Source organism: Parus major, chromosome Z (assembly GCF_001522545.3).
Source record: "Parus major isolate Abel chromosome Z, Parus_major1.1, whole genome shotgun sequence".
NCBI lineage: Eukaryota > Metazoa > Chordata > Aves > Passeriformes > Paridae > Parus > Parus major.
In genome coordinates this window covers 57,304,734-57,376,822 of record NC_031799.1, presented here as the reverse complement: position 1 = coordinate 57,376,822, position 72,089 = coordinate 57,304,734, and positions in this window count along the sequence as shown.

The following is a 72,089-nucleotide window of genomic DNA, read 5'->3' as shown; positions in this document are numbered from 1 at the left end:
TATCATCTTGGGAGAAGGAAGAGAGAAGGCACTAAGTTTTCATATTTTCTCAATAACTTTAGAAAGGTTTGGTGATGTAGAACAAAAAAATACTGGTTTAAACAAGCTCCTCCAGTACTTGTCTGGCATGTACAAAATGTTTTTGCCCCAATGTGTAACACTGGGGAAGCAACAAAATAAACACAAATTTTCTCTGAGGCAGAGCCCTGTGCTGATCTCTTTACTCTGCACTGGGTAGAAGAGACGTGGGTGCCTGTGTTATTTTTCACTAAAATACAAGATCAGGATAGAGAATACACACACACACACACACATACACATACACACACACACACACACACACACACACACACATATATATATATATATATATATATAATGTAGAATGGGAATGAGAGATTTTGGGGCTATTACCTCCAGATACCTCCAGAGGTGATACCAAATTGCAAGGGCATTCTTCTCTCAGTTGACTAACTCCTCTTTCGGTAAAAGAACCTCATTTTGTTTGATTTGTCAGTTGGGTGCTGTTCAGTTTTGAACACAGCAGAGAGCAGCGAGTCCCTCTCAGCCCTTGCAGTCAAAGGACATAATAGAAAATGATGCTGATGGAAATTTTAGCTTAATCTGAACAGTAGGAAGCTGTGATTATGAGCAGAGATCCCTGATTTTGTTCCCAGTAGTGACCCTAAAGCCAGGGTAGAGCAGATGATGGGTGTGAAGTCCTGAACAGCCACATTATAGTTAACTTTCTTTCACATATGCAATGGGGAGATACTTTACCCTTGCAACTAGTTTAAGCTTTTCTTACATTTTGTGCACAACTGAAAGCTATGTATTCATGTCTTAGGCTGACTCTCAATCTCTATATCCTAGAGAACTGAATATTCAGAGAGATAAGATGGTAATAGACAGGTTGGCACTCACTGAAATGTGACTTTCCAAGTCCTATGATACTCATTTGTTACTCAATGAGCCTCATAAATTTGATTGAGAATCACACAGAATCATACATAGAATCACAAGATTGGAAGAGACCTTCAGGATTATCGAGTCCAACTGATGCCCTCAACTAAACCATGGCACTGAGTGCCACAACCAGTCTTTTTCTAAACACATACAGAGATGGTGACTCCACCACCATGAGAAGAAAGCTCTTATCTTTTCCACACCTTCAGCAGCCAGAAATGTTTTGTGCCTTTCTTCCCAGGACAGGTGATGGAGAAAATGAAGGGAGGAAAGCTTGAGGTTTGAGCAGGAGCAGCTTGATAATTTCAGACTTGACTAACTGCTGAATTAACGTGTTTGTTGCACAATTCAGATAGAGAGATCCAACTATGAACTCCTCATGCATTTTTGGACTACATGGTTGAACCCGTTATAGATAAATTCTTATTTTAGTTCCTTCCTTTTCTTCTTCATGTTGTTAATCCACAGTATATCTTCAGAAAACTCAAATATATTTTCCTCAAAATGACTTGTTTATTTGAAAACAGCACTATTTCCAGAAGTTAGTACACATTTTAAAATATAGAATAAAAAGCAAGGAAAATACGAATAGACAAGACCCAAAGAGAGAACTTGTTTTTTTCCAGTTCTTTCAGGATAGTCTAAGATGCATAACATCTCTCCCTGAAAACCTTGACTCTTTACAAAGTCACAAATGCAACACTATTCCTGCTACAATGGCAAAAGCATCTTAGAACTCAATTTTCATTGATTTTGATAGGCAGCACAGATAGACTAGTAAAATTTTTGTTATTTGGTCTCAATTTTATGAGGAAAATAGGCATCCACTTCAAAGTAATAGCAAAGTATTTGCAATAGATCTTAATATCAAAGGCTATGTTATTATTTCTGTGAAAGCAACAATCATTGCAAAAAGCATTCAAACAACAATAAAAAAGTAGCTTGTCTGAATTATTCACAATATGTTTACTAGTAATGGGTGTTGTTCAGAACTCCTCAGACTGCTTAGTCTGTTTCATGGAAACTTTGCTATGAATTAGGGAAAAGTCTTAGTCTGAAACCTGTTTCTTATATTGTCATGACAAAGGAATATCTTTAGGTGAATTCTGAACATCTAATTTCGAGAAAACTGGAGGACACGGTGCAGTGCATTCAATATCTGGAAGTACTCTTCAGCATCAGTCAAAACCTGTTTAATTTACTGGATAAAATATCTGTCACATCCTAACAAGAAACAAAAAGTTTAGTACATGTGCATAAAGGATGTTTCTTCCAACTCTATATAAATGTACAACATGAATAGGAAAACGAAAGACATAAAACTTAGTTGTTTTCTTTTTCATTAAACTAACAGAATATGTTGTCTCCTCTGTTTTTCTAAATTAAAAGCTCATTTCTTTATCTTCGCACAGTATTGAAGGATATAAAAAAATTAACTTGATATTGCTCCTAATATTTCTTTACTGGTTTTAAATCTGAAATATAGACATGTTAAGGCCCTGATTTTCTGAATGTATCTGGGAAAAAAATATTTAGCTGTGTAGGACTCTGTGATGTTATAATTCATGGTAATGGATTTTTGAGTAAAAAAATCTCATGAAGAGTTTTTGCTGTCAAACTTCAAGGCTTGAAAAGAAGCTTCCAACAAGTAAATAATTTTTTTGAGACCATGTGTTTGGGCATTGAATGAGTGAGAAAATACATTTCTGCTTACACAATCTCTTGTTAAAGGGAAAACTTGGGGTGGGGAAAAGCTACTATCTTTGTTTGGAGGTATTTTCCTTAAAGTTAGCTGCACTGTGTCAAACATGCAGAACACAGGGAGAATCTTGGTTATTGTTCTGAGCCTGCTATAGGTGATGCTAGAAACTACCAGATTTTCATAGGTGATGTTTTTCACAAACAGTGATATTCACGCAACCTCTTTGGTGCCAAAACTGATGTGAACCAGCATCAGGAGTCCTGTCCCCTAAAGGAAGGGACAAGGGAAGTGTGAAGAACAAAATTATCCTAACAGTTAGAAATGAGATCATTCTGTTTTATTTTTCAGTCTATACAGAGAATGTAAAGGAGAACAAGGAAAGCCCTGATTTTATGGTGCCTATGAAGGCTAACGGATACAGCCTTGTCATTCAGTGAGAACTTAAATTGCCTGGGAAAGAATGTCTTTCAAAACCAGTGTTATCTTAAAATAGGTCAGTGTACTGATACTTTGATATATTTTGAAATCTCATTACATTTCATTGAAAGCTCATTTTTTATTATACTAAATGAGGCTGAAGTTTCACATTGATAAATAGGCTTCCTTCCATTTGGCAGAAACAGAAAGATTAATTTAAGAGCAGAGCTAACTTGGATTGTGTCCTGTGGGTTTTTTTTAGTTGTTTTTTAGGGGTTTTTTTATGCTGATCCAATATAATTAATCAAGCCATCTTGTGACTTCAGCTCAGCCCTACAACAACTTGGGATGCTATCATTTCTTTCTCCTTTACCGTCCTATCAATGAGGTCATATTCAGCTAAGTAACAGCCACAAGTCTAATGCCATCAAAGACAACAGACAAATATGTCTCATTTATTTCTTTGTTATGTGTGGAACACTACCTTTTGCTCTGTATGAGGGAAGCCACCAATATGGCCAAGCTGAAATCAGAGGCTACCTCCTACCACAAGCTGTATTTTTCCTGTGAATCTGTACTTATCCCCTGTTAATAATCTTGTCGTGCTCAGAGGAAAAGACTATATTTAACCTTTAGTTTGCAATGGAAGATGACTGCAAAAAGCATAAGAAAATAAGGTTAAAAATTTATATTGCACATTAACCTTCCTTTCTCATTAATTGCCAAAGTATTTTTTCTTTTAAATTTAAATTTAAGCACTTTTAAAAAAAATTCTGATGATCTTTGTGTATAAATTCTGTGAATATATTTCATGTTTCCCCGATTAAGGGCGAAAGTTCGTAGTCCACTTCCATTCTATATACTGATATATATACCAGATGCATGTGGAAAATAAAATGATAAATGTGATACATGTGGAAAACCTTCATGCGTTCTGCCATATTCTCTCTTTCTAATCTGGATTTCCTGGGTTAATTCCATTGTCAAAACCTTTAAAGTTGTTGCCATTTTAGCAAAAATCCACCTATGCTAGATATATTTACTTTTCCCCCTTGTGTTTCTCTGAGAGGATTTTCAAAATTGCCAGGGCTGGGCAGAAAACAAGAAATGGCAAAAGATATTAGATTTTCCAGGTGAATTTCTTTCACTAAAAAAGTGAAACTTTACTTGCTGTTTGTAAAAACTGCCAGCTTAAAGTAGTGTAAAATTTATCAATTATCTCAGTTGATCTCTCCTTCCAAAAAAGTAAAGTTTAAATTTTATTTTATTTTTTTCATTTAAGATGTCCTTTGATTCTACTACCTAAACAAAAAAACTAATTTGAAGAAAACAGGGGTTTAAACATCATTCAAAACATCCTTCTTTTTCTTCCTGAAATATATTTAAAACATTTTTAAAACATTTTTAAAAATGTTTTTAAAATAATTAATAATTAATCTGATTATAATAATAGTTATTATTATTATTATCATTATTATCATTATTATTATTATTATTATTATTATTATTATTATTATTATTATTATTATTATTATTATTATTATTATTACTTATGCAGCTTAGGTCCTAGACCAACATTACTTTTCTATACCTCAAAATAATTTCTTGCAGGGACTTTCATGTTGCTAGTGACTATTTTCACGTCAGTTGTTGACATTAAAAAAAAAAAAGATAAAAGTGACTTTAAAAATGATAAAAAATTCTGCTTGTAGGCAATTTCTCAAAAATGAGAACCTTAAGAAAAAAAAAAAAAGTAGTAGTTTATCTTCCAGTTCTTAGTTAGGGTTCTTTTTCTTTATTTTTAATGAAGCTGGGCTTTAAGCCATGATGTAACTTGGGAGTCTTTCACAAAGCCAGGGAGGAAGAGAAAGTGGTGCCAGCATCATTATATGCTGGCAACTAGGACATTTGCCTCAATAATGGAAGTCTGAAGGTTATGATTTAGAATAAAACAGAGGTGAAATTTGGTCTGAGGTCTTCTGTAAGCTAGGGACATAATCCATCCATGGGATTAGAAGGATAACAATTGTTTCTTGTCTTCTTGTTCCTTTAAATTATTGGTGTCCAAATCTTCTCAATTTTGGATGAAGGTATTTACATTTTAAAAAGTTAAATAATGGTGGCTTATATATTTTTATTTTAATTTTAATATATCTTCCAATCTCTGATTTTGAGTTAATATCAAAACAAAATGTAACAAACATTTTACTCTGAATAGCAGTGGCTTTTTGTGTTCTGAGAACACTTTTAAACAACAATATTGTAAAAATATTTTGTAATTCCCCTTTTATATATATATCCCATGTAGTGAAATGAGACCAGAGGGACAATCCCCATATTTTGTTACTTACCTATGAAAAGTTATGGCTGTGGAAACAACGGGTACATAGACAAACAACAGAATACAAGGACCTAAAGAAGTTGTCTTGCTCAAGGTCTTTCAGCAAGAAGTCTGTAGTCAGAGCTGAAGCCTGTTCAGGATCTGTCCACTGCCTTGGCCCAGCACAGTGCCTTCAGTCAATAATGAAAGAAAAGGTAGTTGTCTATTTGCATAATTTCCTGCAATACCTTCTAAAGGTTTATTATTTCTTCTCTCTCATCTTCCTCATTCAAATCTCTTTGCTTGAGCTTTCGCTTTATCAAGACATTGGCAAATTTTATGTGATTCTTTTTCAAGCCTTTTAAGAATGACATAATTTTTAACAGATGAGGTTGACAGTAGCAGCTGTGGAGCAGCGCTGCCCTTTAGAAGCATTAGCTCTTTGGTATTGGGACAAGCAATTTTACAGCTGTTTCACAAAAAACCCTATGGGTTACAGAAACCTTGAAGTAAGCATGACTTAAAAATTAACAAAATTGCATACAAAGCAAAGAAAGTGTGACTTTGAGTGTCTTCCTGTGGTAGAGAAAATTGAAGTACTTGTGCATGTTAAAATTTTTTATGTTGCTTTTTCAGCACATCGATAACAAATTGGTTCATTTTAGTGAAAGTGCCACTTTAAATGTGACAGGAGAAAAGCCATTTCAATAATAATCTGTTATGAGTAGGATATTATATTCTAGAATGACATGATCATAGACTTATTTAAGCAATTTTAGATTAAGGAACAAATTATTTTGTTCTTTGCTGGTTAATGTAATGATTGTCCTTAATTATCAGTGTCATGTGTATGGATTGCTGGATGTTGCTCTTCCATGAAGATTCTGAGGACTTCTTTCATGTTTTGTCATTTTTAAAACAACAAAGTGCTCAGAAAAAGCCCTATTTTCACAAAATTGGTGTTCAGCATTGCATGAGTGTTTCACCTATTTGGCTATGATGAGAAAGACGGTGCCTCCTCTAATACACTGCTGGTGAAATAGGAAAGGATTCTGGATCACATTATTATAAATTTGTGTCCTGTCACAAATTTTTGAAGGCTGAGCTTGGATGGAGTTAGGTTTTCTGCCTTGCTGCTCTCATGGTAAGGCTGTACAGCATCCCATGCCTTGCCGTGAGAGTTCTGGCAGCCCCATTCAGCTGAGTTATCAAGTAGTTGTGCAGTGAATTTCCCTTGCTGTTGTATCTTAATTTTTAGAGGTTTAAATCAAGAAAGACATTCAGTAGGGATGCAGGCCAGCACTCAAACAGTATGTTCTGTTATTTCTTCCCCACCAGGTTAAAAATAAAATGTCCATAGTTTTACGTGGTTGTTCCCTTAAAAAGGAAGTTTGATTTGATCATGGGTAATTGATGATGGTCTTATATAATGAAGTGTTTTGGTAAAAGCCCAGATATATTTTTATTATCTTAAGACAGCTTCAACAGTTCCTGTTTTTTATGAAGGCTTTAGTTCCATATTAGGAAGCAATTTTTGATGTCTCAGTTGCTGGGAGTTATTTTGACATACTTGACATAGTCCTGTCAAGTACATAAATCCTGATGATGTCTTTTCTCATAATCTGATTTTTTAAGGAATCTCTAACTTGGTGACTGTTATTTTGAGGATTGTCATATGAATTACTTCAGAAAAAACCAGCAACAAATATGTAAACTCATTTGTTATAATCTTTTTATCTCTACAATGACTTGTGACATTGAGCTCCGAACACAAATTATATGCCATATACAGAAAAACACAGCTCCAGTTTTTTACCATGCCATGTTACAGTTTTGATCTCATAACACACATCTATTTATGGAAATAAGGTGTTCTGTAGCTGCCCATGGCAAAGAAAAATGAAAATACAACTCATCCATTTCCTATTAAAACAATAACTTTGTGTTTATATGACTCTGTGCTTAAAACCTTTCACAGATCTTAAGCAATTAATCCTCATAACAGTACTGTGCTAAGTTTAGCCCACAATTAGAGATTGTACTGAAAGCTGCCTACTATCTTCATTAATCACTTTGAAAGAGGATCTATCAAACATCATGTTTGTGCTTGATCATTTGCAGAAAAACACTTCAGCAGTCTTCTAGTCTCCAGCCCTCTCCTAGGAAGTTTTCAGAAATGCTGCCTGCATCCTGACCTGATAATTAATATCATTGCATATTCCCACTCACTTTGTCACATGAGAGACATCTAAGCAAATTAATAAATCATACTTTGTGTTGTCCTTGTGTTTCCTAAGCTGGTTAAAGCTGTTTGTCTTGTGGCCCTAAACAGACTGAAGGCAAGTAATTGACTGAAAGTTAACTTTCTGATTAAGTGATCATAATGTCTTTAGATTACCTAAAGTTATGAAATTGCAAATGATTCTCGAAAACAAGAAGTTCAGTAATTCAGTGAACCTTCATTAAATATATGAACGTATATATATATATATAAATTGAATATATGAAATATAGATATATTATATTACTGGCTAAACTGAAAGGGGAAAATTAGATAGCCACGTAACAAAATAGTGATGAAAATGATTTACAACTTGTAGCTCCTGGTTCTGTGCTTTTATGTTGTTCTTATTTGTCATTCCACTCTTAAACCTTCCTAACCTTCATCTCATGCCAAATGGCCTGAGCAGCCATAACATGATGTCTTTAGAATTATAAATATCCCAGCTTTGAACTGTGAGTTTCTAGAAAGTGATTCCAATTATTTTGGCTTCTGCATAATTTATTTCACATCACTATAGTTGGAAAAAGTCACCTGAGATTCACACATTAACCTTTTGGGATTCATTGCAGTATTCATTAGAATGTGAATAATTTTAAGGCTGAAATGAAGCCTGCAGTAAAAAGTGTGAAAATGTTTTTGCTGTTTTGAGGGTATTTTTTAATGTATCTTAAGTGACAGCTTTCAAGATAGATGAAGGTTTTTGAAGTTACAAAGCATCATGTTGAATGGCAAGCTTTTCTTGATTTGAAAGTAACAACATTGATGCAACTTATCTAAAATAAGTGTAGAATCCAGGAATCAGGTTTGGGTTAAATTCTACCTGTTGGAGGGTGCTTTGAGGTTTATCACACAACAAGGAGTTTTTCAAACCCACAGGAGAGTTGAAACTTCATCATGTTAATAAAACCATTTAAAAAACCCTCTAGTGTTCAAATCTGTCATTGTGACATATCATGAGCCACTGTCATATTGGTTGCTAGAAGCTACTGGAATTATTTTATGTAAAATTAATGTATAACGACCCACACTTAGTTCTGTTACAGAAGTCAAACCTGCAGATTACTTCAAATATCTTATACTTTCAAATGTCACAGTCTGCTTTTAGACCTGTAGACAGATTTGGTACAAACAGTAAGCCCCATCTCACAGAATACAGAAGTGTTGAAACTGTATTTTGAGCAATAAATCTGTATTTGTTTACATATTTACAGAGGACTTATAGAGATGGAACACAAAATCACCATTGTAGCAGGTTGGGTAGAGATTTTACAGAATCAGAGAAAAAAACTATGTTGGAACAGATCTCTAAAATTACTGAGTCCAACCTTTGGCCAAACATCACCATGTCAGCAATGGCACCAAGTGGCACATCCAGCCTTATGTTAAGCATCTCCAGGAATGGTGACTTCACCACCTCCCTGGGTAGCCTGTTCCAATCTTTAATCACCATTTCTGTGAAGAAATTCCTCCCAATGTTCAGCCTCAGCCTTCCGTGGCACAGCTTGAGACTATGTTCTCTCTCCTGTCATTAGCTGCGTGGGAGAAGAGACCGACTCCACCTGGCTACAACCCCCATTCAGGTAGACAGTGATAAGGTGTGATATTTTATGGAGCACAGTCTGCCCTGGGCATCCTTCACAACCATTGACACCAGTAACATTTTTTTCTCAGTCACTGTGGTGAATAGAAATGCTTTTCCTCTTGTACTTTCTGGAGGATATTCTGCCAGAAATTCTGCTGGTATTTTATCCTTGTGCTATCTGGGATACAGCAGAGCAGGTGCAAACCTGGTGTTTTGAAGTGTCAACAGAAATACTGACAATCCTCTATTGCATTTCTGTATAATTTCTGCATAATTTTCATTCTGAATATGTTTTGAATAAGTGAATATCTCCAGTACACTTCACGGAGTGCTAAGCAAATAAATGCAGCCAGTTTATAAAAGGCCAGTGCTTTTTGGGAGATAGATTTGAAGAAAATAACCTTAAAAGAAGCAGCAATCTAAGTAATTCTAGTTTTCTGCTTGAGTGGAAGAAGCATTGTAACTTTGAACAAAGGGTTGTTAGATAAAGTGAATCAAGACATCAGTATGAGAGGTATCTTACACCATAAGAGCAGATCTTTATAAAAAGCAGGGGATGATTATTACTACACAACATGAAAAAAGTTTGTCTCTACACATGTGGGAAGAAAACAGTAGAATGCTCAGGTGAATAGGGGCGTAAAATAAAGTGCGTGTAAAGGTAGCTGATGCTTTTTATTTCAAGTGCATTTGGCACTCTGTACCATGAGTTTCTCTGACAGAGAGTTGGTCTCTCTACAGTACATATAATGTGTCTTTCTTGGTATTGAACTCACAGAAGAAACCATGCAAATTGCTGTAGTATCAATAGGCTATTTGAGCTGATTACATAAATATCCTCAAAGCTTATGTCAAGGCTGGTGCAGTCCTCAGAATCTCCTGCACTTTAGCATTTATTAATTTTTTTTCTTCTGCTTTATAATCAGATAGAATGCATAAAAAGAATATTTGTCAGCAAAATCAAGTCTATCACTTTAAGGTACCCATTCAGGAATTTCTATTTGCATATTCTATTCTGGGATATTATATTTGCATTCCAGGTTTACATTCTGAAGAAAGATCTAGAAAGTAACAATGTTGAAACAGATTCTTACTTTTCACCTAAGAATGAGAAGTTCAAATTGATTTAGGACTCAGTGTAACAGTCTTTTATAAGGGAATGTGTGAAAGAATGCTGGAGAATCAATTCTCAATGATGCAGGAACAAGATATTGATAAGATTTTAAGGCACCTCACAAACTATCTAAAGAAAATCTAAGTACTCCAATGAAGTTCCACCTGCTTAGTGATACTGACCATTTTAATCCAAGAGCTTTCCTGATTACCCTTTTTTGGGTAAAGCTTGTGCTTTTGAGATGGGTTTTTCTTCAGTAATAAGAGGTTTAGCCCATGGTCCTCTGAGATGACAACAGAATCACAGAATCAAAAAATGTTTAGGGTGGGAAGGGACCTCTGAAGATCATCCGGTCTTTCCATACAGTCTTTCCAGTCCAACCCTCCCTGCCAAGGCAGGGTCACCTGCAGTAGGTGACACAGGAATGTATCCAGGTGGATTTTAAATATCTCCAGAGTGGGAGACTCCACAGCCTCCCTGGACAGCCTGTTCTAATGCTCAGTCACCCTCAATGTAAAGTCCTTCTACACATTGAGGTGGAACTTCTTGTGTTTTAGTTTATTGCTTTTGCTCCTCATACTGCTGCTGAGCACCACTGAAAAGAGTCGGGCACCATTCTCTTGACACCTGCCTTTGAGATATTTGTATGCATTGATGAGATCCTCTCTGTCTTCTCTTTTCTAGACTAAAAATCACAATCTCCCATGTTTTATCCTTGTAAGAGAGATGCTCCAGACCCCACATCATTTTTGTGGCCTCTGCTGGACCTTCTCCAGAAGCAGCTTGTCTTGAACTGTGGAGACAGAACTGAACTTCCATGACACAGTAATACAGCTGAGGTTCAGTAGCTTGAAGATTCTTCATCAGCACCAAGCTAAAAAAATGTTTGGAACAAACACAGAGAGTAGAGGAAACAAAATATAAGAGAAATTTTCAGTAGTTGCTTGAACTATTACCAAGGAACCAAGGAACTGTGGAGGAAAGGAATCACATTGATATTTAGTTCAAATAACTGTGCAGAGATTCGAGGTTACAGAGAGCTTTTGGTGAAGATTAGTTATTTTTTCAGATAGAAAAAGGCTCTGGTTAAACTGTTAGAAAATGCAATTATTTCGTCTCACTGTACCTTTTCTTGGTTCTTTTAAATTGAAATATTTATCAGTAAAGACACTTTTTAAAGTAAGGAGTTGTATATGATCTTATCAAGCCATGATTCAAGCAGGAGGCCTTGTATATACACAAGATCAGCTGATATGGCCATGTCTGGGAGGGAGTGGGAAGACCTCAAATCACTTGAAGGCCTGAAATCTTATGTGGAATGATATTTCAGGAACAATTAATGAACTGCATTTGTAAATGGATATTGTGGGAGCCTAACAGCAGTGACTGGCAAATATATGGGGACATTTAAAAGAATGTGCCGTGAATTCTGGGATCTGACACTTTTTGTTTTATCTGCTGACTGAGGGAAAACTATAAAAACGCACAAGAGGTGCCAGGAATTTAATTACAGAGGCCTGCCAGATGCCTCTCTGCTTGAGATCAACACTTGCTGTTGCCTCTTTTAAATTTCTGTATATTCTAGTGCAGCAAATCTGCTGTTGGTACTGCAGAGTTTTTGGCCCTGACAGATATATAAGGGCTTCAGCAAAGTAGGAAAATAACCATCACTTGGCTAGCCAACTGACCCAGAAAAAAAAAAGAAGTTTGTTCTGTAGCATAATACGAAGAATACTGTCTGCCTCACAGAATTTATACCAGCAAAGAGGAAACTCTAGTTCAAATACCTCTACTGGACATGGCAGACTAGGTTGTTCTTTGCAGGCATGCAATAGTGCTAGCTTAAAAGCTCCAGAATAAAAAAAAAAGAAACACATTTAACTCTTGAATATAGTTGGGCATTTTGGGTGTTTGAGTATTTGAGGTATAAATCTGAGTGTTATTTGGGAAATCTGGAATAATATCCCTGCTTTAATTGCAGCCACAGCTTGCTCGTGCCTGGTGTGAAATTTGAGCAGCTGAGCTATATGAGCAAATTCTTGTTCTGCACACAGAAAATGTATGTATGATATTTAATATAGCTTAGGAACCATTCCAAGAGCTTTTTAAGGGCAACATAAACACATACGTTTTGGAGTTACTTCTCTCATCACTGCCACAGAGTGGCAGCATGAACACATCTGTGTAGTGAAATAATTCCTGAAAAAGGAAGCCCTTAAAAAAATCTGATGGATGTAGTGATCTATAATAGAATAAATAAATTCTCTCAGTTTCTGTGCTCAGACTCTAAAAGAAACAAAGCTGACAGCATTAACAATGAATGAGGAATTAGCTATTATTTTCAGAAAAAAAAGGAAGCATTCAACAGTAAACAAAAAATTGCTGCTTAATTGTATAGCACAGACAAATATAGAGAGGAAAATTAATGTCTCAAGGTAATGCCTGGATATTGCTAAAATGAGTAAGTTAGAAATTTCACATAGTGAAGAGAGCACTGTAGATGCAAAGGTGGGACATGTGGAAGAAGAGTACTGGTCTTTTAACCAGTCAGTTGATCTGCTCAGCTCTTTAAAATAACACCCTCCTGTGCCTGCCCCCTCACCTCATCCCAAATCTAGTGGTTTACACTTGTTACATTCATGTGTTTAGAGGAAATTATTTAATCTCAGTTTTCTTTAAATGAGGGATGGGAAAATCTAATAAAGGGAAACCCTTTTCCTGCACAGAATACCACATCTCCTTCCAATCCAAGTCACTTCTACAACACCAAAAGGCAAGGTGGAAAATAATTGCTGTTGTACCAGTCTGGCTCAAGACATGTAGGCTAAACCTGGCCTCAACAGAATATGCAGAATTGTATTGCTTGCCTTAAAGACCACTGAAAAACAGGAACTACATCTGCATGTTTTCACCCTCCACAGCAAAATAAAAGCAAGTAACCATGTAGTAACTTTGGAGATATTAGGAAAATAATGTTGATTGGAAAAGTCACAGAGGAATTGCAGATAAGAGAGGATTATAGGAGGGGTGGGGAACAATTCTTAATAAGGTCTCTGAAAAGTAGAGAGGCTTCTTCATGCACCAAATAGAAATATGACCTGGGGAACATGCTCTCTGGACCTTTTCTGTGACTGAAGAATGTGCAGGAGAGTAGTATATGTGACCCTTTGGGGATTGTTTTGGCTGTCAGGATTAAGAAATGGTCCCATGCCCTCTGGGAACTTCTTGAGAACATAGTCCTTCTGCTGATACATTGACCTGTACATACTGCATTTTTTGTGGTAGATTGTAACATTTCATAGTTATGGTGGTACTGATACCTTCTGAAAGAGCACTAAAAACATCTTGGGATCCAGTGATTTATTATTTCTATAGAGCATCCTGAATTTAGGATGTGGGTGATTTTTTTATGCCTTAATGTCTGGCTTCTCAATTGCAGCTTGAATGCTGAGGTCCTGCTGGGATCCATCTGCTTTCTGAATATTTATCACCAGAGTGGGTATTGCATGGGGCAATTCTGCTCATCCTTAGGTCCCAGCGCCTTCTACATGGATACACAAGACAGAAGAGAAAGGATGCAATTCACTTGCCTCAAGCTGTAGTAGTGGTATGGGAATATGCAATATAGAGTGCAGCCGCACAGCTGTGAACTGTCCTGCTTGTATGTGTGTTCCTTCCCTGTAAATAAATGCAGGATAATTTGAAATATTTGGTCTGCATTTAAAAAGGGCATTAAATGAGACAAGAATATCAGGCTTTAATCAGAAGTGGTATGTGATATGAATGCAGGACGTTGACTTAGCAGACTAAGTGATCTCTCTTAGAACTATGTCCAAGTAAAACCTTTTAAAATGTTCCAATGTAAACGTCATTGTAGAAAGATTGTGTTCTATTGTTGTACCGAAAACACATGAACACATACATAAAAAAGCTAATAGGTAATATAAAGTGCTAAAATGACCCTTTTCTGTATTGTCTTAAAGATGTGCCATTGTATTTCCTGCTGAATAACTTAATAAAAATCTCAGCAGATGTCACTATTCTTTTTTAATGCCATGTACTTTTAAGTAGTTTTCTATAAATCTTTGTTTCAGCTCAAGTCTGTCAGAAGAACCATGATTTAGTATTCTCATTTTCTGTGTTGCATAAACACTCTAAGGGGATTCCTTTCTGAATAAGACAGTAATTTCTGTAATCTCAATGTTTCACTGCATAATAAATATTATTAGAATTAATTAATATTATTAGAATTAGAATGATTTCTGTTCCACTCAGAGAAATTCACCTACATCCATGAACAGATATCTAAATAAGATAGTGCTCATTTCCAGTTTCAGTTATTCAGTCTGAATTACAATGACTCAATCTGGATGATTTCAAAGAAATTTTTCAGGTTTCAAAACATTTATTGGTGTCTATTTAATATTCTTCTGTATGCCAAAAAATAGTGAGTTTAAGTAATAGCAGCTGAATTTCTCACCACCTAATCTGAAAGGAAGGCTTCACTTCTCTTTTTTCTGATTCCCCCTACTGTTGCTTCTTACATGGAGGGACTTCTGGCTGCCAAAAACCTGTCAGAGCTCTTCTTCTCACATAAACAAAGAAGATGATTGCCATTTCCTGGAAGTTCCCATCATGAATAACTGTGGTAAGTAGGAGTTTGATGTTCAACTATTTTCAGCTGTGCAGTACTGATGGTATGTATGGATGGATACTGATGGAAACTAATGGATTATGACAGTCAAAACTGCTGGTATTCTTAAAACATTATCTATGTGTATGAGGAGATGATATACAGGTTAATGAAAGGGATAGAATAGAATTTGCACTAGAAACAGATCAATGCAATTTACTTAGTAGGTGTTATACTATCCTGCAGAAGGTGGATATTTGTTTTCCGAAATACTATTTGCTGATGACAGCTGGAAGACCTGCTAACACCTAGGTCTCAAAGAAGGAATATACCTACAAGAATAGTTTCCTAATCAGATGAGTATTGCCATTAAAGTGTGAGAGCTTTCAGGGAAAAGAAAAATCAGCTACACAGAGTGACACTTGCCCATCAGAGAGTGCAGGTTCTGCATTTTGTTGTGCATCTTGCTCACAGATTTCAGGCCCTCAAGTTTCAGTAGAAATCACACTATGTGGGTCCAAAGTCTTCTCCAGGTCTTCTTGTCCATCTTCCTATCAAAAATTTAAGAATTTTACTCCTGTAGCTTTTTTCCTTTCACACCATTATCTTTTTTCACACTTAGCTGCTGTGTTAGTGCTTATTTGTCACACTAATGTGGTACTGTTTAATAGAAGCAGCATTATTTCTTTTTAGAGAGTAAACTGTTATCTTCTGAATCAGATTCGAACCCTAGGCTGCTAAGACACCCTTCATTATCCTAGGAAGCACCAGATTCCCTCTCCCAGCCCATATCTCATGACTGCAAACTTGGGATTCTCATTGTACTTATTTTTTTTCTCAAAAGGAATTTTGCCTGGTGTCCAGATAACACTTATGCTATCTCCCCCTCTTTTTCTGTAAGTATAACCATGCTAAATCTGGGAACTGCCCCAGCAAAAACTTCCAAACCTCAGAGAAAAGAAACTGGATTTTTAAATGTCCACACATTCTCTCTTCACAGCAAATTGTGTGATGAATATAATTTACATTCTCTGTTTACAAGTTCTTATTGAGCTTAGGTGTTTACTCCTTGAAATGTTATGATGAGAACACCGTTCTACATATGGGTTGGTTTTACTCTTTGCTGTTTGAGACTTTCTTTTTTACAAAAGGCCACAATAAAGTCTAAGTGATGTTTAACTCCCTCTGGCAATGGCAATATGTTTACTTATTTATGTTGATATATCAAAAATATCTATGCCGAATATGTTAGACCCACAAAATTTTTTTCCCAGGCTGATGTTGCTTATGTAAAGAATTTATGTGAATAATTGTAAATTTTTTTTTTTAACTTTTGCTTCTAGGACAGAAATAGGAGCAAGAGAAGAAGAGCTGTAGTGTTAATGTCCTTAACAATTTGATACCTAGACCTTGCTCTAGCATCCTAAATTAGGATGACTACTGGCCATACAGTACTACTTTCATTTTGTCCACCTCAGGAAACAGGCTCATCCTTGTGAAATTTCAAGAAGAATCTTAAAATCACTTGTCCTCAATAGATGATATTTTATTTTCCAGTAATTTGTTAGGATATGTGTGGGTTATAATGAGAAGTCTTTATGTCCTCTGTACAGAAGGGGTTTGGTTAAAATTCTGATTCCTGCCCTTAGTAGAGAAGACAGATAATAGTGTTCAAATGGAGTGCAAATATATTCTGACACACACTAGCCCATGAGTATATTTAAAAGAAATTTACTATCTGCTGGTAAGCTTACCTTTTCTAAGTATTTTTCAGAGCATGGAGTAAAGAAATTGTGAAAGCATAAGATTTTAATTTTTGATTTCAAAACAGTGCAAATATCTTGGCTAATACAGAATTTAACATGCTATACTGTTGAAATGCATGAAATAGAAACCTCTCTGAGTCCCTCAGACAGAGAAAAAAAATGCAGAAATTAAATTAGAGCCTTTAGAGAAACTAAAATATATTAAACCACAGACATGAAGTAGGAGTGTAAGTTTTAGTTTTAAGAAAGCAGAAATATATCTTAAGTGCCTTAAGATATATTTCTGTTGGGTCATTGGGTCATTAAGAAAAATAATATACGTGTCTATTGTTAATTGGGTAAGAATAGGTATAAAGATAAAAGAACTGCGTAGTTCGAGGCCATTTTGTGTGTCAGACACGAAGTGTGCCACAGGGCCTTGTTTGTACCATCAGAAGAAAGAAATGTGCCAAGTGCCTTAAGATATACTGTGTTAGCTAGTAAAAAGCCCAAAAGCCTAGTCTAAAGTTCAGTAGTGTTACCTTTTACAAAATTAACTTAGCTCCAGACATAACAAAAACATAGCAGAACACTGTTATGTTTCTAGATGGAACAGATAGAATCATTTGCATAAACAGCTAAAAATATGCATAGATTTTGGATAAGAACAGACACTACTTTCGCACATCAGAATTATGCTCAGGTTGGTGTAGGCAGAATATTTTAGAATCATGTTTTTTGACTGATTGGTTGATTAATGAATAAATTCTGCCTGTATTGGGGTGACAACAACAACAGAACAACAGAACAACAGAAAGAAGAAGAAGAACAACAACAAGAACAACAAGAAGAACAACAACAACATTGGAATTATATGCCAGAAAGTTTTTAGCATGGACTTCAATACTCTGAACTCTTTGCCTTCAAGACTGATGCATTCATGCAATAAACAACTTTACAACAACCAAAAGCTGCTCTTGTCCCTTTCAAGACCCAAGACCCATGAGAAACTCAACGCTATGCCACTCTTATTTTAAGTGCTAAGGTCACTTTTGCATAATTACTCAGATATTTAGAGAGTTTCTTATTGCTTTCATTTATCCTGTCCTGTGCAAAGAGAGTGAGATGTCTGGCAGAATCTCTTTGACATCTCTATGCTTTCTTCATCTGTCTTTTACAGTTAAAGGGCATTAGCTGAAAATCTCCTTCCTATTTACATTATGCAGTGATTTGATAAAGAGGGATGTAAATACTAAAAGAAAATGTCAGATCTTTTCAGCATCTTGTACTTTTTAATAGTTACTTTAAAAGCAGTCTTCTTTCTTAGAAACCTGAATGTCACTTATTTTCTGTGGATTTTGGCACCAGGCATTTGTTTGAACTCAGGTGGACTCTGTCATCTTTAGAAAAGAGGTAAAAATAATGATGGTTGAGTAATAAGATGACCATTACCAGGCAGTTATTTCACGTGCACATAATTTTATTATGTCAAAACATTTTTATTTATTTGTTAGCATAACAAATGGTGACAATACAAATCCTGGAAAGTATAAATAGAAAGACAGATAATATAAGGTATGTTGCTTAAGCTTTTCCCATCAATATATTAATATTTTATTCATATACAGACTTTTTATTCAGATATCAGATTCACTGTTTAGGCATCACAATGAAAAAAACCCTATACTGCAAGATTATAAAATGTAAACAAGTACAGTTCTGAAGGTTCTTCAAAACCTTTGAAGACTGGCACACATAAACATCCTTTATAAGTTGCTAATCCTTCCTTGTTAATTGAGTTTCTTCATAATATATAATTGCCACCATTCTTTCTTATTTAACCCTTTTTCCATATACCATTTTATTTCATCCTCTTTTGAGGACCCTATGTAAGAGGTTAGCAGCTGCATTCATCTTTCAAATTCTTCTTTTCAAAAGTGACCAGTTATCTCACTGTTCAGTTAGATATCTTCATATAAGATATGTTTGAAAAATTACTCTTTAATTATTAGGATACAATATACCTGAAAAGCTGTTTTTTAGGCTCATTGACTTTCACTGCCTTTAATGATTGGTTTTCTGTTCCTGCTGCCTTCCTGTATTCCTCATTGCATTTTTAAAAATTGCTTGGAAATGTCAGATCAAAGTCTGGAAAGGGGGAAAAAAAGGCCTAAACTGTGGAAAAGTTGAGTTCAAACCAAATTAGACCATTGTGAGACAGTAAGAAAATACTCTGAACTTGAGTCATTGTTACAGGAACAGTAGGAACTCTTGTACCTATTTAATATCCTACCTCTTAGCCTAAAATGTCTAGAAGAAATTCTAAAGTAATACCTGGATAGAATATTAAGATTGACAGAAGACTCAACATGCAGAGTCTCTTAACTTTGATGCTGGGAAAGTAAGCTAGGAGAATACCACAGCAAAGTTTCAGAGTTACTTAAGTTAATCAGCTGTTATGTTTTTAGTCAGAAATAAATCTAATGCATTTCCAATTTTGACTCCTTTGAATATGTGAATGAATACATTTTTATACTGACACATTTCCCCAGTATCTTGGTAGTGTTTCATGCCTAATACGAAACTTCAAACTCAGAGATGCAGGGAAGATCAGCATGATATTTCTTCTGGCAGTAATGTCAGAGCACCTGCACAGACATCTGAAAGGAAAGACTGCACTGCTGTGTAAGAAATGTAGTCTACATGACTCATGCATTTAATTTGTGTGATACCTTGCTGTGAAAAGCTTCTCTAGTAGCTTCTGTGTGAAGATACTGTATTTCTGGATAGGCTCTCCTGTTTTAGAGAAATTTACCCACTGTTCTTTTTTTAAAGGGTTATTAAGGTGCTAGTTTTGACTCCAGTTGTAAATCTCTACCAAATTTTAAGTGTATAAGTATTACTCAGTCCTGTTTTCTGCATAAATTAACTAAGGAAAAAACCCTCCATTATAAACAGGTGTGTCAGTTGACTGCAGTACTTGAAATACACCAAAGCATACATGTAATAGAGCTCTATAAGCAATCTTCTGGGGCAGACATTCTAAGTGGGTGAATTTATTCAAGTGACAAGGCTGCACATTCAGCAGACTTCAACTGTAGCACAAACATAAACTTTCAGGTAAGGAATAGAAGCCTGGAAATTGCAAGGAGCTGGTAAATTGTCACAGTAATTCATCACAGACTCTTTTACCAGGTTCCAAGAGTCTCAAAATTTTTTTAATTTCTATAGTAATAAATTATCTTCTCATAAATGTGTTTAAAGCATATATAGCCTTTGCTCAAGCAATGTAATGAATTTGCTGAGCTCTACCTGAGTTCATTTTTCTTCAGCAAACACACCCTAGGAAGATGAAAAAGGATCAGAAATTGCCCTCTACCAGAAGGCAAGTAGCTTCTGAAATTGTCCATTTCTGCATAGTATGTTGTGCTCTTTTCTGATTCACAGAAAGAGACATAAGGCAATTGAGGAAAAAATAGCACACTAGCTCCAATAAAGGCCTCAACATGTTCTTCAACATGTTCTACAGTATGATGGATGAGTTGCTGCTTGAGGAAAGCATGCATAAGCAGCCCACTGCCTCAGTCTCTGCCTGTAAAGAATACTCTGGGCTGAATACAGAGTCAGACTTCTCCCAAAACCCTTCTCCCACAAAGGGGCATCTCTGGGTAGTATAAAGCTGAGTGTGTCCTTCTAAATATGACAACGGCAAGGCCGACAATCTTCCCATACCACGAGCCTGATGTATGCCTTCTTGAGAACTTTAAATGCTGCATGCCATTACAGAGTCAAACTGGACTCAATTTTAAATTATTAAAAATTTTTAAAGAGTTCTGGGAAAGATTCTGTCATTCATGGCAGGAATATGCTTGTCTGGTTTCAGGCTGTAGCTTATTCATCACTTGTAAGGGAGCAACTGCTTGCTGCTTTTAGACTGTTGGTAGTTTATTTCAATCTGATTGAATCTAGTATTGCAGACATTTATTAGCATCTGCTATATGTTAGGTGAAGATTAACTTACTATGGTAATGTTTTAATAGTAGAGAGGAATGGTACTGGTACACATATATGAAAATATATGAAGTCACAAACTGCTTCCTCCTGGATTACAGGGTGTCTGTTCTGCTCCCTGTCCCCATATACCCACTCAGGAGGCCAGCTGTCCTGAGGACAACATGTCTAATTCTTGAAAACTGAGGCAAAGGAAGTGTTAAGAACCTCGGTCTTTTCCTCACCTTTGGTAACTATATTCCCCCACCATATCCAAAAAGTAAATGAGGTTTCCTGTTACCGCTGAAGATCAATAGATCACGCGGACACAGGTTGAGGTGTGGTGCAGAAAGAGTAGAGTTTATTTTTCCTCCCAGGATTTATAGGCTTCTTACCATGGCCAGGGATTGGATGGTCAGGATAACACTTTCTCACTGCACTGGCCATGAGAGATGCCCATCACAAGACGTGTAACAGAAAGAATGTACTCATATCTATGTTTACAGTTACTGTCCTGGAAAAGTCCTTAGAAAACTATGTTAGCAAGATCAGAAGCTGAGCTTTCAGGGCGACAGTTTCCCTTGCCCCTCTTTTTGGGGCAAGGGAAACCTATAAAACCATTTTTACCATCCTTTACAGAAGTGACCATATTAAGTTCTAACTGAGCTTAAGCATCTCTTTCTTTTCTTTCTGCATGAAATTTCAAATGGCCTTTGATAAATGGAGAGGAACTATAGGAAATATTTAGGAATGTTATGGCCTGTCTAGCAAAAGCTTTGCAAAAGCAAATATTTCTTTATGATTAAGTCACATGGAAAGTAGAAAACTGTTTAATTTATACTGCCAGTTTCTCCCCTAAACATGCCTAAAAAGATACATTGATGTGACATTTAGGGCCACGGTTTAGTGGTGGACTTGGTGGTACTAGATTAGAAACTGGACATGTTGATTTTAAAGGCCTTTTCCAACCTATTATTCTATGGCTTTATTATTCCAATCATCTTAGCACATTAGAATACATGTTTTCTCTGATCTTACCCTGTTATTATTTCTCCAATCTTACCCTGTTATTCTTATTTTTTTCTCTGTTTGTTCTTAGTGTGAGTCATTCACAAATAATGAATCTATATTGCTTCAAAACAAAGAGAAGACTTTAAATTAAGAGGGACAAATAGGAAGAAATGTTTCTGAATTCTGTGAGCTGAAAGTGGGGGGGCATGAATTGCTGTTCGAGTCATTAGCATAAAGAGTGAAACCTAAAAGCAGCATGTTTATATTCTAAGTAGGGATTAGGTATTTTGAGAATTCAGGACATGGCTTGAAAGGTTTGCAGAGCCATTATCCTTTTAAAACCATGACAAAGAAAAATCAGTCAAATGACAGTTGTTTTCCCTTAGAATGCTTAAGAAGAAATCATGGCCTTCACCAAAAAGGTGTCTGAAGTTAACACCAAACATACTTGATAACCATAGTATTACAAGATTATGCTTTTTGAAGTCTTGCATGAAAACAAGTTTTAATTCTCTTGGTTTGCAAACAGCTTGAAGTGATGGTATCACATCCCTTTCTCCACCTCACCATCCCCACAGAAATCTCATTAGCAAAACCAAGTAACTGGTGGAAGTCCCGATCTTGAATTCTTGTAAAGTTTAGAAATTCACAAGTTGAACTATATTTAATGGACAAATATAGTACAATTTCTCTTCTTAAGTACAGTATCTCTTTTCAAGTAGTCACAGGAACCAGAAATCTAAAAATTTCTCTGAGTGAATTAAGCTTTATATCACAAGTCAGAGTGGAGACTTGCTGAGGCAAAGTTTACCGACGTCTTCTCCCCTCTCCAACATTTGTTAATCTGCTCTGTCTTGTGTGAGTTTGGATTAATTTACATATAGGCTAATGATGTTGTGAGAATCTCCCATAGTTCCTGAACACATCTGAGGATCATACTGAGAAAAGTGTTTTAATGGTCCCATATGCATTGTGTGTGCTGTCAATAAATTCAGACATTTCTTGTCTTTAAGAAATTACAATTACTAATGCCCAAATGTTCTGCATTATGACAGCACTATATGTGGCATTTGGATTTAAGTTAATAATAAAGAAACCCATCAGCTGTATTCATTTATTCAAAACAGGATTTCAAAACTTCAGGTTCTGGCCTATGCTTGCTAGATCCTGAGGGGAACACTTCTCACAGTCTGTGTGTTCAGTGTCTTACAGTGGTCTTATAAACATGCACATAAAATATCTGCACAAAAAAAAAAGTGTGTTGCCCTGAATAAATACACACTTAGCAAGTCACTCACAGTATTACGGGATCTGCTAGGACTTGTGAGACAGTGGCAAAAAGAAAATTACTCACTACTTTTTCTTCTATCTGATTCACAGAAAACAGATCAATCTCAGTATGTTCAGTAGAATAGAGTGTTTAGAACTTAGACAAGAGAGAACCTTTTCAAAGGCTAGTGATTACAAAGCCTGAAATTGTACTTAGCTTTTAATAGAGCAAAGTATATTGCTGAAATTGTTCTCAGCCTTCTCATTGTCTTTTTCTTGACATCTCTGCTCAATAACATTCATTTTTTCAAAACTGCAGATGAGGCAGCTTCTATTCTTCTTGTCCTCCTCACAAGTTGCCAGGTGCTCATTTAGTGCCTTCCGAAACCCATTTCAGATGGTCCTTTGCATTGTTCTACATTTGACATTAATTGTTCAGGGGTACAAAGCATCCAGTCTTTTCAGTTCCAAAGGTATTTTATGAGTTGTTCCATAGGTCAGAGGAAGTGGCATTGGTTACTATCATGGCAGATAATATAAAGCCCTGCAAATCTGGCATGTATGGAGCATTGAGAAAGACATAGCAGAGGTGTGAGTTATGCTTTGCGTGGGGAAAGAGAGGTTTGTTAGCAGAGAATATCAATGCTGGTACCCAGCTTTTCCTTCTTTCTGATGCCCTTCAGGGCATATCCCTGCTGGCAGGGCAGCTGAGGTGCTGCAGTGGTACCACAAGTGGGTCTGGGTGAGGAGCTTAGTGTGCATGCACGCAGCTTCTTTTTGTCACTGCTGTCCTTCAAGGGTTACTCCATGGGGCTCATTCTATCAACTCATGGACACCAAAAGGTGTCCTTGTCCTCCTTCTGTCATTTGGCAAGCTTTGTTTTACTGGTCTTCTTTTCATTTCATGATCCCTGAGGCATAAAAATTCACTTCGGTCAACAGCACTGGAGCTGCTGCTGGAAATAGCTTGACTCATGTAGATTCAGTGCTCATTATAAAAACTTAAATCAAACAATACAGTACAGTACAGTAAAGAGAATCTTTTAATGCCCATTAAAAACAGAATTGCATTTAAGGGAAGGAAAAAATCAGGTTGTTCTACCCTAAATATATGTATTGTATGTCTCTGTATAAGATATTCTAAATCAAAGTAGGACGATTAAATAAGTTTTCTCATGTAAGAGCCCTATTAGATTTAATTGTAGCAGTAGAAATGAAAGAGATTTCAAACTTATCTACTATTTACAAACAATCAAAAAGGAACAAGAAGGCAAGGTGGCTTGTGAATGCTCATCAAGATCTTTTTACTTATAAACATTCCACCCTGTGAAAATTATTTTATTTGCCATAGACTCCTAAGTCTTGGGCAAATGTCCATGAGAATGTATATCAAAGGTAAGTGTTTGTACCTCATCTGGTTAGAAATCCATTTATGTGATGTCAAGAAAAATATTTGATAGCCAAAACTAAAGTGGTCTAATACTCTATTCATTTACATGCATTGCTAGTGGAACTCTTTATAAATTAATTTTCTGCATTGGAGTTTTCTATTGATCAAAAGGAAACTTTAAAGCAGTGCTTTGATGGAGTGAAAAGTTTCCACACCTCTTTTCTTCAGATTAAGCAGCTATATGAACTTAATTTTCTTCTGGATAATACACCTGGAACCAGGAATTTATTTGTTTGAGACTCTTGTTCCTTATATTAGCTTTAGGCAAATAAAAATATAAGAATGCAATGCAAAATTGCTATACTAGCAAATTTACACAGTACTGTTCATTAAACACAGAATTTCATTACACAGATATTTTCTAGCTATAGTAGAACAATGTGAGTGGTATATGTTTATTTAGATACTTGTCATTCTTAGTTGACTTGATTAACTTTTTAAAATATAAACTTCCCCTCATTTGTTTATCATTTCTCCCACTTTATTTCCTACATTCCTCATAAATTACTCCCTTTCCTTATCTTCTAAATTTTCATAGTAACCACCTGCCTCTGAACTGTCTGCCAATCATTTTTTCAGAACTAGTGGTTTTGGTTTACTTGGTAAAAAAGTAAATATGAAAGAGTGTCAGGTGTTCCTGGAGATAAACTTATCAGATGTAAAATATTCAAGACTAACAAAAATAATTATAGCTCTAAAAGGAAGTCTAGAACTGATTTTAGTTTATCTTAATTTATTTGCTTTCTAAGGTGTTCTTATTTTCCCTCTTCTAAATTATTTTGTGAGCAATGCAGAGATTTTAATCACAGAGATGAGGGCAAGAGCAGCATTCACAAAAACCAGCCTTCTGCTGCATTCCTCAGAAATGTCTTGAATACTGAAAACATTGAATCTGAGATTTGTTGATGAGAATACAGGCCCTGTATTTTAATTTCTCGAGTTTCTAGAATTATGTTAGCAAAATTTTCTGAGTAGATTTGCTGTCCTTGGGTAGTCCTACAACCAGCTACCAGTGTCTTTGAAGAACAGAGACAATAAGACAAACTTCAACGTAAGTGCCAAAAAGAAAAATTATCAACATAAGAAAGAGATGAATAAACAATAAACAACTAAGTTTCTGTGGTGATTCTTTAGTGCTTAAAACAGCTAATAATTCCACTGGAAAGGGATAAGAACAGTCTTTGTATTGATATGATAAATAAATGTGGTTGCTTAACGAACAAAAAGATTTTTTTCAATGACAGAATCAGTGGATTTCCATGCTCTAATTTTTCTTGGTCAGCACAAGATGATACTGTTGCCTGCCTTCAGGCAGAGACATGTATTTTGTGCACTAATTCACATCTTCAGAATATAGCAGATAGAAATACATTTAAACTCAGATCTTAGCAGGTGAGTTAGAATTCAAATAATGTTCAAGTTACTTTTATATTTTCATGTACTCTTTTGTAATATTTATCTTTAATCTATGTTCTCACTCAGTAAGTCCCAGCTCTAGATCTGTACTCTGCAAATACTCATGCATTTACTGTCTGCTGTAAACTTAAGAGACCATTCATGTTTGATAAAATTAACATGTATGTAGCCATTTCTTATGCTAATCTAGCCTTTTGGTTTCTATTTCAAAATTACTGTAGCTCAGATTTAACCAGAACTGTTTTTATACAGTGTTGTGGTATAACCCCAGCTGTCAAAAAAGCCCCTCTCATCCACTTGTCACTCAGCAGCTAATGCCCAGCCAGTTCCCAAGCAGCAGCCCTGTCCAGCCTTCTCCCCAGTTTATATACTGAGCATTATGTCATATGATATGGAATGTCCCTCTGACCAGTTTGGGTCAGCTGCTCAGGCTGTGTCCCCTCCCAGCTTCTTGTGCCACTCCAGGACATTTCTGTTGGCAGGACATGAGAGGCTGAAAAGTCCTTGACTTATGGCAAGCATCACTTAGCAACAACTAAAACATCAGGGTGTTATCAACATTATTCTCGTGCTAAATTCAGAACACAACACTGTGCCAGCTACTAGGAAGTAAATTAACTCCATCCCAGATGAAACCAGGAAAGTATGCATGTGATTCCTCCCTGATTGTAGACTGAAACTTCTTATGACTGTTTTTAGTGTACTTGCTTTTCAGTCAAAAGCTAGTGGCAGAAAATCTGGGCTCTGTGTGTGCTTGCAGATAAACAAATTAGCTGCTCTGTGAAGCATCTAACCTCCTTATTTTACTGTGAAGTTTATAAGTGGTGGAGATCCCAACATTTGGTGAAGCAAGACACGAAGCTGTTATTCACCAAAGCCTCTTCTGTTCTAAGCTGGAAAAGACCTTTGAAGATACTCTTACAGACCTGTTCAGGGTTTGAATATTGTGTTTTATGGCCTTTAGCCATGTTTGCATGAAGAATTGAAGAGTAAAGATAGATGATATTTGAAAAAGTCTTTCCACAGAAAAACTGTATAGTGAAAATATATATACAAGGGGAAAAAATAAGTAATATTTGGACTTAAAATGCTTTATGGCCTTTGTCTTCTGTTTTTCTAGATTTTTTACTTTTTCTTTTTTTCTTTTTCCTTTTTTTTTTTTTTTGGTATTTTTAATGGGAGAATGTTAATTTTTTTCTGTAATTACTGAATACTGCTGCATATAGGTATTTTGGCTTTCTTGTCATAGTGGAGTGCACCTGGCAGGAAAAAAACACCATGAGTAGCTTTGAAAGCAGTGTTTTATTACTATCAGACTGTTAAATTGTTAGTAGTAAATCAGGCAAGAATAGAATACTTACAGGGTAGAGAATGTCCGACTACTGTGAATCTATGAGGCTTTTAAGAAGTAGAGGGGGTACGGGATTTGATGCATTAGCTTGGGAGAAAATGAGCTCCTCTTTCATATAAGCAGAAATACAGAAACCTGCAGGATGAAGGTGTTTTGGTGATTTTCGTTTGCAAATACCTGTATTTGATTTATTGAAATACTTGAGTTCTTAGTGTTTCATCAGGATGTTTTTTTTCTCTATGTATTTCCCTCTCCACAGGAGTCTCCTTCATTTTACTTCATGTAGAATTATTCCACAAATTCTCTTACTATCTCTTTGTTATGTTTAGTGAATGTATGTTAATGATTGGATCCCTAACCTGAAGCACGCCAATTTTGTTATATGCATATTATCTGTGAAGCTGGAATCTTCTTGTAAGAGTGAGATAGAGTTCTGGAAGATATGGTAGTGTCACAGCAGATTTTGTTTTTCTCATTTGCAATCATTTGGCCATATTTTAGGAAGACCTGAATATTCCTTCCATCTTTTCCATCTTCCTTCCTATATAGATTTTTATTAATGAAATATACATTCTAGCTTATACATCTCCTACCTCTTTGCTTGTATCTTTACCTATTAGTGATGGTAACAGAGCTTATAACAGAAAGATAATTATTTTCCTGGAAATCACAAGAACCCTAATCCCCTCATGCAAGAGGACAATCTGTTCTTAATATCTTTGTTACATCCTCCACTTTCTGATTATAATACCAATCAGATGTCTTGTAAGAGCTTAGATAAATGTTAAAGCTTTACGTCAGCAAGAGGCTTTAGCTAACAGAGCTTAAACAATTTTTAGGTAACAAATTACCTTGTTCTTTCTGACCCGTTTAGACATACAAATGCTTGCTGTGAAAGGTTGTCTCCAGTAATTGTGGTCACAAGTAAGTTTTATATCAATGCTGCCAGTCCTTATGAATTCTTATATATTAGATTTTTGTAATGCATCTTAAACTAACATGACTTTTATTTGTTTTGAGGTTTCTTTAGCTTTATGAAGGGGTTGGCAGCTACAGACGCTGCACAGATTAAATTCAGGAAAAACAATATAAATTCACACATTTTTTCTTGGCTTAGGCTTCTTTGAGAGATTATGATTTTGACTCTTCTTCAGGGGGACACTTATGGACTTGTACACTAAAGCTGACTAGAAAATGTGTAGCAGGGGCTTTTCTCTATGGTCAGAAACACACAAATTCAATAGAGAAAATTTTACTTCAAAACTGATTTGATTATAAATATTGCTGCAGGCCAGTTTCCTATTTCCTTTTATTTGTTTCTTTATTATTTTATTGCTCTTAATTCTGATCACACTCCTTAAATCATGTTCCAATCAGCTTTGAAGTGTCCTTTCTTCCCTCAGCTCTGTTCTCTTTCAGCATTTTCGTGTTATCATTGCAGAATTTTTAAGCTTTTATCTTCCTATCTGTGAGCTTTCCTCAGTGCACAGAAGAAAAGAAACATAAATGCCACCTCTATGGCATTCTTAAAATCCCCTGGAGACATGATGCCTGTCAACTGAGTGCCAAACCACACAGAAGAAATACAAGTTATCTTTCAAGACTGAGGCACTTGCAAAACAACTTACCATTTTATTTTTTTTCCTGATTTTTCACTTTTCCTGAATTTCCTGATTAAAAGTCTAGATGCAGCTTTCCCTTAGGTTTCTTTAGAGATACACTTTTGTCTAAATGACTTAATGATCTTTTCTGCTTTTGGGGTAAAATTCCAGGGCTATCCCACTTACATCTTGGGAAGAGATATTCACCTTACCAACTATGGTGTTTTGGGCCCACTATGATTTAAAATGCAATAGAGTTTCTCCATGTGTCTAGACCCCCAGAACATTTCTCTGCGGAGAGGTCTAGACAAATTTTTGGCAGACCTGATGTAGTCTTGTGTACACAATGAAATTTAAACCACTCCTTGCTCACCAGGAATTTTGTCTGTTTGCAGGTAAGAAATGGAACACCATAACCATGGTGTGAATACAAAAGCCATGAAGAGCTTCTTTAAAATACATATACCCATCTAGAGAACATGCTTCTTCATCTTGTTTCCTCTTCTCACAGGAAAAGCTCCTGGCTTGCTCAGGAAACCCTCAGTTTGGGTTCTGCTTCTGCTCTGATCCTGCTTCCCCTTCACTTTTCATGTCTACTCTGGACACAGGTTGAGGAAGTTGCAGAGCTTGACAAAGAAAGTTCTTCAGAAGTGTTGATGTGTCAATGTGGACACTGTGAGTAAAGTTAAAGCATTGGTAAGAGAAGCTTACCAAATACCACTGGTAGTTGTCCTGGGAATGCTGAGAAGCCAGAGCTCATGGAAAAAGAGCAAAATGAGAAGCACTGCCGCAGCAATCATAGGAACAGTACAGGTATACCTACAGATATATAACTCCTTCAAAAGGTAAAAACTGAAGCAACAGTCTCAGCATTATTGAGATACAACTTCATCATTCATTTATCATCTAAAACATTTAGAATATTAAAGGTTTCTTGTTTTTAAATTTTTACTACTGAAATTTCTCTTACCGTTTTAATTTAGAATTACTTGTAGAAATAGATTGAATAGGAAAACTTCAGCTTTATGTATTGAATTTTTAAATTTAACTCACATTTCTCAGTAAGAATTGACTTCTTAATGAATGAAAATCTCAAAGGTTTCAGGACAGATTAATTTAAATTTTGACTCTACACTTTCCTTTCTCACAGTGATCAATAGGGTATATAGCACTCATTTGACCTTTCTTTTTTTCCTTCTGTCCTTCTTGATGCTTAAAGAAATTAAAATTCATCAATGTCAGGCTGGAACCAACACAGTTCTTGTAAAGAGTGTAGCATGTATAGGTGGTAAAACAAGAGGTAAAAGTTGGATGTCCTGGATTTTAAATAGATTGGGCACTACTTTGCCAAGAACACCTTTAAATTGCCATCAAATTGCTTCTAATTTGTGCCATTCTTCTAGTGTTATCTTAGTTGTAAACAGTGGCTCAGCAGATACGCTCTGCTATTTTCTTCAGTGGAGAGGGCATGGAATCTTGAGGTTTCATACTTCCATTCCATGGACCAACATCCTGGTCCATTAAATACTTTAGACTCCACTTTAATTATGCAGTTGTGGAAGACTTCCATGCTTGAAGGAGAAAAAAAAATCTGTGCAAACAGAGGACTAAAACCACAGGGAACTGAGGTTGACAAAGCGAAGCACTGCACTTCTAAGCACTGCATTAATTTGTGTTATGAAGGCTGACTTACAGCTGCATAAAGGCATCCTAGGGTAAGACTCTCAAGGTCTGTCTTTATTAGACAGACTTTCTTGTATTTCTATGCCTTCAGTTTGCATAGTCAGAGTTGCATTTCCATGTCAAAGGGCAGTGTCTGTTCTTCTGTTCGTCACATAGATGACTGTGTCTTCTAGAGTTGTGTGCATGATTTCATTTTCTGGAATCGTTCCTGAGAAATGTGTAACAACATACTTAATGTTTTTTGAAAGTCGTCCTGACACAGTTGCACAGAAACCAGAACATTTATCTCTCTCCCCTAATCCTTGGCTCCTTTGTGGACAAGAGGAATCTCCTGAGGTGAATGAGCTAAGATTAACATTTGTACCAGCAATTGTTTTGCAAGATGCGTGTGTCATTAGATACAATAATAATTAAATGGATGAAACAGGTCCCTTTTGGCTAGGGACCATGCAAAAAAATTAAAGAAAGAAAGAATAAATTTACTTACTATGTAGTTTCTCATTTGCCTTGACAGGAATAATGAGCAGAGCTAATTATTCCATGTGCAATCTGAAGTGAAAAGACACTATAAAGCAGCCTTTAATGCTAATCTTCTAATATTTATCATCAGGCTGACACCAGTTTTTATAAAAAAGAGAAATCATTATTAACTTAATAATCCAAGTGCTTCTGTTGTTTGCATGAAGGGTAGGTTTCTTCAGGATGAAAGAGCTGCCTGGTTTTCCTGATTCCTGCCAGGACAGGGTTAATTTTTGCAGTAGCCTGGAGGGGCTGTGGCTAGGATCCAGAGGTTATTCTATTCCACCTCATGCCTGTGGCGGGGGGGGCACGGGGGAAAGGATCTCTTTGGGGTTGCATAGCATGGCAGTGATTTGTGTATTACCAGCTCTGCAGGGTGAGCAATAACCTGTGAATTGTTCCTCTCTCTCTCGTAGATTTGGTTATTAGTATCATTGGTTTTCTTATTACCTTGGTGTATACAGTAAGTTGTTCTTATTGCAATCCATGGTCCTTTTGTTCCTCCAATTCCTCTCTCCAGCCACCCACAGGGATAGGAGCAGGGAGGGAGATGAGAGCAAAACAGCTCATGGTTTTGTATTTCAGTGGGAGCACTTAATTGGGGAATACATTTGCTGCACCGTAACACTGCTTCAAGTTATTGTCCTTTCATTTGCTATGAGAAAAAGACATGGTTTCAAAATGATACGTGGTGGAGATTACACACTGCTTAGAAAAAAGAATTAGGAGGGAATCCAGACAAGATAATTTTTAGAGTTCCTTAGAAGTAAAGCCAGAGAAAAACAAAGGCCTTGTAAGTAGCAGAAATTAACTTTAAACAACATTATCCATCTACTTCTGGGTTGGAAATGCTTTCTGGACTGAAAAAAACCATGTGAGACACATACAGTTCCTGCTCTATTTTGAGCATAGAAGGGATGGGAGAACAAAGGGCTCAGCATGATATTTTCATTCAACCCAGATTAACCAACCATTCAGGAAGAGCCAGCCTGAATCCTCCTCTGTCTGATGAACCAACATGCTTGTTGGAGACTCCTGAGTGGATTCCCTTTGCTTCCAGGCTGTGTTGCCTCTGTGATTCCACCCATGCTCCCCAGGTTTAATCAGAAATTAATCAGTCACACAGATGTTGCTTATTTCTTGACAGGGAATATAACAGATACAAAATATCCATCTTCAAATCATTAGATTTGACGAGAAATTCCTCTCTAATTCCTCATATCACATTGATTGTGTCAGTGTTCCAGTTATTAACACCTTCTTTAAAAATGTAATGAGTTGCTGTGTAGTCTGTGCCAAAACTCTAAGGTGTTTTCGTCTAGTTTAAGGTAAGTCCATTTTGGACTACTCTTAGCATCTTCCTGTCTTTCGTTTTGACTTCAGAGGAATGCCAGAGATGTTAGTCTTCAGTTCCTTCAACTTGACATATTGTTTTTTGATGGATAAATATTGACTTAGCAATATTTTTATATATACATATACATACAAATGTGTGTACATCAATCTATCTAGAAAGATATAGATATAATACATAGATAAGTGTATGTGTGTATATGCATATACATATATATACCCTTATGAACCAATATGTATTTTGCATACAAGTTCAGGAAGCTATTGGCCTTTTGTAACAGAAAGTGAATTTTCACATTATTTGCATAATGTTATTACACAAAATGCAAGATAAATTACCAGTACAAAACACCAGGATATGGTGAATGCAGCCCTTTAAAGATAAGCTTTATGACGTGTGTACTTTTAACAAATAAAGAAGCTAATGCTGCTTGTAATTATTTATAATGATGACTTGTTTCATGTGAAAGGATTTTAACTTCAGCCAAGGATGAGTATTTTCCCCAACCAGATTACCAAACAGTATTGAGATTTAGTTTCTTTTCTTTTAAAGATGCTTTAAAAAATGATGAATTTGCTATTAGATGGGAGAAGATGTAATGTGTAATGATTAAGAAAAATATTAATATTGAATGTTATGCCTAATTAGAATTATTTCTAACAATAACTTCTGAATAAAAAAAAAAATATCTTATTAGTAACAATTTCTAGGAATAAATCCAGTTGCAGCTTTCTCTTTCAAAAAAACAAAAAAAGTGAATAATGAAAAAAACCTCAAGCAATACCTGACTAACTAAATTCACACTTTTGTCTGAATTAAGATAAATAATTGAAATAGATTTCAGCTCCTTCTTGCATAAACTCCTCCATGTACAGTGTGAACTGCCTTTAGTGTGGAATAAGAATATGCATACCCAACAACTTTTTGCCCTTTTGGAATAAATAATTTTCTATTAGCAACACTTTGCTAAACTTCAGCCTTTTTCTTGGTCATGAGGAAATGACATACATAGCTCTCCATAATGACTGTAACATTTCAGAATTAATGGCAGCAGCTGTATTAAAATGCTTGCCTACTCTGCTATAATGATACTATTTCCTCTCAAATCTGAATTGTGTAATTTCAATTATTCTTAAAAGTGCAATTTGATACACCCTTAAGCAGGATTATGTGCAATGCATATTTAAACACCAACTGGCATAATGTGTATGTATATAATCTGTTACCTCCCCTTGTATATAAGTGTTAAATAAGAACAACGATACAGCTTGCTTACTGCAAATGTCTCTTGTCAAGCAATCTCAATCTCTCGCCAAAAACAAATACTATCTCTCCCTGCCATCGTAAAATGAGAAAAAGGTTTTCCATTAAAAGAGTCAGATGATTATTAGTCTAGTCACATGGGCTTGATTTAATGTCCTCTCAATATGATTATCATCTTTTAATGGTTTGTAAAGTTTAGCAGGTTTGGGGGTTTTTTTTGTTTGTTTGTTAATTTTTCAGTTCTGTGTTGCATAAATGGAAATATTATGAAGATATTGTGCTTCTCTTTCTACAGTTTATCTTGAGCTTCTAAAGATTTACATTTTCTGGCATCATGAAATTACAAGCTAAATCCATTTTGACAGCTGTGGGAAGAGAGATGAAAAGCCAAGAAATTTAGATAAATTCTAATTTATGATGAGCATTCAATACAAAATACTTGGAGTAAGACATGCCTCCTGGTTTCCTTTTTTCAACATACCTGGCAGGTTGTGTCTCCAAAGGGAATTCTCAACTGCTCAGGCTTGGTGGTAATGCCCAGGTGCCTCCTCTGTGGCAGGAAGTTTCACACAGAGTGATGTAGTGCTGTGAATCATGGGCCACTTCGGGAGTGGGAATTAATGCCTTCAGGCCTGTGTGTAGGTGCTTGCTTCCCTGGAGGCGAGTTTCATCAATGAGCCACTGATATAAGGATGTTGAAAAAAGCACTATCCCACCTTGCAGGATTTGCCACTTACCAGTCTGTTCCCTTATCTTGTTCAACACCCACCTGTAGGCTCTGGTGATGGTGTGCACCTACTCTGCACCTGGATGGCTACTGCAAATGACCAATTGTTTGAGTCTTTGACCACTAATATTCCAATCTCTCACTGCCATGGGCAGTCATGCCAGTCTTCTGATGAGCATAGGGTTGGTTAACCAGTAGTAATACACTCTTGGGCAGTGCATGTGGGAAGGATAGATTTGGAGACAACTGTTACAGCCTAGGTATTGCCCACTACACCGACTTTTTGTTCAGATGAGAAATAAATCAATAATTTGGGGTGAAGTTCAATGCCATTATAATATTCTTGCTTACAAGGTCTTGCAAGGACTCAATTAAGTAAAAGGTTTTAAACTTATTGAATACTTTCTGTGTGTGTTCACACAAGTACTGTGTAGGTTAATTTGCTATATAATATTGGCTGATGCTGCAGCTACCACTAAAGGGTTTTTTTCCAATAACATATTACCATAACGGTACTTGAGTATATTTAATGACATAAATCAGACAGTTCTAGAAGGAAAAAATTAGGGTGTACTGTGAAAGTTCAATTTGTCCATTATGCATAGGAACATGTTTTTAATACTACTGATTTGGAGTATCTCATCCCATTTTTAGAAGTGGTTTTCTGGTTCATACGGTGGGTATCCAGTGCTACACAGACATAGACATTATGAATGGAACTCAACTTATACAACTGGTGATGCTGAATTTCTTCTTGAATAGAGATGTAAAGTTTAACTTTTCTCAAAATTCATTGGTCTGACAATTGTTTTTCATGATCTTGTATCCATACTCATATTTTTCCCTGATTTTGAAATATTTTGAAGTATTCAAGAGCCTTCTGGATATAATTCTGTGCAATGTTCTGTAGGATGACCTGCTTGAGCTGGGATGTTGGACCACTGTGGTCCCTTCTCACTTGACCCATTCTGTGATTCTGTGAGGAAAGGTGTCTAAAGCAGTTTATTGGAATTAATTTTTGAGAAAGCTTCTGGTGGTGTTGTACAGCTTGCAGATTTATCAGATTTTGAATTTTGAATGGCACATGGTAACAGACTCCAATTCTATCTAGAAGCTCATCATACACAAGATCAAATATGGCATAAATTGAAGCAAATTGGATTGAATCTGCATCTTTAGGTGTTTCAGATTAATATAACCCAGATTCTTACTTAGTGCCTAGTTCTGCAGTTAGATTTCTCCTACAAGCTAAAGCAAAATCTTAAAATGTTTAAGAATAGGTTTCTCTTTTTTCTCCCCCCTAACAAAACTGGTCTTTCAAGGTTTGTTCATTTGTTTTTGTAAGGTGTATTTGTAGGTATTTGACTATATAGGAATTCTGACTTCATTAGTTTATTATAGTGTACATTTGCAAGGTGTGCACAAATAATGTGCACAATAGATGTGTTGAACAGTGACATATATATCATAGCTGACATATTTTAATAATCTGAAAGATAAAAAAAAACTGGAAGAAGGAGGAAAGAAATTATTTCTACCTTTTGGAATGTTGCATTTTAAAAGTATTACTGAAATGAATTTTAGAGATAATTTTAATTTTTAGATTAAAGAACTTAATTTGCCACTTTGATTTTTTGTCGTCTCAGAGCTGACTAATGTGGTGCTGATGATGAGACTGCATTAAGTATTTTCTTGAACATATTTCTGCCACAGGTGCCCAGCTGAAAACCCAGCCCTAATTTTGTTGTACTTGCGTTGTTCATGACCTGCTGAAAGTTTGTAGAACTGGTGGAACTTCAAAGAGCTTGCTATAAGTCTGTTTAAAGAAGCAGAGCAGGTTGTCAGAAGGCTACAAGATAGGAGAAACACATACATAATTTGAGATTTTGCCACAAGCACTACTGAAAGCTGCATTTCTTTAAACTGGTTTGAAATTTTAGTGGAAGGACTCTTCATTTGTATACAGATTACTGAAGCAGAGAGGACTTGGAGGCTCAGATGTTGCTCATTCCATGCATTATGTATTGTTCAGCCATAGCTACTGATAATATGTTATCCTGCTGACATAAATTTGAAGTAATTGCTGACTGACAGCACTGTTTTGATAGAGTAGATCACATCACAGTGTCTTTAACACAAAAGAAATTTTCTGAAGGCAGACATCCAAATCAGAAAAAGTCTTCTCTCAGTGAATGCATCTCTGCCAAAGTCTTTTTATTAGCTGCTCTGTAAAGGCCGCAGAATTTTCTGGACATGGCCTATAAAGAAAATGTTTGGACAGATAGGAGGCTTCTCTTTTAATGTTAGTCTACCACAGGGGATTTGTAGGCTGAAGAATATCCTAAGATAGATTATTGTAGGTTACTAGGAAGACAGCTGCATCCTGCTTGCATTTCCCCCTTTTAAGCTTTGTCTATTTACTTGTGGATCTCTTCTAAGCTATGAAATTCAACATGAATAACGCAAAGAGACATCAGTATTTCCATCACCCCTTAGACAATGCTGAAACAGTTGTTCAAAACCTACTGGTCAAAGGAATAGAAGAATGGGGATTATGCATTTATGATAAAGGGTTTGAAGCAGAGGCAGTGGAAGCCAGAAGGGCACGTGATGTCCCCTATCAGCACCTCCTGTGGCCATCTTCTGAGGATGGACATTGTGAGACATTTCTCTGTGTAAAAGGGAGTAACCAAAACCAGGAAGAGATTCTAATGTTTTAGTTCGATGTGAGAGGTAAACATTTGTCTCCAGTGTAACTCTCTCTTAATCACAATGTCTCTTTAAGCTGTTTTCTCTTGAGGAAATGGTTTGTATCTCTGTTGTGGAAATTCATACTTGAGCTCCTCATCATGTTCTGACAGAATTGCCAATGACCTAACTAATCATAAATTATGCCTGTGGCAAAAAGGCTGTTTTCTTGCTCTAAATATTTCACTGACTGTCTGGTCAATGACTACAATTTTATTTTCCAGCTCCTAGCATTTGGGATAAAATTTGCAGAAACTTCTGAATTCTGTGTGTTGGCTTAGATATTAATAAACTGGGTGAGGTTACTAATGATCACTCTGATGCAACAGTTTCATTTATGTTTGTTTTTTTAAATGTGGTAAGTATCCCTGGCAGTTATAAAGTAGAATTTCAAAGTTTTGAAATATGATAATGTTTTTAAAATAAATTATTTTATGGATGAAATTGTTCCTTGTTCCTGCGTTACACTTTTTCTTTAGCAGATTTTTCTGGAAGTTTCACTCAAGGTTAGAGATTTCCATAAACTTCTACTTTTCTTTTATATGAGTGATGGCTAAAGACTGAATAAATTTGCAAAGACATAATTCTCATAATTATATTGTATTTTATAACCACAGGAGTTCTTAAATATATGTAATGTATGTCAAAAGTCACTGAGAGAACCTACAATTTTTACTAACATAAATGTGTGAATGAGTACTTGGGAACCAGCTCTCACTACTTCTAGATACGGTGAATAATAATTTCCCTAGTAACTTTTTTTGTTTTGATAGCTTGTTGAGCAGGAAGTCATTTGGCTGAGAAAGGTTATGTGACTTCAGTTCATAAATTTGTGTGCTCAATACAGCATTGTTTGGTTTGCTACCTTTGCCTGTGCATTAAATATAAGTTTGATCAATTGATATCTTGTCCTTGTTTTGCTGCACTTCAAAAATGCAGTTAGTTAATGGGAGCACTCAATAAGTATTATTAATACTACTACTCATAGAGTTCAGGCTTTAGCCTGGTTTTCATTTGAGGCACTATGCCAATTACTACAGTCATGTCTGTGTTGTATCACACACTTATGACTACTGAGAAATAGTTTGGAAGGGGAAAGCCTATGTGCCAACTGGCACTAAAAATTGTAGAACTGCACTTAAATTGTACTCTAGGTCAGCTGTGAACTTGAAGCCTGTTGAAAGGCATGGATCCTTCGACGGCTGTTATCAGATCCAGAGTCTCAATACACTTGCTAAGCATATTTACCATAATATGCCAGTTACTTGGTGCAAAGTAGTACTTTTCCATATGAATTCTGATCTGTGAGGGAAGTATAAGAAGGAATTTGGTAGAGTAAATTTGGTAGCTTAGCAATATATATGCTCTCATTTATTGTTTGTTCACTGGGGCCATGACAAAGGAAACATGAAGGTGCATGCATGCATTTCCTCAAAAATTAAAAATTAAAAAGTCATTGTCGTCATAACCAGAAATCAAATGGTTTTTTTCAGTGGCAGTGCAAGAGAGACCTTTGGCTTATATGTTTGTTTTGTTTGCAGGTGTTTTATGGTACAATTTTACAAAAAGATGAATAATATTCACTTAAATTGGCCCCAGATAACAGTGAAAAGGAAAAAAAAGAAAAAAGAAAGAAAAATGAAAGAAAATTGAAGAGGATCAGTAACAAGAAACCACCTTCTTCTTTCTGTTAATGGTTATTTCTGAATTGAAATTATGTTTCCTCAAATAGTCTAAAAGGATGTTTTCTTTAAATGGCTCTGGACTTCAAATCTACTTATAAAGCTGCACATCTTTATCTACTTTAATTTTTCCTGGGAAAATATTCTGTGACTGTTCTATGCTGGTGTCTTAAGTCTGGTAATAGCAGTAGGCAGAGTAATGTCTAGGAAGAAAAAAAATGTTACTTTAAGGTAATTTTGTTTGTGGGGACTGTTATGACAGTGCAGACAGCTTCTCTAAGTACCTGTATTCTCCCTCTTCCAGCAATGAATGTACAATCAGAAATGCCTGAAGTAGCCTTTAAATCAGTTTACAAAACTGTAGATTTTATTAGCTAGATGAATTTCTAAACTCAGTTTCCCATACATTAAAAATTTCTGGTCACCTAGGGGACTACTTGAAAAAGACCTACAATATAGTCTCCTGCTGTTCAACCCAAAGACTCACTATTTTTCAGCAAAGCCAATCAAAGCAAATTTTATCATGTGTAGTGGCCTTACATATTCTCAGCAAATTATTATTTCTTTGTGATTTTTCTGTGATTATACACAGCTGGAAAATTATAAATACCAAACTACTCAAAATATTACAGTTCCAGAAACTGTTGCTTGGATTCTGTATGTTGTCCATTATTCACACTAAAGAATTCTAAGGAAAGTAGCATTGAATCAGTTCATGTCATAGCAGAGTTAAATGTGGTTTTTATGTGCTGTTGTGTTCACAAATATAGCTGAACTGATGTACTGTGGGATGGAAAAAAGGCTGTTAACCATAAATCGTACTACTTACCTTCTTAATAACTTCCTCTCCACACAAGGATTAAAAAAGTGTTGTGTCTTTACCAAATTAATTAATAGCTTTCTTATACTTTCTCTTCACTAATTAATACTGTTCTGAGGACAACATTAACTATAATATATTAATGAAAACTGCAAGCTTTTTAGGTAATTGTTAATATCATTAGTGCCTTACACTAACGTGACCTAGCTCAGTTGCATGAGTGTGAAGTACCCCCTGAAACATCCATGCAAACAATCCCTAGCCCGGCCTAGTCTCTTTCTGATGGCAGAAAAAATATTCATCTAACTACATATTCGTATATATAAATAAGTAAATTCTATTTTCCTGTGAAAGGTTTTGAAAGTGAAGTTCTTCAGAAGCATTGATTCTCTTAACAAAGTAGTCTTGTATTCATTGTGCAGGCAGTCAGCCAGAACCAAATTCTAAAGAAAACGTGTTTTGTTTGCTCCAGGCACAGAAAGAGAGAATTTGAACAGCTTTTTTACAACGGATATGTACATTTCAGAAAGACCCTATAGGTCTAAAAGCAGCTGCTGGTGTCTTTTCTCAGGGCAGAAAGTACCAAAAGAATCAGTGGTCACTGGTGATTCCTTTGGGGCAGCTAGAAGATAAAAGCAACTGTCATAGATGTCTTACTGAGGTAAATGAATAGTTTATCTGTAATAAATAAAAATCAACGAGAAATAGAACAGATCTAATGATAGGCAGAAATTAAACCGATATGATTTGGTGCAGTTCTGATAAGGGATGAATTAGGGAAAAATGACTCACAAAGCACATTAAAAATTAAGTAATAAAACCGTTCTGTTGCTCTCCTTTTTCCCCGCACATTTATAAATACAATGTAGATGAGTGGTTTATAAGTAGTGCACTCTATTTGTGTACCATCATAAGGTACCACACAGCACAGAAAAAAACCATGCTTAATTAAGTTGTAGAAGTTAAAAGATTGTTTCATTTTAGAGCATGTGTTCAATAATGGCAAAGTGGGAGGACAAAATTATAAGAAGATACTCATAATTGCCATAGCAGCATGCTGAACAGAACAGAGATATCACTTTAAATAAGACTGATTTTACAAGTGGAGAAAATATTTTTTTTTATTGCACAAAATATCAGTTAGTTCAGTCTTCAATACCTTCCACAGTTCTGTTGTGCCATCGCTTGGACAGGAATCAGTGAAAGAAGATTTGCTAATCTAATGATGTTCTATTTGCAATTACTTAAATCTTCTGAGCTTGGAATCTATTTACTGATTTTATTTTTTACAACAATATATGCATCTTTGTCTGCATGCCTTGTCAGAATTCTACTTAGTATAGAGCTTCCCCCCCCCCCCCAAATTAACATAGTACTTGGAATATGAGTAAGATAGTTTTAGATTTCTCTACAAAACCAAAGCAAATGCCAGTTTTTATACTGTTTTCATATAACAAAGAAACTTACAGAAATGCACCACAGTTAATTTCTTAGTTCTATCAGACTAATCTACACACTTGCATCAAAATTCCAAGTAATTGATGATTAAAATTTTCTAGTTTGTGGGAGAGATCTGAGGCTTGATTAGCTTGATATTTTCTGAGGTATTTCAATTTAAAGCTAAAACTCCATGTAAAATGCACACTGCAAACACTGGACAACACTGTTAATATTACTACTAATTTGCAAGAAATTATGGGCCTCAATCCTACAAAATAACAGTGTTATAACATTTTTCCTTAAATCACTTTCAATTTTTTTACAGAAATACAGTGAAAAGCATGTAGAATCCTAAATCTTTTTAATTTTCCAAAAGCTTTCCAGAATTAATAAAATGCTAGTCTCATAATTCTTTAGTAACTTTCACAAATTTGAGAAGACATTAGGAATTACTTGATACTCACTGGACAGATACAAAGGAATATGTATCCTGAAATATTTCATTCAAAGCATAAAAGAGTCAAGGAAGAATTCCCAGTGCTGCTACAGTTCAGTTAGCCGATGCCTTTTATACATTAAGAGATATTTGCAGTGGATTGCATTAATTATTTTTTTTTGTAATTTCACTATGAAAATGACTACATCTCTTCCTTTAGCAACAACCTTTATTCTGCACTAAAGTTATAATACTTGAGAAAACATCCTCAGGAGTTCATACCCAGCAAAATGTCATTAACGCAGCTCATGAGAAGTTACAAAATTTTCTATCTTAAGCTTTCCAAACATGGATGCTCTTACAGCAGAATATTTGTGTTCCTATCCAGTCACATCAGTAAATGAACAAATGCTTGAACTTACAGTTCTGAGACTGTAAATTCTGGGAGTGTAAATTCATAGTCTGAGGCTTGTAGGAGTGACAGGCATTAAAATTGAAATTACTATTTTTTAGGATTGTGAGAATGTTTTGCTATGAAAATATAATGTAGTACCTAACAGCCTGCCGGTACAGTATTTTTTTTTAAAAATATCAGTTGGTACAGTAATTAATATCTCCAGTCTTTGTTATTTCTCTTTACTGGCTAAAATTTAAAGTTTACTAGTTTTAAGTGAAACAGAAAGAGGGGGAAAGAAGAGAAGGCTTTTGATAGTCTGAAACAAGGCAAATGAAAACGGGGAGCATAAACAACCTCTTTGAAAGGTTTGTTTGATGTCTTCCTAATTACAGTTTAGGATCTTCTGATCAGAGTTCTTCAACACCCACTGAATTCATTATTATTTTAATAGACCAGGAAAAATATAGATGCTATAGCTTGGGTTCAGGGTGTTTAGGGATCTTTGTGTAAAAAAAATATTATTAATGTCCATAATATTTGGTCAATCACTTCTATTTTGGATTTGAGGTATGTTTTATTTTAGGAATAAAAGTAGTAAGCTCAAATGTTCAGCTCTGCAGATTGTGCATATAGTGATGAATTACTAAGTGTTTTCTGTTCTATTTTTGCTCTAAGGAGATCAGTATTTTCCAATTTATTTATATTTCAGATGTTGCCAGTTAATTTAAATACTTCTTTTTGGATAATGAGCCATTTGGTGGCTTGCTTGTAAAGCAGAAATGGAAAATTGCATTTGCTTTTATCACCCAGTTTGGTTCTTTGTCCGTGATTTTCAATAAGATTTGTGAATCAGTCATGCAGCATCTTCTTTAAGGTTGCTGATACACTGCATCTGCAACACTCCCTGAGGTAAATGTATGGACCAAAAGACCAAAGGAGGAAATCACTATGAGAGAAGAGAGGTGGGAAATGAATGCTGGTCAAAGTGAAAATGTACATGAAGAAGTAATTCTCCAGAAGCAGGATAGAATAAATCTAAGATCCTGAGTACTACTGTGGGTGAAATACTGGGAATAACAATACATTAAAAACGTAAATGAGGTTTTGGAGTGGGGTGAGGTGCTCAGTTGCGTGCACACCTAGTGCTTCACGGCTTGAAGAGAATCAGCCAGCTGCAAAGCCCAGGCCAGTCTGTCCCAGAGCTGCCTGAGAGCACACAGTGCCCCCCAAAGCACCTCTGGTGTGCAGTTCCTCCCCACAGACTCATTAATACATAAATACTCATAAAGCCTTTCACAGGAGACTCCTCTTGACATTTTGTTAGTTCTCAAGGTGCTGTGGGAAGAGCAAGTTGCCAGGCTGTGTTTGGGGGCTGCAGGTTGTGCTGCCAGTGGTGATGGTGTAACAGGTGCCATGGATCAACCACTGGCACTTGCCTGCAGGCAGGACATGTGCCAGGTGGTGCAGGAGAGTTCTCCTTTCAATAAGGGAATTTGCTATGGGTATCCCTCTTCTGGCTAAAAAAACAAAGGAGACAGCGCTGCCCAGCACTACTGTTCTGCTTTGTGGCCCATTTATATCCTGCTCTTTTATTTCAGACATATAAGGGACTCTTAAAATACAATCCTATTAATGTATTATGCATTTGTATGCAATATTGGATGCATGCCTTGTAAACATGCTGAAAGGTGGGTGAACAAATATGATTCATTACATAGAGAATATAGTTTAATGTATTGAAGGAATACTGAATACTGAAAGGAATATCAAAGTCAAATGGTCTTTATTAAACAGATGATACCATCACTTACTGCTATTCTACAGCTACAGTCTAGCTATACTACAACATGATGTTGCTGCTCACTGAAGTTCCACTCTACTGATCACTATCTTCTAAGAACAGGAAGCCATAAAAACAAATTAACTGTAGAATTTATTAATATCAGCTGAACAAGGAAAATCAATGGCAGTAGAAAGCAAATACTAACGCTAATATACTAAATTCTGCTATGTAAAATAGATGTCATTTAAAATTAATATAAGAATATATGTTTTTTTGAGACCAAGTACAGAAAAGTTGATAAGGTCTTTCTTAGTATTTAATATTATAAATGATATATTTTCTTGTTATAAAATATTTACAACACTGACAAAACTGCTTAAAAAATGGATGCTGGTCACTATGCTGGTTCACATAAATCTCAGGATCTTAAATAACATAGATGAGCTATTTGATCAACCTAAGTAAATATTTTAAAAACTTCCTGAGGTATCAATATAAGAATTATGTGAGTCTTTATTAAAATCTGTATTGTGATTTAGATTCTTCTCCTTCTATTCCATTGCATACATGCAATATATGTTATGATGATCCTAGAAAAATGACTGCGAGTTATTCTTTAAGTTGCATTTACAGAGTGCCCAATGTTTGTAAGGCAGAACTTTTGAGCTTTTGTATTTTGAGTTTGGTTACTGTTCCACCTGCTACAAAATGACTTGTGGGATGAGTTCTGAGTCCTGCTGAGAGCCAGTGGAAACTAAACCTCAATTATATTGTTGTATACTATGCAGGTAGCAAGATGAGGCTAAAAATATTAAAAAAAAAAAGAAATAAAATAAAAATTAAAAAAAACAAAAGGAAAATACATCTGTGTTATAAACCAGGCGATATTTAAATTATGCTTAACCATCCAGGGAATTATTAAATCCAGGAAACTATCTGATGGAGTATATCAAATGACAATTATATTCAGGATATTAATTTGTAGCAATGTAATTCTTCAGTTTTAGTTGGGCTCACATACAGTTGTTATGTCTAGTCAATCATTTTTCTGCTCTAACAAATCCAATAAGGTTATTGACTGGCACAGCTGCCTCCAGCTAACCAGAATTCTAGTTCTGCTATTCCATAAGCCTAAGGCATTACAGTAAAAATATCTGTTTCAGCCCTTTTCCCTCATGATAGCTCTTGCTTTTCCACTTCATGCCCCTGTTTTTTTTCATAATTTTTTACACTGAATAGCTCTTGTACTTTTTTGTGCTTTTTCCCTTTAACACTAGCAACACAAAGATCTCCCAGAGAAGAGAAACAGACAAAGAAAAGGAATATTCATTTGAATCAGTCTCAAGATTATTTCTTCTAAGACAATTTAAGTTGTTGCAGACCAAACTTATCTACAATTTTTATTTGAGGGGTTTTTTTAAGTTTGTTGGGGCTTGGGTTTTGGTTTGGATTTTTTGTTTGTCTTTTTCTCTTTTTTTTTTTTTTGGGGGGGGGGTGGGGGGTGCGTGGTTTTTTTCCCCTTTTCTCAATTCAGAGAATCTTTAAAGAAGTCTGTATGGTTATAACATGCCCATGGAGAAGACCACAAGAAAAAGTATTCAATAGAAAACTCTCATGAGATTAATGCTTAACAGTCCTCTTCAACTTGAAGATCACTAAAATGTTTTCCATGGAGGTGCAAATTCTTCATATAACAAACTCAAGTCTGTGAACAATCATCTTTGTTCTCATAGCTTTCTTCTACCCTCAAGAAGGAGTCCTGGTAGCATCTTCTCCCTGACTGACATGTCAGACATGAGTATCAGCAGCCTCTCCCTGCTGCTGCAGGTTCAGCTACCCAGTGAGGGATCCATCTCACACAGCAATTGTGAGAATTGTGAGAACTGCTTTGAGAAGCAGTGAAAAGTATTGCCCAGGCACCTCACCTTTTCTTCTCTCAGGATCTACTTCAGAGGTCTTGCCCTCGGTTTCTGCCCCAGTTACGTTACAGGGGTGGTGTGTCTAGTCTCATACCGCCTCGACTCTGGCTACCTGTATTTATCCGGACCTGCTTCACTGCCAGGGATGGTGTGGCAAACACAAGTTCCCCAGTCACCCCTGTCACTATCCCAGCCCCACGCTGGTGTCCTCATTTGGATGCTGTGGACCTGTGCTGTCCTCAGTGTCCCGCTGCCTCTGCCACCCTGGGGATGTCAGCACTGGCTCAGTTGCCCTGGCAGAACAGCCTGCAATGGCACAGGTATAGAAAACTGCCAACTAGAGCAATTTAGTCTAAAGCAGTCAACATTGTCTAGGAGAAGCGTAAGTGCTTTCTAATGTGTCCTTCCCAACCATGCAATCCAGAAAAAAAGGCAGAAGTATGAGATATATTTTATTATTTTTCTGGCTGTGCTCTGTTGACACCTGGCAAGTAAAGTCAGAGTTAAATTTAATTTCTGATATTTTTCATCATATAAGAATTGTTTGGGGGTTTTGCCTTGAAAAGATAATTTGGTGACCTAGCAATTTTTTGAAAAATGTGAATGTTTTTTTCTTTTAATATTATGGCTTTCCTCATCTGAAGTTTCAAGGGGATAAAGACATGAAATATGCCAACTGAAATGTCATCCTTCATTTAAATTTAATCTTTGACATTTCTGATGAAAGAGGCTGTGTTAGGATATTAACATATGTTGGCAGAGGCCTGAAGTAATTAATATCTACAAAAGAAGATGCTAACAAAACAAAAAAGGGAATAGCTTGCAAATACTATACTCAAAAAGGTCTTTGATACAATTGTTGTTGACAACATCTGCTTTTAGACAGGAAAACAGCATAAACACCATTGAAGGAAGGAATGGGACTAGATTTGTCCTAATCTATCCTTAATTCAGATGCTCTTGAAATATAAGGACATTTGAATTCTACCTATGCTAAATTTTGAGTTTGCTAATCAAAATTGGTGCCTACAAGTATCAAGTTTGAGGGCATAGAAACTTGTATTTTTACACGTGGATAAAGCTTCACCTAACCACAACACAATATGGTGTTTTTTGTGTCCTCCTGAACCCTGAAATGGGGGATAAGAATCATGTGAACAAAATAAGGTATGCCTTATAGGCATGTAATCCACCAAAATTGGAGTCTTTCCTTGATTCTCAGTGGCTCTGGATTTTAATGCTAATTTGTGTCTGGTTTAGATCTGAGAAAAAAATTGAGAAAATGAGGCAAAATACTGAGATGGGCACTGACACTGTGTTGGAAAGAGCCACACGTGACAGCTGAGGATGTCACAGCTGAAGTGTTGAAGTTTTCTGCAGTCCACATATCTTCAACAAAGCAATAAGGAAAGGTTAACATCTAAAAGCAAGTGATCCTCTTTCCTTTTCCACATAGTCTCCTTTCAGTTGAATCTAGTTTGTTTGATTCTGTAGTCCCACCATATTTCTTATGTAAGACTCTTACCTTCTTCAGCAGAATCCTGTGGGATAAAATGAGATTTACCCTGTGACTGTGATTTACAAGATACCTCCATAAGATGGCTGTTATTGGAGTGACTGGCAAACAAACCTAGAAGACCTTTTCTCAAATTCTCTGTATATAATTAGTTATGAAGATAGATACTAAAGATATCCGTGAGTAAATTGATGTCAACTGCAATTGATTGGGACTGTCATGATAGTCATGATAACAATTGTTTGGTTGACTGATCATATCATTATTTTAGAGGAAAAGTAATTTTTTTACAGTTTTCAAATGGTCTGAAAACAGATTGCTTATTGACCTCCAAAAAGTTACACAATAATAAAAAAACCCTATTTAAAATCTTAATAAATTTGTGTTATCAAAACTAATTTAAAATTCAGTTCTAAGCCCCTTATCCATTTTGAAAATTTTAATTATTATTCTTGCTTTAAGTTGATAAGGGATCTATAGTTCTCTGCTTTAGGATTGTTTTGTACTTAGAAAATTTCTCCAACATACATCGCCTTCCTAATGGGAACAGAAATATATCTAGCACATTGATATATGGATTAAAGTTTCACTGATCAGCTTAACTAGTCCAGTGAGAATCTAGTAAACAGCAGGCAGAGGATGAGTAGGAAAACTCTTTGGTACCCTGATCTGTTCTGAAATGGTTGACACCCATGGGGAGATTATTAGAAATACTTAGAAGGTCACAGTCCATGTTAGGTATGGTTATAAGGAGGAATAACCTCCTTATACAGCCTTAAAAAGAAGTCTGGATATTTGTGCATATAGAATATCTCACAGCTCAACACAAAAAATGCACATTCAATCCTGAACTCCAACACGCAATTTCATTAACTGGCATCCCTGCCCATGGCGTGGGCTATTTGCAATAGTTGATCTTAAAGGTCCCTTACAGCCCAAATAATTGTTTGAGTCTATGATTTATTATGCCAGTAATAGTTCTCCTTGCAGCTGAACTTTATTAACTAAACTGAATGTTGGTACCCACCTGAAGGAAGCAAGTTTTCAGATTGTGCTGGTCATTTAATGGGATGATCTTGAGATGCTGAAGCTGTGTTTATTAATATTCTGTTTACTCTTTTTTTTTTTTCCCTGCTGAAATCACATTCAGATTTGAAACAGAGTTGCATCCAGTGACTTAGGCTCTTTGTGTCTTTGCAAGATCCATAACCTTACATGGTGCAGGAGTATAAGCATGGGGTTGTATCCTTGAATGTCCTTCTGCTAGTGCTCAGGCCTGTAAGAATAATATCCACTGTAGAAAAAGGAGAAAACCACGGGTTTTTTATGCTTCATGGATGGTAGAAATACCTTTTACTTTTGCAGCTTTAATGGAATAATCCATTTTGAAAATTTCAATTATTATGCTTCCTTTAAGTTGATAAGGGGCCTATACTTCTCTGTTTTAGGATTGCTTTGTACTTGGAAAATTTATCCAATGTAACTCTCCTTCCTAATGGGAAGAAATATAGCTAGCACATTCATGTATGGATTAAAGTTTCACTGATCAGCTTAACTTGACTTAATGGACTCATGACATGCTTAGAACCTGGTCTGGACTGGCAGCAAACACCTAATTCAAAGCATGGCAATTGCTGATAAGAGGTTATAGTAATTCAGTGAAGCCGATCACAGCTTCAGGAGTCAGCAAAGGCAAGCTGTAAAGTGGTGGTGGAGGGAACTATGGCTGCTCCTGGGTGAAATGGCTGATACAATCTGAATGCTTTTCTTGGCTGTTGCTTTTGCAGTGTTCATATATTTTATTACCATGGCATATAACTACAGCCATATGGAAGTATTCCTCCAGTTGAAAAGGTATATCAGCGTAAGGCCTTAGACCCTCATTGAAAATCTGTCATCTGTGTTTTCTGTACTCCTGAAAAGAAAACAAGGAGGTTAATTTTAAGTTGCTTTTCCTGGCTTCAAGTTATGACCAAAAGTTTCTTTCAGGTGATAAAATTTTACTGATATTCAGAGATGCTTTTCTTGCACTGCTTTCTGTCTTGAACACAGTCATCAGCTCAAGAGCTGCAGGGACTGTAGTCTGATGTCACAGCAGGTACTGGCTACTTGCCTCTTCAGTGAAAAATTATCCATGACCTCCTAAAGTTGTTTTTTTTCCTGAAAAACAATTTACTCATAATGTTGTTTCTTCAAGAAAACAATTTAGGGACCTAAAGGGAAGTTACCAGAGGTTTCAACTTGTATCAGTTATCAATTCTCAGTTGGGAAAAGAAAATACATTGGGATATGATACCTGGAGACAAGTAGGTGGAAGGCGGGGAGGAGAAGGTGATGGAGTGATGCTGATAGCAATATCTGTTTCTGCTTTCCTTGATTAACCTCTGGGGAGCAGAAGTGCTAGTAACACAAAAGGTGTTTGTTAAATGAATGTGAAAAAAATCCTGCCTGGCTGGCATCTTTCTTGGCACAGTGCTTCAAGGGAGCAGTGCCTCAGCAGGGAGAATGGCTGTGCCTCACATAGCTAAACCTTCTGGCCTGCTCTCTCCACTCATCCAGCACCGGTGGGATTGAGCTGGGAGTCTGTGCAGGAGTCAGAACACTTCAGGCTCCTACTCTGTCCCACCTCTTGACAGCTTTCTGACACCTTTCTTGTAACTTTTATGTCCTTGAAATAAAGCTCAGACTGGCTACAAATGTGTTCTCTTTGCTTTTGCTGCCCTCTTTACTGCACAGAAAAGGGATTGCATCTATGGAAATCTATGGTAAGAATCATTCACATTAGGGGGTAAAAGAACCTTTTTGGTGGAGAAATAAGGGAGTGCTAAATAGATTATGGGCTTGGCCAGAATCTGTATTTTGGGAACCTATATGAACATATGAACAGGAACCTATAGATACACAAAAACAGCCTTGAACCTAAGGACATTGGCCATGTCCTGGCCCATGCTTTTTTTTTGACAAGGGCAGCAGGAAGCAGTAGACAAGAAGATTGGGACTGTAGCTCCTTTTCACAAAGCACTGACTAGAACCAGAATGGATAAATGATATTCACTTTTGGTATTTATCATGGGCAATGAAACCATATGCTTACACTTTACCTCTGCAGTTAAGCACATACATAGAAATTCATCATTTTCCATGTATTTTTTATTTTCACAGAATCATAGAATTGTTTAAATTGGAACCTTAAGTATCATTTGGTCTCAATCCTCTTTCCATGGGCAGACACTTACTAGAGACCAACATTCTCTCTGAGAATGTTATATAAATGATATATTAAGATATAAAGATAGATAAAGCACATATCAGAGGTGCTGAAGACTTCCCATCCTGACTCACCTTGCAAATGAGGTGTACACTGACACAGAGAAACACCTTCAAAAAGGAAAACCTACAAACCTAACCCACAGAAGTCTATTGGTGAAAGTACTCGTCCTCCAGGACAGCGTGACAGGTGACAGAGCAATCAGATGAATCAAAGTGAAGGAACTTCTGGGGAAAGTTGTGAAACTAAACAAAAATTACATTCTCTTATCTCATTTATTCTACTATTTTTTTACTGGTTTTTAAATTTTTATTTTCAGTTTTCTGTTGGTTCTTGTCTGAGAAAAATCACTGACATATCAGAAAAAAATACTGATGGCAGAACAGTTCTAAGTTTTCTATGACAGAAAGAATTCTCACTCATCTGCTGTCACAATATATAGCCTATTATGGTTCTTTTTTTTCATTTGTGTCTCTGCTTTCATGTTGCTCTATTGTCTTTTAGTTTTGTTTTTTTTTTGATTGCCAGCTTTAGTACATTTCAACTCTGTAGACATGCAGTGGACAAAAATACAGACTTTGGCTTTGCTAGATCACTATATGTTTCCAAGTATTGGTTTTAAACAGAGTTTACCAGCTGTTGCAGTATTTTTAAAATTTTTTTGGAAGATGCCAAGATACCAAATCCAGTTAAAAACAAAAAGGAAGTAATAGAAAAAAAATATTTGAGAGTAGTCATGTTTAGAAAAAAAATCCATGTAGCATGCAACAAACAGTGGGGCACAAATAAGATTACTCTCACAGTGGAATGCAATTGCCATTCTGGCAATGATGAATAATTTATCCAGTCTAGTCTTCTTTTATTTTAGTAGCTGCTATCCATGTTTCAGGTAAAATTGCCATAGATTACTCAATGAGTAATTACAGGAGTAAGCATTTTCCTTGAAAAATAGGAGCTAAAACCTGCCTATTTTTTTCCCCCATATTTACCCTATGGATGTTCTCATTAGCTACATTGTAAAGCCTTTCTGAGTCTCACCAAGTGTAGGGGGTTTTGGTTTTGTTTTTTTTTCATTTTCATTTGTTTTATGTATGTGTATGTCTTGTGGCTTCTTGTTCCAAGTTGTAAGAAATAAATTATTTTTATCTGGTTTGTGATACACATGGTTTTGTCTTGTCCCAGTCATTCACTGCTTTTACATACATTTTTGCTCCTTTCTTTAATTAAATAGTCCAAATTTATTCCAGTTATTCTCACTATGTCTGTTTCTCAATGTATTTGCCCTCAGATGAAGGTAGTTGTGCCTCTTTGGATCTGTGGCTTAACTGCGTTTTTCTCTCTTTGTATCTCCTTGCAGAGGTGTCATTAGATTTGGTCAGACACACTAGATTGCTTCTTATCTGACTTTACCAAATTATATTTTCAGAATTTTACCTTTCTTTTTAGGTGAATGAGTTTTTTTCCTTGTCTTAATTTCTTTTCATCACTGAACAGAGGTGTTTTCGTTCATCAATAAACCTCCATTGTTTTTCCTCATATTTAAATTTAGAACACAGCAATATATTGAGAACTTGTTATCCTCATCTAAAATAAATTTATTTCTGCATTGTCATAATCTGCTTTCCTGGGTTTATTACAGGGTCAGGTTTTGAGCTAGGCTGCTGCTGCTGGCTTACTGTTTCCAGGAGCTTCCTTACCACCTCCCTGGTATTTAACAGAGTGACAACCATGTTAACTGCCTGTTCTCCTTGTCCTTGTCTGGATGCTGCAGCTGGTAAAGCCAGAGGCAAACAGAGCAGCAGCCACCCCAAGGAGTGCCAGGGAGCATAGGTGGTGTGGGGATCGACAGGCAAGTCAAAGCAGGCAGGCAGCAGAGCAGCACAGGGTCAGAGGTGATGATCCTTCCATAGCACTTACGCAGAAGGCATGAGATTTTTCCACTGTACCTTGCTGAGTAGAAGGCTGAAAAACCTGGTTCATCAGTCTGGTCTCTTCTGTTTAGTGTCCTCTGTGTTTGTGTAGTTAAACATAAATGATGATGAGCTTATTTCCTCTTTTCCAGTGTTTAATATAGTTTCTAAGGTTTAATGGTTGTGATAACTCAGATGCACAAACGATTCCACTGTATAATCATATAAATATATTATCTATCAACAGTAAAATACCTACCACCAACAAAAAACTGCAATCCTCCAGCATTTTTTTTCTATTCATTAATGGCAAAAGAAAGCCACTACCTGTGGAAGATCTGTTTTTTTCTGTCATTGATTAGATAGCTAAAACTTAGTTAGCTAATCAGTTTTGTGAAAACTGTGACGTGGCATTTGACTTTTATGAAAGATGAACTAGAAAAGTACTGGCTGATCAACCCAGTTCTGATCCTCTGAAAGATTTTATTATAAAGATAATGCCATTTGTTAAAACATGTTGTGTAAATCTTGTGATAAATAAATTCAATCAGCCAATTAAAAAAGTTAACAGAATATTCACAGGAATATTTTTAAGATCTCATAGTCACGTTAATATTATTTTCTTCTTTACCAAAGCAGCTGGCTTACTGAGGAAGAAGGTGAAACAATATTTGACTTGCGTTGACTTCATAGCAATACTTGGAGGACTCTGCAAGACACTCTTTCCAGATACCTAAAATACAATGAGTTAGAAATCAGTTATTCTCTGAGTGGTTATCATGTCCTGATGTGCTTTTGATGATCTCTCCAAGACACTAGGTAAACAGATATTGCCATTAGTGATTTCAGTCACTCATCAGATGTTTAAAAGGCAGTCAAGCATTCAAAAAAAATAACATGATGACAGCCTTAAAAAGACAAAGACTCTTTTTTGGTACTTCACTGGTGGGGTTGTAAGGAATTAGGAGAAATAACAGTGGTGTTTTTGGGAGAGGTATACCCAGTCAGCTGGAGGATGTGCTCCTTTTTGAAGAAAGAACAGTGCAGAGAGTAGCAAGGTGAACAATAAGGAGAATGTGCTTGGACAATGCTGTCCCAAGCATGAAATGTGTCTTGTGAGGGACAGTGATGACTTCTTAAGTTCTTCCCAGAGAAGGATGGGAAGAGATTAACACATTCTGCAAGGAATTAATTATATTTTATAGCAGGAGACACTTTATAACTTTAAGTGGTTTTGACTTTCTGTACAGGGACAGGTTAGACAAGCTCCTCTCTGAAACTGTCTGATAGTGTGGATTTTGCATGGAAAACCAAGTTGGCCTTGAAGCTGTCTTTCTCTGTCCATTTCTCAGTCCCTTTATTAAATTCCATTTCGTAGAGTAGTTATTCCTATGGGCCTAGCACTTTTCAATTTCTTTTCAGTTCTACTTCTATGCATCACTCACAATATTAAAAGAGTAAGTAGAATGGTACCTAATAATTATTTCAAAATTAAGCCCTTTTGGCTAAAAAGAATTGTGAACTGAGAAGCATTTACAAGAATTGTGGCACATCATTTGGCAACATAATTTCAAGGCAATATTGCATGTATTGCATTCTCTTTAATATAATTTGGGATTCCCCTTTAGCTGCCTGTTCATCATATTTCTTATGTGGGTGTCCTGGTTCCAGCTGGGATAGAGTTAATTTTCTTCTTAGTAGCTGGCATAGCACGGTGTTGGGATTTAGTACAAGAATAGCATTGCTAACACAGTGGTGTTTCAGTGGTTGCTGAGCAGTGCTTACACTAAATCAGGGACTTTTCAGTTCCTCCTGCTCTGCCAGCGGGGAGCCTAGACGTGCCCAAGAATCTGTGAAAGGAACGCAGCTGTGACAGCTAACTCCAGCTGGCCAAAGGGATATTCCACACCATATGACATAATGCTGGATAGTTTTACATTTTTCCCCCCCAATTCTTCTCCTGTGAGAAAACATTTGTATGGTGCTTATCTCCCGTACAGGTTAAACCACAGCTCTGACAAACATTTTTATATCACACTACCTTCAGGCCTGTCAGAACTAGAGGTCCTGGACTAAAATACCAAGCTGTTTTTTGTTAATATTTGTACCTGAAAAATTCTGTGCTCAAGATGTCTTTTCCAAAGTATCTTTGCAAAGTAATCCATAATGCTTTAAGATACAGACCACATTATTCATTCCTAATTTTCACGTGCAGATTCCATGGTCATCTGTTCATCTCCCTTCAAATTATGTTCAGCATAACAGTGGCAGGCCACCATCTCACTTAGTAACAATGATGTGTGCTGAGACATAAAACTGAGTGTGCTCTGAATATCCAGTAGTCTTTCAAAAGACAGTAACACCAAGCAAATAAGAAAAAAGCACAGCCACATGAAAAGTTAGAAATTATAAATCTCATAATATTAGTAGTTGTTTCTTATGCTGAAAAAACTATCCACAGCAATAAAACATTTTTTTTTCCTAAAAAGTTACAGAAAATTTTCTGGAGTTACAGAGAAATATGTTTGTGAATTACCGTGGGAAATAAAACCTGTGATCATTAAAAGCAGAAAAAAAACCTGTGTAACTTATTGAAATAGAGTCTTTAAGCACTGTTAACAGTGTTTTCCATCACAAACTTGTCTGTAGTCTCCTCTGAAAGTAATGGTGTTCCACCTTGCTCAGCACTGACAGGATCTGACTTCATGCCAAGCACATTTAAGTGAAGAGAGAAATTACGAAAAGCAAGGAAATCCAGAATAACATGACCAAAAGGTTTACTTGTTGAGACAGTCAAGAACTAACTGAATTGTTTGAGACAAAAAAGGTAATTTATTTCAATTTTCAGTCTTGATTACTTTTTCGCTAAAGCTGATTAAGTGTTCCTGTGTGATTAGCTGAATTTGGGATGAATGGCAGACTGGCCTCTGGACCTCAAACCAACATTTAGCTTTAAATAACTTCTCACTGCCAGGCTCTGCATAGCTCACACTACCTGCTCACTAAGTGAATTTCCATTCATTAAGAAGCCCCACTAAAATAATTGAGGACATTTAACATAAGAAGGGTGACAAAGAAGGGCAAAAACTGCCTCTTGCTAAATTCAGTGTCACGACGCCTTTCTGACTCACCTTTCTTCGGTGAAAGGGACAGAAATGCAGAATTACCAAAAGGTGAGTTAAAGTATTATTCCAAAGAAAAAGGAAAAAAATTGTAGTTAAATGATCTGTTCTTTTGTAAACCTGAAATTATTAAAAACTTTGCATGCTTTTGACATGTAAAATACAAAAGTAATCCGCAAAAATAGAAAAAGGGAGCATAAAAAAATGATTCCTGAAGGGCTTGTTTGTTGTAGCTGCGTTAAAAGACAAATAAACATCATCTCTTGGGAACATGAAGACAACTAGCTGTGCATTATTTTTCTATCCAGGTGCACAGAAGAAAGAAAAGGAATCAAAAGGAAAATGGCACTCCAGACTGTCTGTCATGCAAATGTTTCTATAGCCAGTGTCCTCTTTAGAAAGCTGTTTTCCTGTCAGATATCCCTCCTGTAAGCACGAAACTTCCTCTCTCGTTCTTTTTCCCAGTTCCTTTTAGTAGCAACCCTTGACTGGCTCTAAAAGTGGTTGTTTTATGCCTTGGAAGATTGCATTAATATTTCCTTTTATGCTCTCAGCCTTGCGCACAAATGGTTATTTTCCTCTCCATCTGCTGCTTTACTGACTTTAAATCTCTGCAACTGGAAGGGACAGGATAGTGACTCTGTTGGAAGCAGAGAGTGAGTGAGTGAGAGTGAGTGTAACAAACTCACAGGTCTCGTGCCTCTCACACTCCCTCCCGCTCTTGCAGTGACCCAAGCACAGGGAAGAGGACTGTGAGTGTACACAAGGTCACAGTCTGTGGTCAGTCACCACATCCCAGGAGCAAGAAGGACTCATCGAGGGCAGCTTGGCTGATCCCAGCAGCTGAGAGAGAGGTACTAAGAAAGGACCTTGTGAGCTGATAAAACATCACACAACAGGTAAGCCAAGAAATTTGTGCTTAGGGAAACAGAGTTCGCCAGTTTGATGCACTCAACAGCTGGAATAATTTTTTGAGGCAAAATCTTCAAGCTTCAAGCAAGAGAGAACCAGATTCTATAATTCTATAATACTATTTCATCTCTTTCTTTACCCCTTTTTAATATTGATCAATTGATTTTTCTTTAAGCTTCTCTAAAACCTCAGATAGCTGATGTCCATTTCATTTGAGCATGCTTTCACTGGGGACTCAAGACTTCCCCTTTCCAAATATGTGTTTCTTCTCTGCATTGAGGTGAGCAAGGCTAGCTGGATTGTGAGCTGCTTTTCCATGCAAATAAAACCACTTCTCTATAGCTTTACTGGATCACCAGCATCTTTCAAACCCTAGGTATTGCTTAACTTTCAAATAATGAGCAGAGGGTATTTATATTACCTCTGTATTTGGGGATAGAGTCACATCTAAATTCACAGTATAATCTGATAGAATGAAAGCCGAAGATTGAAAGCCTTGTCCTTTATTTTGTGTTTCCCCATGCAATTTATATTTTACTCAAATGAACAAACATAGAAACTTTGAAAGATTTTCCCCCCCTCTCTTTTTCACCTGTGAAGAGCAAGAAGAAACCTCACCTTGTAGGAACTTTTATGAATTAAATAGAATATTTTTAGAGGTGATTGGGAAATTGATATTGTTTGGTTTAAATCTAAAACCAGATGACATTATCATAATTGGATTACTTACAGGATTCAATTTTGTTACCTTTTCTTACACTTTTACTGTAAAAATCTTCATCACAATTTCATTTATACCCTTTTCAACACATTAGCATATACTCCAAAATTATTCTCTTATTTAAGTCTTGGCTATGCATTCTCTTTCGTAAACTCAGAACAGGCTCATCATGGCCAAATTTCTTTTGATTTTGTTGCCACTTTTCGCTGGCCTCTTCTAATTCACAGCACTTATACAGAGGCACAAAATCAAAGATTTTCTATAGCCTGAGGATTCTAACAAGATCAAAATTTGAAGATTACATTTGTAGTTGTTAATCTGCTGAGAATGCATCTTAAAATATTTAAATTGTGAGAGAAATTACATGTCCTTATTGCATAGCCCAGTGTATGCCCACAGAAGTACTCTAATAACTTTAAAGTTTCTGTTGATGCTCCCTCACAGTCTGGGGAAGACCACAGCATACTAATGTATGCCTGTAATAGCATACTACTGTATACTTCTGTAAAAAGTTAAGTAGCCATTTCTGTTTGGGGAAAGAGAAACGTGCAAAATTTCTATTTTCTTCTCAAATGTTACTTGCATTGCAACCCATATTGTTTTTGTAAAAAGCCTGGAAAACCTTGAAATGCAGTCCAAGTTCATCACTTTGGCTTTTTCTCATAAATAGGTATTTTTAAAAGAAAATAGTATTTTTAAAATATTATTATTTTCCATGGAATAAGTTCCTACCACTTGTGCACCTTAAAAAAAAAAAGTTCAAACATTTGTGCCCTAATAATAGGGCATAATGTTTGTGCTAAAACAACATGTGCTAAAACAGATGCTGAAATTATGCAGCATTCATAATAAGTGCCTGACAACTTGCTTAGCAGAGTAACTGGCTTTGTCTCTGCACAGAACTGTGAAAAAAAAAATTAGACAATTGATGTGGTCATTGACCATTATGTGCCATGGCTGATGTAAATCTACTGCAGCTGAGTGCAGCAGTAGATTCATGCTTGTTTTGTCCTTGTGTGTCACTTTTACAGATCAAAAAAGCCAAAAAAATACTTTAGACTGGAAGACCTGGCCATGCCATTGTGATATTTACAAGCTCCTTTGGAAGCCCTGTGTGTATCCATTTATACAGATGGTGATAGGGTATTTCGTGGAGCTTGTTGGCAATGTATTGAATCAGAATGGACACACCGTGGCTAATGGCTAGGGAGGAGGAAAAAAAAAAAAGCTGTGTTTCATTCTAGTATGAATACAATATTTTCCAATATAAATTGTAATAGTTCCAAAATCCAATATATATATATATATATATACAAGGATTTCTTCCACAGAAATACTTGCTGTAGGTATTATGGTGAAATTCTATCTTAGTAACTCTAAATGTATCTATCTATTTATTGCTATATAAATTTGTTTGTAAACATACAAATATATTTTGTGGTTTACTTTCTATGCCTTCTGATTCAGACTGAAAGTGATTTTCAACTTTCTGTCGTAAAAATTGAACATTTCTGTATCATAGGTCAGAGTGGCAATGGTTTAGAAGGCATGTGAAAATTGCAATAGGAAAGAAAGAATTTTTCCCTACTCTGTTGTGTAAGGTTAGCTCTCTACAACAGCTGGATTGTTTACAGCAAATTGCAGACAACAAATCTGAGTGTAAAAATAATGTAATATGACACTGACATGCCTTGACACTCTGCAGATGCTATTTGTATGAAAAGTTACTGACGTGGCTAGTGCCAAAGCACTTACTGAAATAGCTGCAAGGTCCCTTAAGCCCCAGCAGTCTTGTGCCAATGCAATGCTTCCTCTGAAGCCAGGGATTAGTCACAGCCCCAGCGCTCTCGCTGCCTGCTCGGCGTACCTTGCTGCTATTTCCTGCGGAACTCTCTATGAGCCGAGCTGCTCTGAGGGAGGCTGGAGACCTGCCTGACAGTAACATCAGCTGGGCTGGGAAACCAGAGAGCCGGTTTTTGTTCCTGGCTCTGCCCGTGAGCTGCTGTGTGTCCCTCCGTGTGTCGCCGCGGTGGCTCAGCCCCGGAGCGCAGCCGCGCTCCCGCAGCAGGGCCAGGAGGGCCAGGAAGATCAGGGACCAGGGCGGAGACACAGAGATGGCCCGACAAGTGCTTTCTCCATCCAAACATTTTCAGCTTGAAGTACATTAATTTAATTCATTGCTAATTAAAGTCAGGGTAGGATGCTGAGATACAAAGACAAAAATTAAAACGTCCTTCCCCAACCCCTTCACCAGGCTCAGCTTCACTCCTCTTCCTCTTTTCTGCAGAAGATGGGGAATTGGGGTTACACTCTGTAACAGAGCCACTGCTCCCTTCTGACATTACTCCCCTGCTCCAGCCCGGGTTCTTCACACAGAATTCAGTCCTTCGTGAACTGCTACAGGATGGGCTCATCTCCACGGGACAAAGACACCTGCTCTGACATGGGACACATCCTCCTGCCTCTACATCTCCGAGCTCAGCGTCCATGACCATGTTTTACATGTCTTCTTCTTTTCCTTTTTCTCTCCCCCTCCCTCATCTGGTGTTTTTACACTTTTCTTAAACACCTACCTGCAAATACTGGATACCTGTACCGGATAGGCTCTTGTATCTTCTTTTGCTTTGCTTCACTCTTCCTCACTCATTTATGATTCCATTCCTTTCTAAAATGTTTGGAAAGTGGAGACAACTCTGCACCAGTGTTATTTTATTTCATAACTATTACAATTTAAATTAAAGAGCATCAATTTTTTTTTATTTTATTTATTTTATTTTATTTTATTTTATTTTATTTTATTTTATTTTATTTTATTTTATTTTATTTTATTTTATTTTATTTTATTTTATTTTATTTTNTTATTTTATTTTATTTTATTTTATTTTATTTTATTTTATTTTATTTTATTTTATTTTATTTTATTTTATTTTATTTTATTTTATTTTATTTTATTTTACTTTATTTTATTTTATAGATACTGGTACTTCCATCTCTCTAAAATGGAAATTTTCTTACTTTGGACAGAAGCTGCCGAAATTTATAAACTTTCCTTCAAATAGAAATCTGTCTGAGCTGACAATTTTTAAAAATAAATACGCTGCACAACATAATTTGTCAGACACATACTTGCAGTTACAGCTTTCCTTTACTGGAGAAAATGATAATGGTATTTAAGTTCCTTTTTTCCCCATTTTTAATAACTACTTAGGGGCTTATTGTTATAAAATGACATCCAAGTGGGATTCAAATACAGCACCATGGTCTGTTTCATTCCTGCTGAACTGCGTACAACCAGCTGCTCGAGGTCTTGGCAAATGTCTCTGGGCTTTGGAAGTGCAGGAATATGTCAGTGTGTAATCATAGTCCTGTTCACTCCCCTGCATCCCTGTGTTCTGACCAGGGAGCAGTGCAGATCTGTGGGCATCAGCTCATGCTGTCTCCAAAGGAGAGAACTGAACAGGGAGCAGACTGAAGCCTGCCTCAAGCTGCAGAACTACCTTAGGTTGGAAAATATAGACATATATAGCACTATGGCAACTGTGCAACACTGCTGGGTCATTCTCTAGATACACTGGAGTTGTCTGAAACAGAGGTACTTAATTCAGGCATCTAGTGTATCAAACTCCTAATCAATATATAACCCCTATTTGAAAATTGCAACCTCCAAGAAGTCTTAGGCACGATGGAATCCTTTTGCTGCTTGGATTTAAGTCATGGATAGGATAGTATTTTATCTTGATAAGCACCCTTAAAACTAAAATAATCTGAGACAATAGGAGCATACAAATACCATGAGTTTACTCAAAATTGCTAAAATTCATCCAGAATTTGCAAACCAATATTTATTACAGCAACAACTTGGATATTTCTCCCAGTGGGGAGATAAGAACGTTTTGCAGCAGAAAAGGGGTGAGCTGGAAACTAATGAACTTCCTCCTATTGCAGTTCTTGACAGCTCTTTGCAGTCTTGAAAATGTCCTTACTGGCATCAAACATGATGTGTTGGCTCACTGCTGGGTATGAATGACCATTATGTGCCCTGGCTGATGTAAATTAAAATTATGGTCAAGTAAAGAGTAAACAACTGCCACTTAAGTATACTTTATATTATATATACAGTATTATATACACTAAAATAGTATTTCGCTTTCACCAGAGATATTCCTGCTGATGCTGGCTCAGAAAAATGCAATACTCTGATCTCTTCTCTAACAAGGTAATTTAATTACTATAAAAACAAGCACTCTTGAGAGGAACTCCAGCCCTCCAGGCATCAAACTTCAGATCCTTCTGATCTGTGTGTCAAAACTTTCACTAACATCAAGGAATCCCAGATGCCCTTGTTGGAACCTACAGAATTTACTACAAATCTCTCTTTGGAGGAATTATTCCCTGTGCTTCTTGTCCAGTGAGTAATCATCATGTTCTGTTAATTTCTTGTTTCCCACTTTTCATATCTGACACCTGAAATTCAAACCCTTTATATGTCTTTCTTTTCCTCTGTCTCAATCACCTAATTTTCAACATTTCCTTTTGTCAAAAAATTCTGCTTCTATTGTAAGCATGCTTTCCTCTAATGTTGTATTTTGCTCAGCATTGACAAAGCTGTCCTGTAGGCTCAGAGGGCTGTTTTATCTACTGCATTGGTTGAATTGTTGCATCAGTTTTGGCAAAAAAGTTTAAAAATGGCATTTAAAGTTGAGGTGTAGGTGAGGTGCAGTTGGAAGGGAAACAATATGTAGTAGTGCAAATAAAGTGTAGGAGAAAACAACAAATTTGACTGAGCCACTTAGCAGATCTTTTGGCTTTAGGTCTATGCATGTATAGGGGGCACCCCTGTCACAGCTAAAAAGCCTCAGCTCTGATAAAATATTTGTATTATTTCATACTGACATATTTGAAAGAAACGGAGATAAAAATTTGTATTGTTACACTGATGGACATTGTATGAAGCAATCATTAGTGCAGCTGACAAGCGCTTTTCAGTAAAAAAAAGTACTGCAAAGCAGTATCAGCAGCAATTTTCTGACTTCTCTCTGCCTCTCCACAGGGAGTATTTTTCATATCAGTTTTACACACTCATCAGATCAACAGGCTGTTGATCCACAACTCCAGCACCCTATGCATAGTATTTGTCATAAAAACTGAGCTTATTTCATAAAAGTCTCTTTAGCAGAAAAGGAGGAAGGACAGAATATCCCCCTCTGTCCTTAAGCTTGGAAAGTTTTCTTTGAGAGAATGCCATTGGAGATCTAAGCAGTAACTCTAAATGGTAAAATTACAGGTAAGTCTGAAATTATTTTTTATAGTCTCCTTAATAGTGGTGAATCTGAATATAACTAGAAAGTTTTCTCTCTTCCTTAGACTGTGTTCTTAAAACACCTCGTGTCAAAAATGAAATAAAGTGTTTATCTATACACTTTTTTGTTATAGTGGGTTTTGAGGGGTCTTTGGATAGAGAAAGGATAGTGGCCTCTGTGGCCACTCTAAACAGTATGAGATTCTCATAATAGAATCTGAGGGCATCCCAAAACCAAAGTCACTTGGTACTCTTCTGGACTTGTACTAAGAGATAAAATTTCCATTAATTTCTGGTTTGCATCTTATCTTCCCAGGTTATTTCCAGGTGCAAATGATGAGTGTATTCCCAGTCTTTAAGCTGGCTTTCATTAAATGGATAGTGTCATTAGCAGAAGTCAGTGTTGGATTTGCTAAGGTCCGAAGACACATCTTTTCTCCCTTCTCAGCCACTTCTCTTTTTGTTTCCATTTGCAACGACTGTGTATGTTTGCCAATAAGGAACTTTCTGCTAAAGTGCCTGGTGTCTAAATATGAAGTCTGATAGGCATTTCTACAAATATGTTTTTACCTCTCATCACATTCAAATATTGCTAAGAGTTTCTAAATTATTTATTTTTAAGAATATTTCCCTTCTTGAAAAAAAGAAAAGAGAGATCTCCTTGCAGCATTTAAAATAAACAAAACTTGTACTTCAGGATGAATCCAAGTACAAGTCACTTTCATGATTAGAGTTTACAGAACAAAGATGACAGAATGTACAAGATGATCTCAAATGTATTTTGTTCAGGAGCCTCTGTCCTGCCTTGTCAAACCTTTTCCCAATGATAATAAGTGTGTAGCCTTCTGTTTTTTGTTACTTAAGGATGATCCACCTGCACCACTTGTCCTGCCTGACATGACACTGAGCTATTTCCTATGAAGCACTAGCCAAACTGAATGCCTGGCACTGCTAAAGAAACAACTGTGATAAAATATTGGTGGTAAGTAATCAGAGAGTTTTAGGTGAACTAAAAAAAGAATCAACTGCAGGGAAGTAAAGTATGTGGAAAGCTGTCTGCTTGAGGATTTCAGTGAGGTTTCTGATGTCATCAGTTTGTTTTGTGACTTTGGACAGGACAGGCCTGCCCTGGCTGTACCTCAGGGAAACCATACTCCCATCTCCAGAGTAGGACACAATTAATTCTGCAATAAAGATGAAGGAGCATGATCCTCTCACTTGTCTCTACATAAGGATACACTGTAAGAAAATAAGGAAAATAAGGAAATAGTGTAGGCTTTCCCTTTTGTGAAAAATTTTTTAGCCCTTTGAATAGAGTGGGAAACTGTGAATTTCAAACAGCTACTTATATCTTTGTATGCCTTCACTATCAGCAGATAAACACATTTTGGGCTGTGTGCCTAGCAGTGTTGCTTGCCACATTAACTAGAAGAGTTTTTATGTAAAAATTAGTATCTTATTATGTTAAGATTGATAACCATGTAATCTTCTGCATATATATGCTAAAATACCATGATCTTGGTTGCCAATCTTCCACAAAAACTAGGGATGCTTTTAACATAAGAATTTACTGTTGTATTGACAGGTGGTGAAAAGAGGTACATGAGAAACAGTGGGGACCTATCAGTTTGCTTTGACCGTCCTGCATTTCCAGGCCTCAAAGGAGCCCTTGTTGAGAAGGAACTGTACGGATCGTCACCTACTCAGGCAGTGATAACAGGATCTAGGTGGGAACAAATCTTTTCCCTTCATGATATTCACATTAACCAACACTGTATCTGTCTCAGGGGAACTTAGGAGAAAATAAGAGTTAAAGAGACTTACTGGAACACATAGTCCAATTTGCTGCATTCACAGATTGTTCCTCCTGTAATCCCTTTAAAAACATGATCAAGCTCCACATTTAAACTGGCTAGAAATTGTGATTAAGAGCAACTTCTGGGATGCTTGCAGCTGCTGACACCTTTTTGAGTTACATATCTTTTTCTTATTTACAATCTAAATGTATGCACAGGATTTATCCTGCTCTTCCTCCCTCTCCCCCTGCCTTGTGGTTTAGGCAAAACAGTGCTCTTAAGTTGTTTATCAATAATTTCCTGTAATCTTTCCATCCTTCACTGTTGTTGCTAACTGTGAAACTGCAAGGAGAACTATTCCTTCTGTGAGGAAGCTCTGTTAATGAATTGGTTTTTAAAAGTTCTGAGTACTTCCCAGGGGAATAAAAAAGCTGCTTAAGGTCAAGGAAAACATTCTCAGTGCTGTCAGTATGCTATCAGAGTTGCAGTTGTTTGCAGTCGTGTTACAGTTCAGCTCAATCTGTGCTCCTAAGCAGTGTGACTTAGAAGCTGACAAGGTTGTTGCCAAGGTACTGGTGTTGGCACGGTGACATTTTTGGAGGCGGTGGTGAAGTTGTCTCAAAGAAGTGCTAGTCTCATCCTCTGACCTGAATGTCCGCTAGTGGCTGGAAGGCACTAGGTCAGTCTGTGGAAAGCATTTGAATTCCCAGGGTCACCCAGAAGGAATATAGCTGCTCTGGTCTGAGTCTGCTCCTTGGCATGAACCTTGGTATGTGAAGGTAATTGGTAAATTCCTTTTGAAAATACACTCCCCATCTGGCCTACATTGCTAATGTATCTGTTCTCAGTCCTCCTCACTGCAGAAGATTGACAGAGATGTTCCTAAGACTGGAATTCCTGTGCTGCAGGTTTGAGGTGATGGTGCTGTATTTCTGAAACACCCAGGCATGCAGGGTTTAAATATAATAAGTCTAGGTACATATTAGTATTTCTTTCAGTATAAAATGGTACTGTGAAACTGTGCATGCTGGCTTCTCCCTCAGCCTTGAGTTTGTATTTGATATTTTTAATGAGACTATTGATAAAATTAGTTCTCTGTGGATTTTTCCTAATTCATTTTGATTTTGGTTGGATTTTGTTTGGGGTTTTGTTTTTTTTTTGTGGGGGGGACATCCCCCTCAGGCTGTGTTGCGACCTACTGAGTTTATAATTAGAGGCAAACCAAAATAGCACCACCAGAGAGTGCAGCAATGATCTCATTAAAAAGTCAACATTTGCTAATAGAGAAAAACTGATGTTGAAAATGCCTTTAGGTGGAAATTCTTAACAAGCTGGGTTCACTATAATGATCACTTACATACCTATTAAGGTTGCATTTCTTTTTGAAACTTCATCAGTTTATTGTAGAAATGTTGAATAAAGATGTCATTTCTTTTTTAATGTGTAATTTAAAAGTGGACTAAAATGCCATTATCTGCCATGGAGCAGAAAAATAAAGGGCTTATAAGGTCTGAACTCTTTTTGATACCACAGCTAGTACTGCTGCTGTTTAACCATCAACAAAGATGCCATAATTTGCTGCTGAAACAGAAAAGTAAAGGGCTTTTAAGTCATGAACTTTTCTTCATACCACAACTAGTATTGCTGATTAACTGTGTAATAACTACTTTAGGTTGGTTATTTGGCATCCTGTTTTGAATAAATGAGAAAAACCAAACTACTTAAAACAAGCGAAAAAGATCACCTGGGAAGTGAGAAGGTTTAATGAAGACTTACTGGTTTTGAGTATTTGCAAAAAAAGGAGAAAAGAGTTCGTCTTGGCTTCATTTGCCAAGTTGGGCTGCAGATTTCAAGGCACCTGAAAGCCTTTTGGTGATAATGACAAGCTGTAATATCCAGCCTCCTCAGGCAGCTGGTTCAAGGCATTGCTCTTAGCTGCAAGTCTGCACCAAGCAGAATGGTTGAAGAAGTAATTTTAACACCAACTCAGAGTTTCAGATTAGGTTTGCTAAAAGTGAAGAAACTCCTCTGAGCTGTTTGTATTTCCATGGAAGATGGGTATATATCCTCATGGGACTGACTGTGGTTGCCAAACCCAGCAAGGCCTTTCACTTTGAGTGTATAAGCAGTGTATATATTCATAGAGGCTGAACCACACAGTATTTATCATGCCCCAACCTGGACATCTGAATTGGGCACTCTGTGGGACAGAGATTTAATGGATCAGGGGAGAAATACGGCACATGGTCAAGGTTACCAGGAAAAGGCAGTGAACCAAGGGCTGGAATGAAAGATCAGTAAAAGTACAGGATTGCAGAGAAAAAAATAACATCTGAGACAGCCTTGGAATTAAAGGTCTTTTGGAGGTGATGCAAAAGAACTGGAAGCACCAGGGGAGAGGAGGAATGGGTTGCAGAGCAAAAGAAAGTGGAATGAGATACACAAACCTGGCTCTTTTGCCTTTGATTCCTCATGCAGAGTGGACTGTGTAGGAAAATCATATCCTGTTACATGATGTACATCTATCAGGAAGTTATAGAAAATTTGGCTTGGAAGGGACCTTTAAACGTCATCTCATCCAAACATTCTGCCATGGGCAGAGACATCTACCACTAGGCTAGGTTGCTACAAGGCCTGAACAACCTGGGACATGTACACATTTCTCTCTGTGCAATCTGTTTCTGTGTTTAAGCATCCTCATCATAAAAAATATATCCATTTGTCCAATCTCAATCTGTCCTCTTTCAGCTGAACACCGTTGCTCATTGTCTTGTCTCTACAGGCCTTGGTAAAAGGTATATTTTTACTTTCATTTAAGCCCTCTTCATATACTGAGAGCAGCAGCACAAGGTCTCCCCAAAGCCTTATCTTGTCTAGGATGAACAGCTCCAACATTTTCAGCCTCACAAGGGGTTTCAGCCCTCTGATCATTTTCATGGACCTCCTCTGGACCTGACCAAACAAGTACACCTCTTTCTTGTCTCTCCTAAATGGAAGCCCTCTAGGTATCAAGAGTAAGGCAAAATTTTCCTTCTGAAAAGAGATGACCAAAACCTTCAGTTACAATAATATTGTGTCTGAGTGAGTAGAACAAAACTAGGTGAACTTATAGAAAATAAAACTGAATTTCTGTAACAGAAATACTGTGAAAGCATTTGTCATTTCACAGTAGAGGAAAGCAAGTAAAAAAATCGGACAAAATTTTATTATGTAAAATGGGTTTATCCATTCTTTGTGTCAAACAATAGCCTCTATAATTCATTAAATAGGAATAATAGAAATTCCTGGCTTTTCTTTCTAATTAAGAAAACCTTTGTGGTATAGTGCATAAATGATTCAAACATATGGGAAGACAGTCTTAAGAATATGAAAAGAAAGGTTTAGGTGATTTAAGAAGTGACATGCAGATAGGAAACATACTTCCTCTCTTTAATTAAACTCTTCATCTTGAAACTTTCACAGACTCAGAAGTTCAGTGTGAATGCAAGCCAATCATCACTTTTTTAAAAATATAGAATCAACATTTAGTCACAAGTTGTCTTAGAAATACCTGTTTAAGTTGTAGAACTTTGCCCAGTCATTTAAAGTTATTTTAAGTGTTTGAGTTACTTATTTGAAGTGTCAGGTACATGTAGTACTTATTCAAAAAGTCTGAATTTTGATAGGGGTTTGGTTGCTTGTGTTTTTTTTTTTATCATGTGCTAATTTTTGTTACTGTTGCTTTTTTTTCTCCATTTTTTTGCTTATTGTGGGTGATATGTGAGGGATCAGGGAGTTTCTGTTTACTGTTTACTTCCATCTTGCTTTCTGTAACCACTGACTTGCAGTAGCACCTTCCTCTAAGCAGGAGAAATAAGACTCTCTTATGTGTTAAGCACTTGGTTACATATTCCTTTTGATCAAAGGAACCTTGAGGTGAATGCATAATGTGAACCAGAATTCCCTCACTTTAGGATGAAAATGGATCTGTTTTGTCTGTTTCCTATGGATTCAAACCAGAGAGTTCAGCACTAGGGATACACAACACAGTAGTTTGGGTAAGAAATTGATGATTTTTTTAGGAGGGTATTGCTGTAAATGCTCATCATACCCCTCATATCTGTGGTGCTTCTGGACCACAGCAGATTTCACTGAGAAATTTGCAAGTTGTAGAGTTTTGCAATAATGTGTTTTTAGAGTGGTTGTTTTAGCAGATCAACAGAAATTGCTGAAGAGATTATTTCTGTGTAATTTTCTGTCACTAAGAATCCCATGTCCGCTGTGGACCAAATCAGCTCTACTATCATGGGAACAGGTAGTTCGCCCTCTGTCTACTTTCTTTTCCTTCTCAGCCCCCATGTCACCCCAACTACTGCCCTCCCCATACCGTAGGATCTCCCTGTAAGGCAGGGATCTGGCTCTGAGAGGGCTTCACTTCACAGTGTCTGAGCCAGGACCATGATCTGGGAGCCTGCTGTGCAGCTGATTCTGCTGGGACCTCCTCTCTCACTTCATCAACTCTTACAGTGTGCCCAAATCAAGCTATTTCTCTCTGCTATTACAGCCACCAGACCTGACAAAATTAACTATCTGAGGTCTGTTTATCATACATAGGCTCTTCTCTCCCACTTTCCAAAGGTGTTAAATGTGAAAAGTAGTGTCAGTTCCAGTGCCTCTGAAAAGCCCAGGCATTCTGACTCTCAGCAGTGTAAACCTCCACTTGCTGTCCATTCTCAAAGCACAAAAAGGGTGTAATCCCAGAGGCATGGCTGGAGGACAACGCAGTTAACACTTGCCCCTTAGGTTCTTGAAAGGCTCCTCACTTCCTGCTTGTCTATGTTTCTGAGATAAAACTCCTCTGAAGCAGACTGCAAGGGCTGATGTGGGTGAGAGAGAAGGACATCACCTGTGTCCTGACATCACCGTGAGTGGGTTGTGTCTCACCCAAGCAGCTATGGTCAGGCCCAGAGGGTGTTTGTGACAAGTGGCTGCACAGAAGGCTTGTGGTGCAGCAGGACACCCGAGCACCCTGGCTGGGGCAGTGGGATGGTCCTGGGGAGCCCGCAGGGACCTCCCGCCAACCCTCCAGCTTGCACTGAACTGTGATGTTACTGCTCATTCTCACCCAGATCTGTTCTTGTTGTAGCACAATTAGAGAATTACACTGGGACAGTTGGAGGCATGTATGAAAATATTATAGGCAAAAACTAAGCAATGCACATAAATAAAATGAGAAACATTTAATATTTTCAATGAATTGGAAATCAATACTGACTTTTTGCTATTAGGATTTCATCTCTTGCTATCATTTTAAGACACTTTAATAACAAAATCAGCTCATACTGCTAACATTTAATATGAATAGTTGTGGTATTGAAAACCCTGGCATTCATCTGAAAAGAAAACAACAGTTTCTTCCAAGCCATTTCTTCTCTCTTTTCCCACCTAATGCACTTTAATTTATATCTGAAGTTCTGCAGTGTTAGCATAAACTGAAATCTCCAAAAATTTAGAGGAACTTTAGGAAGCTTCTTTTACTGCTTAGAATGTTTACAAATCAAAGTCGAGAGAATAATGTTAGGTTTTTTTACTGTTTACTGCGGTTGTCATGCCTCTCTATCACCTACGTATTCTCTCAAAGTCATTAATTTTTCGTACTGAATAAATTGCCAATCACTGACATTCTCAAAAACTGAAGACAAAATCTGTTGGACATGCTATAGAAATAAAAATCTATTTTTGTGTGCATCAGCATTTCAAAAACAATTTATATGATGCACCATCACACACTACAAATCTACAGTTATCACTGATAATCTTTTATTACACAATTTACATTTCAAAGAGTTTGTGTTAATTTTTCATCTTCCTCTTATCCCACCCTTATATCCTTCACATAAAAAAATTAAAGGACATTTATTTTGAAACTAAAGATAAAATGCCCCAGTTCTACTTTGAATAAGACACTTCCACATACAAGTAGTAAGATGGATAAAAATTTACTCTACAAATGAATAAAAATTATCTCTTCATCCTTTTAAAAAGTAATTCTCTTTTCATACCGTTTAGAGTCCTGGAAGCAACTGGATGTTTTGCTCCAATGTGTTACATAATGTGTCAAAGAACAAATATTTTTGCTTGTGGGAGAGATTTTAGTATCATTTGTTTTTACAATAGTGCATTCTGCTCTTTTTTGTGTTGTTTTCCCTGGCTTAAATTTTGTACCCCATATCAGAAGTAAACTCTAAAACCCTCACAAAATCTGATTATATCCTATAGTGATCCCTTTTCTTCACAAGGAGGGTTACATTTAAAAAAAGGATTTATGTGCTTAGCTTTCTTTATAAGTCTCTAAGGCCAAAATTAGATATTCAAAAGTTTTCTGCTCAGTTTCATGTAAGTCTGCAGGCTCCAAAGCCTTTATCATTCTTCATCTGCTGAATTTCTTTGGAGAGAGCATTCAGCAGCATGTACCCCTCCTTTGCATAAACACCTTTGGATGCTTCTTACATCAGTCTCTTCAAGAACGATCATGAAGGAAACTAGTAACCTTCTCTCATCAAGCATCTCATCATTGTCAAAATAGTCTTTCATTTATGTATGAAATGAGTTAACCCCACACCTCCTGCCACCTTGTTTTGACTCCTAAGATATAATGTACTCTCTGGCAGGACTGTTGTGGTTCACTCCTATGAAGCTGTTCTCCTCCATCGCCAGCCTACAGTGAGCAGATGCTCAGATTTGCTTTAGAGCATCTTGGAGTGGCAGCAGTTTGGTGTATGTGAGTTCACAAGCACAGACTCATTGGGCTTGGACAGGTGTCTCAGATTCTTCCAAAGGACGTGTTCAAATTTCAGCTAGTTGCTGGTATTCCTGCTTGTACTCAAGTTGATATGCCTTATGCTTAGATCACAGTTATTTCAGCCTTCCTTGCCTGAAGCTTCATCAGTAACTTGTTCTATTATAGTCTCTGCTAGTTTTCACTTAGCAGAGTTACTTAGCAATAAGAAGGTCCTTTGCCACTCTTCTTGTTGCTGTCAGACATGGCTGTGGGAAACTGAAGATGAGTCTTTGCTATGCTAGCTCTGAGCAATAAAGAGTCAAAATAAAATGCCTCAAAAATTGTGGAAAGAGAGGCAGCTCACAAGTAGAGTTTTTGTGTTGGTTGCTGACAGCTCAGGTTGCTTTTGCTGTGGTTTCTCTTGGCTGGATTTGCCATCTGGCCTGTCTCTCCATTTTTCATCCTCTGAAGCACTGTGGGTGCTTGTGCACTTGTGTCAGGTGGCACCAACTAATCTTGGCTCTGACTGGGTGGGAAACCTGTGGTGACATTCTCTGGCTTACAGCTGTGACTCTTTGTTCCTCATGGGGCAGCTGCTGCTGCTTTAGCTTCTTCTATCATTTCTCACCCACCAGACTTGTGCTGCTGCTGCAAAACCTGATGGACATTTCTCCTTGAACTCAGTCCTCATAAAGGGCCAACGTAGCTACATACTGCCAGGTCAGATATGTGGATATGAAAATCTCCAGGCTGCAGTGCCAGGGAACTGAACTATTTTATAGTCCATGCATGGAGTAGTAATGACACAGCAAGTACCTCAGCAGACAAAGGCTGAGTCCATCTGCAGATTCAGCTCATTTTATTCAACAATTTCCAAAAAAGTTTACATTTTAAATAACAACTCAGAAGTGTTTCTTTTCTTTATTTAGAATGTAAAAATGGAGCTGCTGATTTCTATGACTGCAATTATCATGATGTTGTGATCTAGTTGATACACAGACCATACAGCAGAAAATGAGGACCTACAGATCAAGGTGTCCAGCGGGAGAGTATAGTGCAAATGTTGATCAAAGCTGATTTGTTGAGGGGGTTCATTTGTTTGTATGTTTATAAGTAAATGAGTTACATTAAGACTAATCAAAAGGAAGCAGTTGTTCTGTGTC